This window comes from Heterocephalus glaber, unplaced genomic scaffold (assembly GCF_053883595.1).
Source record: "Heterocephalus glaber isolate CG9 unplaced genomic scaffold, H.glaber_assembly_v1.0 deba00000331, whole genome shotgun sequence".
NCBI classification, from domain to species: Eukaryota; Metazoa; Chordata; class Mammalia; order Rodentia; family Bathyergidae; genus Heterocephalus; species Heterocephalus glaber.
Window position 1 is genome coordinate 13,969,312 of NW_028258142.1, and position 72,089 is coordinate 14,041,400.

Sequence of the window (72,089 nt, forward strand, 5' to 3'; positions counted from 1 at the left end):
TCTTTGGATTTCCTCATTTCTCCTTGGAGCTCCAGGGTCTATCATGAACGTTATCCATTAGGAGTCACAAAGCATTAGCCTGCCTTTTTCCCCCACTCCATATCCATCTTTTCTATACTTATTCTTATTTTTATTAAAGACTGAGTAAGCCACATTAACTTTGGATTTATCCCATCTTGTGGGCCCTGTTGGAGTTTCTGAAGCTTCCTCCTAATATCTGGAACTGACTGGATAATAAAATATTATCCCAGGATAATTTGACATTTACTAAACTCTGGATTTAAACAAATGTATTTATGAACTGTCTCTTCAAGCCTGCATGGGAGAGCAGGGGGATATTCATCAGACCCTCAACTAATAGTTCTGTGAATTTATCATAATTTACACATTGCATATGCCCTGGCACATACCCACTAAGATGGTCCAGAGATATAACTTACATTTGGTTTTTCTACTGCCTGTGTCATAATTCCACTTGTGCCCTTCTTGGGGTCCAAATAATCCACCAGTTGGCTGATTATCAGTGGGAGAAGCTGCAAAGAATGCACTATTATCCTGCCTTACAGTTTTTATAATCCTTTCTCTTTTTACTTCTATGCAGCAGCAATCAGGATGAAGTGGATATCTCACCAGGTTAGATCAGAAGCCATTGTTAGGGTATGGAATTCCATTAGCAAACTTTTCAGAGTCTTCAGAAAATTTACAGTTTTCCTTTGCTTGATTTGAACCTAGATAGTACCCTCTTCATCTGCCACTTGTTCAAGGTTCAATGATGGAAGGCTCAGATATCAAGTTCCCTGAATTTGGGGCCTTATGGTAGGCAGATCTAAACTTGGTATAGTGTGGGCTTAGGAGATGGTCTTTATCTCCTGGAGTAACTGACTATGCAAAATGGTAAGGATGTAGCCTGTGGGGAGGAAGAGCTAACAAGAGGGAGTCATCAGCAGCATCAACTCGTGAGAGGGGATTAGTTCTAGGACAAAGATCAGGCCTTTGATAGAAAGCCATGAGATCTTGAATGTAAGGCATCTGCAAACATTTCTCGTTTCTTTTAAGCAGGGATGGATGATGCCTAACACTAGATGAGTCTGTAGTAGAGTCTGGAGTAAAAATTAGGTTGTGGAAACATTATAAGCCTTTCCTTGATTAAGCACCCAATCTATTTGTGGGAATATCATAGAGCATCTTCTGGTCAGTTTCTGAGCTCTTTGGCAGCCTGGACATTCTGGTAAATGCAAACTCCTTGGGATTAGGTCATAGAAACCCTACCCAGATTTCCCTTTGTCTATTCCCACATGGAAACCATACAGGGCATCCTTTAGATCAATCTATGATCTTTTCACCAGGGCATCCCTTAGTAGAGCTGAATTCCTTAGGTGCAGATATATATGACCTTGTGCGGGCCCTGGCACCACTTCTTTTTGGACCTTTGGATCTCACCCCTTATGGCCACAAGCCATCTTCTGGACACAGGATTGTGTTTTCCTACTAGCTAGATGTCTCTAGCCATTTCTAAAACCACCTAATATCACATCATGCCTAAGGAGGGGTAGTAAGAAATTTCCTTGATAATACCCTGGGAATTTTTTGCACAGGTGCCCCCTTGAGGATGGACCTTGGCTGACAGAGGTGATTTAACCAAGGGTCTTCAGTCATGCCCCACAATCTGCCAGTAGGTGACAGACTAAGAACAGGGGTGGGACAGGTCTCTAGGGAGAAAGACCCAGATTCTTTTGGAGTCCACTCTCACCAGCAGACCAAGCAATAACTTTTAAAACTTGAGCCCTTATATAGTAACCTCATCTCTCCCTAGCCCCTTCCTCTGTCCCCAACTCCCCTGCTTTATCACTAGTTCACATCACAAAAGGATACAAGTTTTTTTTATGAATGGAAGCTCCACAATAAAATGGCAAATAAAAGCTTTACAATGAAAATTTAGTTAACAACCATAGGTTACACACCCTTTTATAATAATAGCAGAACCAAGTAGGATAGAGAAAGTAAGAGCAAATATTAGAGAGATACCCCCAGGAAGAGATATTCATAACTAGCTTGACCACCAACAAGCACTAGAACTCAGGAGTTAGAGTTGAAGGCTGAGAAGGGCTAAAACATCCTTCTCATCATACTCCCACCACTGCCACTGATCTGAACACCTTTAAAATGCAAAAGGTCACAAGTTTCTCCCCTCTCCACCAACATGAATGAAGCTCTAGGCTTGTCCTCTACCCTCCAATTCTCTGCCTCTCCTAGTTGACAAGCACCAGGAAAAAAAGCCAAAGGGTTTGACTTTTTTGACTGATGAAAGGATGAGGGAGAGAGAAGGGATAAGAAGGAGACAGAGACGACCCAAGGGAGAGAGAAAGAAGGAAATTAAACCACAGAGGGATATCTATTTGGTGTCAGCCCATAGATTCCAATGGGTCTCATAAACAACATTAGCCACTACCTAGGTGGCCACCCAAATCCACACAGTCCAGGGCATGGTCCCAGCTGACCCCCTTCCTAAAAAGGAAGTCATGGCATCAGGCAGGAAAGCCCCATGCCTCTTGGTTCCTAGATAAAAATCAAGGAAGTAGCCTGAGGTATCCTCCGCTTGGCTGAAGCATCTTGAACCAAGTGTGGGCACCACATTGGCAGTCAAGACTCTCAGTGCTGGAGGCTCTGGGGTCTGTGGGCTCACATAAGCCATGACACTTGCTGGCTGCCTCACTTTGTCTCATTTCAGATCCGTGTCCCCAATAGCATAAGAAAGCCTATGTGGCAGAGGCCAACAGCAAAGGGGGGCAGGGCTGCTCAAACACAGCTTACTGATTCATGGGAGCCTACTTGCCATGGTGAAGACTGAAGCTCTTCTCTTCAAGTCATCTCCTCTTCCAAGATACTTTTCCACCATGTGGAGTGCCACTAATGGTGATCAGTCATCTGTTCTGTGTCTGCAACAAACATCATCATAGGTCATTTGTAAAAGAGACAGAGAATGAAATCTTCCAAGAAAGGAACTTACCTTTTTTTCCTGGCTGGACTACTGCTTCTGGCTGCTGGTTCCTACCTGTTGGCCCCTAGCTAGGCTACTGGCTGCTGGCTGTTGGCTGGCTCACCAAGATTAACACAGATTGTGGGCCAGGGATTGAGCTCAGTGGTTTTGCTGCCTGCTGTGCAAGCACAAGGACCAGAGTTCGATCCCAGGTACAGAAAAAAAAAAAAAAAAAAAAGAATAACACAGTTTGTGATGGGTCTGGGAGATAGATTCCAGATTCTTGTATATGTCATTCAAAGAAATGTAAGAATACAACTTATGGTAAAAGAAAAATTAGGTACATTTGTTGAGGCTACCAGTGATGGTGTGCTCAGGCTGTGCAGGTTAGTGCCAGTAGAAATACAAGGGTGACATGAATGGCAGAAAAGTGATGCCAGGACTACAGGGGAATAAGAAGAGAAAAGATTTATCAGATTTTTGGATTTGAAGATGTGCATATTACCTAGAGTACCTCTTATTGTATCTCTCTGGATAAGATCAAAAGAAGTGATGCAGAGGGATCTGATAGGCATGACTCTTCCATAATTCACTGTTTTAATTACATGCATGGCGTGTTCTTTATGTATGAATCATTTATGTAGTTTGCAAGGGGAAAATGTTGCTATAGTTTATGCCATGGGATCTAAAACACATCTACTCTCCTGGGCTTTAGAGATTTCTTAGGTCTTTGTTATTCTTGTATCTACGTCTCTCAGGAAAACTGAATCAGGATTGACCCTGGGATGTTGCCCAAATTCAGGAGAAGGAGGGAGAGTGATTCCACAGCACCTGTTGTTCTACCTGTACTAGAGCCACTGGATTGTACCCCCCAAGAAGTGGATGACTAAAAAAAAAAGACTGTGAGATGAAGTTGAATGCAAGCATTTGATTTTAGAAGGTGAAGAGGTTTTTGATAACATCAGTCTTAAATGAGCCATTAAAAGGATTTTAGATGCCAGTGCAATCAAAGATTGTTGGAATGTAGAGACAAGTATATGTGAAGATAAAGTAAATAAGCATTTTAGTGCTCGCAGTTTTCACAATTGCTTCATGAGCCACAAAAGGAAGTAGAGTTCATGTCACCATTAGTGAATCCCAGGAGAGAAAAACAAAATCTCAGTTGATGTCATCATCTTTATAGAGTCTTCTATCTGGCAATTGTTGATAAAAAATGAAATTTATGGCATTACTTGAGATTTTTGAAAACATAGCAAAGCAGAGTCATTAATCCCCATAGATGCATATTAGTTTGCCTGGGGTGTTCCTGGGCATCTGTGTTTTGTAAATGCTCAACCTAAAGGCAATTCCATTGTGCAGCCCAGGTGGACATTTATTGCATTAGGCAGATAATATTCAAAACAATGACAGTTGTTTCTTGTTTTCTATTGTAGTTATGATATACAGTATAAAATTTTTCCAACATTGCTCACTCAATTCTGCGCAGTTCCTCCTAAGAGAAATACAAGTTAAAACTGAGGTTTTGGAAGCATCTGGTCAATATATTTTTTATCACCCAGTGTTGTATGTGTCTCTTTTTAAAGGTATGTAATGCATTTTATTTCATTACCAACACTGAAATCACATCCAATAGCACTGTAACTTATATTGGAACAAAGCTTATCTAACTTGTACTTTTATCAGTTATGTACATCACAGCTTTCTTACACCTAAAAACACTAGTTAACACTTAACTATAATATACTTCAAGGGCATCTCAAATGGCACAATTACTAGAAAAATATTCACAAAACGTTATGTTCATCAATTGACTTTGTATTTTTGCCACTGTGTGCATATACATCCACAAATAACCATTTGGAATTATAAAAGATTTTGAGATTACAAACAAATTGCTGGAAATAGAGAAATTCTCTAATATCAAATCTACAATTTATGAGGATCTATTATATTTGAAGTTCTTGGGCAGGGGATTTAGCTCAGTGGTTTCGCCGCGTGCTGCGCAAGCGCAAGGACCCAAGTTTGATTCCTGGTACCAAAAAAAAGAAGTTCTTTCTGTTAATTTAGTTTTGATTTTTATTAAGGAATTTCTGACTTAAAGTGTACCTCTTATAAATACTCCTCTTCTAGAGAACTTGGAATCTCTCTGCTTCCACTTGTAACAACTAAAATTATTCTGTTGACTACTGTCTTTCAATAATTTAGAAAAAGTTTTGTTCTAATCTTATCCTTTCTTTCATTTGGAGCATTTTAAAGTGTGTTATGCTTTACTCTCATTATTATGGAGTAAAGAAGAATTAGAGAATTGCATATTTTCTGATTAAAAATAATCAAGTTATTTGAAAAAATTTGAAAATGTAGAAACCATGATAGTAATCCAAAAATCTCTCTTAATAATTTAAACTCTGATAAAACTAGTGAGCTAGATACTGGCTTTTAAGGTATATTTCAATTATATTTTTCTAAATAGCTTTCTATTAAAATGATCATTAAATCTCACATAGTTAGAATGAGATATAAAATGCATAATAGAAACTAACACTATTTTTGGTCACATAACCTGAAATATTTTACTGAGATATCAGTGGTGTAAATGTAAGTACAAACATTTCAAATTACTATGACAAAATCACTAGTTTTTTAATTTTGAGGGAAAAATGCAGAACTAACTAAATGTTCTTCCGACAATAGAAACCATGTTACAAGAGATTGAAAGGCGTATTTTTTAATCTTCTCTATGTTCAAAAAACAAAACCAGTAACAATAATGCCATTATAAAACACTAAATTGGAAAATGTTACTTCATTTTAAATAAGTAAAGTCTTAATATATTTTTGAAGAAAAATGTACAAATATGTAAGTAAAAAGTAAAATAACATTAAAACTTTAAAGTAGGGAGAAATCAATAGTGAAAAATGTATAAAATAAATAACCTGTTTTACTAATTGAAGTATAAATGCTGTTATTTTTCTTTGAAAACATACATCTGAAACTCCAAATTATTGTTGCTTAGGGCTTTTTTTTCCACTGCCAAATAAATGGGGAGTAAATCTGAAATATAAATGTTACAGCTTGTTTCTAGATATCCCTCCAAAGCCTCATGAGCTCATAGAAGGGAGTTGGAGATATGGCTGGATCTAGGTTGTGTGATGCTGGGATTAAGTTATGTGATGCTGGGATTAAGTAGGTGATTTCTAAATTAATCTCACTGCTTGATTTAGTACAGTTCTGGGTGTGATTAATGGGAAGGCCCAACTTGTTTGCCAGTGGCACCATCCAAAAGGCAGGTAGCCTGGGTTGATGTGAAGGGACAAAGAAAGAAGGCAGCACTACTGCCACTAGCGCCACCACTACCACTTCGCTGCTTGCTGCTTCACTGCCTTCTGCCTGACCTGCTTTGCCATGGACTGTTTCTCTTCTGTGATGCCACTCTGCCATGCCACCCTCCCTTGGAGCTATCTTACTGTGACTGATACCTCTACCAACTGTAAGTTAAAATAGTCCTTTCCTCCTTTAACTTACTGGTGTCAGTTATTTTGTTCCAGCAATGAGATAAGTAAGACAATGAGAAAAACAAAAAGTCTGAAACTCCTTGGGATGTAATTAAAAGTTTTTCAAGGGTATAACCATCCATAAAATTAGAAGCTATAATCCTATGTGGCTGGAAATTTCACCACTTCTCACTCTTGTAAATAGTCACTATAAGAGACTGAACTTGATCAGTTAAACAAACTGGAGTTCCCTAAGGTGGTCAGAGTCACATTCTTATACTCCTGTGAAGCAGATGTTTGGGACCCAAACATAAAAGACCAGTTCATGTCCACCTTTTTCTTTCTTCACTTTTTTTTTTCAAAAATGAAAAAAATCCCCACAATGCATGAAATTGTTACTAGGTCTACATTAGTTATCTATTATGCAAAAAGCAACTGCTAACCCCACCTCATTATCAAGAAACCATTAGGCACTGTTGTTCAGCCTAGATTGAAAGCCTAAAATCCCATCTTAAGCTAAATTTTATTGTACGCTATTTTTGTTGTCCTTTGCTGGATCATGAATAGCCAACTTCCAAGGCCACTCCTTTTCTAATTTTGAAAATTCAGTTTCAGCTATGTCCAGGGCTTCTCCAGCGAAGAGATCAGAGATGATCACAGTGACCAGCTTGCTATTTATTTCAACCCCTACATGACGGAGTTATTTTTTCAAACTATAAGTTTTCTTCTTTCAAGCCAACAGGCATGAGATTGTGAGCTGATACCCAGGAAAGCTAATGGTGTAGTTCAAAGGCTCAAGAGCCATTCTGACTTAATGTACAGATAAAGAAAGTAACAACATGTAACATGACACAACTATCTTGCATACAACCAAAAATGACCTATTTTCCCAAAAGAGAAGTAGAGGCCATGAATATGTTTACCCTTCTCCCTGATATCTCAACATTAAATACTGTGGTATAAAATAAACAATACTAAACTATTGTGATGTAAAGTCAATATATCTTGAGTAACATGATAAGGGAATAAAAGAGAAAAAACAAAATGAACAAGAAGAAAAAAACCTAAGGTTATGTCACATCTCTATTTCTTTTGTTTGTTTTTTGGAGAAGAGAGGCAGAGAACTGGAAACAGCTTCTGTCTGGATAAAGAGCAATTCTAAAAGTTAAAAAAATGCAACTGACTAGAAATTATAAATACTGTCAATCATATTATTAATTTAAAAATTCAAATTAAGATGAAATGAATATTATATCAGCATACAAACTAAAAAAACGCCTTTCTGTAGATATAGCAAAAAGTAACTTGCTATTATTTGTTTATAAATATATACATTCTTTGTTGAAAGCAAATTGTCTTTGTTAGATATTTAAATTTTGATAACCTCACCAGTGAAGTTTTCCTTTGGTTCAGAATTTCCATTTAAAGCTTTTTATCCTGCAAGAAAAAAAAATATATATGAAAGGGTGTTAATTATAGCATCATTTATACAGTAAAACATGAAAAGTAATTAGAGATTAAAAATATCAGTGAATGAGTATAGTATCTTCTTAGACAAATTCTATGGCAATTTGTTTTGTTTTTGTTAATTTCTTGCAAAAGTATCTTAAAATTGATTTCATTATTATACTGAATAAAATCTGTATTTACATATGTTGAACTATGTCAAATATGTTATTAAATGAGTACTGATCAAATATCAGTAATTTTAAGTGACTCAACCTAATTTTTATATCCGAAAGTGTATGTATGTAATCACTGTGATATATGGCATGGGTTGGCTTCATCTCAAGGCTCCCAGTATTCTACTCCCATAGTGACTGGGTAAGGGATAACAGAGCGCCATGGTCAGGCCAGCAAGAGAACTCAGAATGTTATAGGGTAAAGGATCCAGGTCTCATTTCCACAACCAGAGGCAAGGCTCGGCCTGAATTTCTGTGGACTTGAGAGTCCCAGAACCAACACCCTTTCCTAATTCTACTCTTAGCACATTTTTGATTATTGAGCAGGGATCTGGATTCTGTCTCCTTTTCTGCCACTGAGAGCAAGGACATGTCTTCAAATGGACACTGCCACAAAACTGTAGACCCCAGAATAGAACCACAGGCTTAATATCACAGAGGATTTTTCGTTTGTTTTTGTTCACTTGGTTGTGTTTTTTTTTGGGGGGGGGGAGTTGTTTCTTTTTGTTTATTTTTAGTGTACATGATCCTTTTAGATTTTTTATTTTCCCTTCTTATATATTTCTTTTGCTTCTCCTCCTTCTCCTTCTCCTTCTCCTTTTTCTTCTTCCTCATCTGCAACCTTCCTTCCCTCCTGTCTTATTTCCCAGTTTTCTGGGTAATAGCCCTTTGTCCTATAACATTGCTTGTAATTGCTTTTTCTTCCTTTATTTCCCTATTTTTTCCTCTTCTCCTTTTAATATTATCTCCCCTTAATTACTTCTTTCTTATTTCTGCTCTCTATATATTTTTTCTTTATTCTTACTCCTTTTTCTTTCATCTTCTATTGTCAGGTTTTTGTCCTATCTTTTCTGTATCAGTCAGTGTTTACTAGAGAAACAGAAATATCACAAGAAATTACAAGATTGGCTTACAATGGCTACCCCAAGGGTTGATATGGAATAGTGCAGAGGGTCCATCTTTACATTGGAGACTGAAGGATTCAGTCTAAGATCTGGAGCACACTGCAGTGTCCTGTACAAGTCTGTATCAGCAGGCTGATGGATCTGTGATGGAATGCTCAAGAGTCTACACCAGAAGGTTGAAGGATGTTCACTGGAAACTGAGGAATCCACACTAGAAGGCAGGAGATGATGTCCAAAGTGAAAGGAAATACTGGAGCTCCTCCAAAGAAACAGAAGCATTATGAGCAAGGAAGGCAGATCTGTATCCAGAATATGTGTCTATACAAATAAGGACAAACTGCAGTCCCTTTTATGATAGGAGTGGTTCAATACAATCAACCAGGCACCAGGTTGCAGGTTGTTCATGCCAGGGAATGGTGCCATATTGGGGACTCAGTGTTTCTCTGTGGCTGGCATATTGGGCATTCAGCAGTGGCTGTAGCCAGATCAGCCATGGTGAGTGGGAGTTCGTGTTGCTGAGCACATACATAACCTCCAACTCTGCCACCATGGCCACTCTGGCATGAGCCCATTAGGTAATGACAGTGGTAGCTGAAGACGATTGACCACTATCCAGAGAATGGATCATCTTATCCATTTGATTGTTAAAGTCTTCTTCTGTTGAGATGACCTTTTGGTGAGCATTTACATGGGAAACAAATATTTTTACATCCTTTGCCCATATAGAGTGGTCTATCCACATACCTCTTCCCCAAATATCTTTGTCACCAATTTTCCAGTTATTTTTCTTCTAAGTTCCTGAGCATCCAGCCGGACCATTGGCTACAGCCCATAAATCAGTATACAGTTGTACATCTGGCTATTTCTCGTTCCAGGCAAAATGTACTACCAGGTGCACTGCCCAAAGTTCTGCCCAGTGTGATGATTTCCCTTTGCCACTGTCCTTCAGAGATGTCCTGAAATGGGGCTGTAATGCTGCAGCTGTCCACTTGCAGGTAGTGTCCTCATAATGTGTACAACAATCCAAAAACCAGGCCCTAGCCTTTTTTTCTTCAGACAGCTAATCATATTGTACATTTCACTGTGCCACAGATGTATGCTAGGAAGCAGAAGGCATTTAGTCAATCTTTTAGAGTTGCCAAATTCCTAGACGTTTCAACATTTCTGAAAAGCCCAAATCCAAAGTGTGCTTTGAGATTTAAGGCAAATTCTTAGCTGCAAACCCCTGTACAAGTGAAAAGAAAGTTAAACACTTCCAATGTTCAATGGCATAAGATAGACTTTCCATTCCAAAAGTTACAAACAGGAGGATACAAAGGAATGGGACCAAAGCAAGTCCAAAATCCAGCAGGGCAAACATTAAATCCCACAGCTCCAATTCCAGAATCCCCAGCAATCCATGGCAACTTGTGAACTTCACAGGGCTTGGATGGTTCTGTCACTACAGCACTGTTGGTGGTGAGTGTAGCTCCCATGGCTTCTCTATGGGGCCTGCTCTTCTCCCTCCTTGCAATTTTCCCCAGATGGTTCACATTCCTGGCTTCTCCAACTTCTAGGGTCTCTACTGTACCTTCAGCTTCACACACACAGCTTCACACACTGCCTTCTTGGGGCACACTGCCTGACCTCCCAGACCTTCTTCTGAAATCTGAGTGGAAGCCTCCCTGACCCCATGACTCTTGCATTCTGCATGTGCCTAAAACCACCACAATGTGGATGATGCCAAGGTCCACTGGCAGCTGGAGCAGTAGCCAGGCTTTCTTCTCTCTTCGCTGTAGGGGTCCTGTGCCTATGAATCAAATCCTGAGGAACAGATTTCCTAAGCTGTTTCCATTCTGGAACACGGTGCTCAGGGGCCCTCTTCTCAAAGCAAAGTCTTTCCATTTTGCAATTATGAGGCCACAAAGGCTGCAGTCCTGCTGCTTTCTGTGGTGCTCTCATTTGATCTTTTCATTCTTCTGTTCCTTCTCAGGAGTCAAGATCTCTTCTGCTCTATATTTGCAGTCCACAGCTTTACTGGAGCTTCCTTTTGGCCAAACTCAAAACATTTTAAATCATTCTTCTGGGCTCTTTGCTCTTGACTCTCTACATAGATCTGGCTGAAAGCCCCCAACAGTAGCCATGCCATCACCTCAACATTAGACTCTCTTGAAATTTCTTCTGCAAGATTAATTACCCACCACCCTTAATTTCAGTCTCAGACAAAGTCTCTGAACACAAGCAAAATGCCAACAAACTTTCTGCCAATGCATAACACACCTCTGGAGTCCAACAGCCAATGCAGTTCTTTTTCCCAGGAGAAACCTCCCAAGGCTGGTCTTTACTGGCATCATTTCTATCAGTATTCTTGTCTTCTGAGCTCTGGACAGAATCTCTCATCAAGTACAGCCTAAGGTATTCCAAGGCTGCTTTTTTTCACTTGGAATCTCTAATCCTTTCCAAATTCTTTCCACAAGCCAGTCCCAAAGGCTCTTGAACCACATGGTCAAGTATAGGCAGAGCAAGGAACTCACTTCTCTATTACCAAATTCTGTTTTAGTTACTTTTCTCATTGCTGAGACAAATACCTGACACCCAAAGTTAAAAGAGGAAAGATTTATTTAGCTCACAGTTTGTAGAAGTTTTAGTCTGCAATCAGCTGGCTCCCAGACAGGATCGCATTGCAGAAAAGAGCAGTTCATGATAGGCAAAATGTAGCAAAAAAAAAAAAAAAACAAGTAGGAACCTTAACAGTGTCTTTCTGCCCCTTTTATTTTATACAGACTACTTAGGGCAGGTAGCACTCACACCCTTAATCCTAGTGCCCTTGAACCTATTATTGCATCATGAATCAATTTCAGCATCACACACTCTAGATCCAGCCACATCTGAAAAGACACCACCTATGACCACATGACGCTTTGAAGAGGAAATTTAAATGCAAGCTATAACATTTTCTTAGTTCAATTCATATCCTTTTGCTCTCCAAAAAGACTTTTTGTACCACTTCTCTCTCATATTATAGAGTTTAAGGTTTCAAAGTTTTCCATTTGTATTCTCCTATAACAAACACTAAATCTTTAATAGTATAACCATAAAGTTTTCTTAAAACTTGATAGTTTACTCAGTCAAATTACTGTCGAATTCTTCTCTACCATTAGTAGAGATATATAGCTTTTTCATTTAGTATACATTATCTGTAAGGTGATACCTGGATTCCCTTAGTATTTACCACATAGTAGCCAGTTTCTTCTCTAGAATTGATGGTGATGCATTCCTGGTCCTTATGGTTTGTTCATATTCAATTTGTCTTGGGTTTTACAGCTGTAGTTACTTCACTTGATACTAACAGTATCAAATAACTGTTGCTGTTTCTCTGTATGCCAACATTCAGATTGACTTTGTGACATTTACAATACTGGAGTACATTCCAGGTGAATTTGGTTACTGGACTAACTACACTGTATTATCTTCTCCCAAAATAATCAAGGTGGTTGAATTTTGGGACTGTGACAAAGTATTATAGTTACCCAAGCCCAAAGTACATCACTGAAAAGCATCTAAAGAGATCTCTATACTAACAACAAACTCTTTAAATTGTAACCATCTACAAACCTTGTCACAAGACAAAACAAACAAATACAATAGAAATATGGGGAGAAAAGGCAATGAAATGCCTCCCAAAGTACCAACTCCCCATAGGCCAATCCAGGGAGCACCATGGGAAAGAATAGTATAAGCTACACACCTAAGTTACTCAAAAGCATATCAGAGGAGGTTAGAAAAGAACTCAAAGAGATACTCAGAAGGATTAGAGAAGATATAACTAAACAGATAATGGAAATAATAAATAAAATGATCCAGGAGCTCTTAAAACACACTAATAAAATCTAGATGAGCCAAACAAAATGATACAAAACACTAATGACCAGTTTACCAGGAATTAGAGTCCACAAAAGTTTTAAATCATAAATCCAGGAGATTAAAAACATATTGAATATACAGGCAGTAAGACAATCCAAAGTGAGGACAGAATTTTGAAACTGGATGACAGTGATGCTTTCAAAGATAAATTACTCAAAGACTCCTTAAAAACAGGAGAACATAAATAATAGGCTCAACAACTGCTAGATGATTCAAAGAATACTAATCTAACAATAATTGGAACAAATGAAAAATCAGCAGAAAATACAAATGGCATAAAAAAACCCTATTCACAGAAATAATGACAAAAAATTCCCCAAATATTGAAAAAGAAAAAAACATTCAAGCAAGTGAGGTATATAGACCACCAAATAGCAGTAACCAAAAGAAAATCTTTCCATGTCACATTATATAGATTACTCCTGCAATCCATCAAAGGGACAAAATCTTAAAGTTGTTTTTGAAAGGCAACAAAAGACATACAAAGGTAAACTTACTAGAATCAGAGCATATTTCTCTACATAGATCTTAAAGCCTGAAGGGCTTGGAGTGAATTTTTTCATGACCTAAAAGATAGCAACTTCCCACCCCAAATTATGCATCCTGAAAAATTTTCCTTTAAAATTTGTGGAGAAATAAGATATTTCCATGATTAAGAATACCATGATTAAGAAATTCATGACCACCAAATCTTCATTACAAAGAATTCTCAGTGATATCCTAGAAAGAAACTTTGAAGCCCATAATGTCAATGAGTCAGAAAGAATGAATACACCTGGCAGCATAAGCAGCTAAGCGTAAAGGAAAAAATGAGTAAAACAACAACAGGAAAATAATGCAATAGCAGGATAACTCAATAAATCTCAGTGACAGCTCTCAATGTGAATGGTCTGAATTCCCCAATAAAAAGATGCAGATTGGCAGAATGAATAAAAAAAAACAACAATACCCAGTTTATAAGAAACATATTTAAATAACAAAGATATACATTATAAATCAAAGGATGGAAAACAATATTCCATGGAATGGGAATTTGTTAAAAAGCAGGAGCCTGCTATACTAGTATGAGGAAGGAAATTATAAATATCAGGGAAGAAATTAATGAAATTGAGACTACAAGAAAAACAAAGAATCAATGAATTGAAAAGATGATTCTGTGAAAGATTAAACAAAATAGACAAATCTTTAGCAAACCTTACCAAAATAAGGAATTAAAAGTCCTAAATTCATTCAATTAGAAATGGAAACGATGAAATCACAAGAGATTCTGCCAAAATCTAGAAAATTATCAGTAAGTACTTTGAATAGCTACACTTTAATAAAAAGGAAAATTCAGTGGAAATGAATAACTTCCTAGATATTTATGACCTAACAAAGTTGAAGCAAAGAGGATATAAAAAACCTGAATAAGTCAATATCAGTCAGTGAAATTGAAATTGAAGAAGTAATAAAAAAAACCCTAAGAGCTGGAGATTTAGCTCAGTGGTGCCGCCCCCGCCCCACAACCATGAGGTCCTGAGTTTGATACCTGGTACCCCACCACCAACAACAACAAAAAGCAACTAAGAAAACCCAGGGTCCATATTGATTCACTACCAAATTCTACAAGAACTTAGAGAAGATTTAATGCCAGCAGTCATTAAATTCTTTAATGAAATTAAAAGGGAAATTGTATTCCCAAAGTTATTCCTGGAAGCAACAATTCCCTGATTTCAAAGCCATAAAAAAAAAAAAACAACCTCAATAGAAAACTACAGGGCAATCTTTTTAATGAACATAGATGCAAAAATCTCCAGTAAGATACTAGAAAACAAAGTGCAGTAAATTATCAAAAAAATTATCCATCACAACCAACTAGGATTTGTTGCAAGAATATGGGAATGGTTCAACTTACCCAAATCAATAAATGCAATACAACACATAAGTAGAAGAAAGAACAAACATCACATGGTCATATCAATAGATACAGGAAAGCTATTTAACAAATCCAACATATATTCATGATAAAAATCCTGATGAAAATAGGACTAAAAGGTCTTCATTACAACCTGATAAAACCATCTATGACAAACCAATGGCCCACATCATACTAAAAGGAGAGATGCTGAAAGCTTTTCCTCTGTAGTGAGGAACAAGACAAGGATGTCCACTATAAGCATTTCTGTTCAATATGCAAAACATTAGCTAGGGCAATAAGACAAGAGAAAGAAATAATAGCATTATAGATATGGAAGGAAGACATTAAATTATCATCTGATGATGACATGGTCCTATACATAGAAGACCTCAAAAAACTTCACCAAAAGATTTCTAGAACTAATATTTAAATATGGTAGCATAGCAGGACACAAAGACAACACTAAAAAATCAGTAGTTCTCCTGTACACCATTAACAAATTCACTGAGAGATGGAAATTATGGAAACAATACCCTTCACAATAGCATTAAGAGAAATGAAATATTTAGGAATTAACTTAACAAAGGAAGTAAAAGATACTATAATGAAAACTGTAGTTCTCTGTAAGAGGAGATTGAAGATGATATCAGAAAATGGAAGGAACAGCCAGAACCAATATATTTAAAATTGCCACACTTCCAAAACTATTATATAGATTTAATGCAATCCCAATCAAAACAGCAATAACATTCCATGCAAAACTGGAGAATGCAATCCTAAAATTATATGGAACCAGAAAAAATGTAGAGTAGTAAAAGCAATTCTGGACAGCAAGGGCAAGGCAAGGGCTATCACAATCCAGGACTTCAAAAAAGCTTCAATAAAGCTACAATGATAAAAACATCAAGGTATTGGCAAAAATCAGACTCATGGATCAATGGAAAAATGGAAGCCAGCCACCCTCAGCTATGTTATCTTTGCCAAAAATCTCAAATGTCTTCACCAGAGGAAAGCTAGCCTCTTTAAAAAATAATGCTGGGAAAACTGGCTATCCACATGGCAGAGGTTGAACTTCGACCCATATCTCTCACCATGCATTAAACTAAAATGAAAATGGATCAAATATATAAACATTGGAACAGAAACACTTAATGTGCTGCAAAATAGATAAAACACTTGAAGACCTAGATGCAGGCAAACTTTCTGAACCAAACACATACACAAAAAATATCAAGAATTAACAAATCGGAGCACATCAAATTAAAAAGAAAAACTTTTGCATAGCAAAGGATACCACCAACACAATGAAAAGGCCACCTACAGAATGGAAAAATGTACTCTGCCAGCTACTACTCAGACAAAAGAGTAACATTTAGAATATATAATGAACTCAAAAAATATTTGAACCCCCCCCCATTTAAAGACCCAGTTAAAAAATTGGGCATCTGAAATGAATAGACACTTCTCATATGAAGAAATACAAATGACCAATATATATATGAAAAAATGTTCAACCTCACTGGCCATTCAAGAAATGCAAGTTGAAAGAACACAGATTCATCTAGCTCCAGAAAGAATGACTGCCATCAAGAAATCAACCAATAATAAATGCTAGTGAGATTGTTGGGGAGAAAGGAACTCTTCTCAATTAGTGGGACTATAAATTTATTTAACCACTAGGGAAATAAGTATGGAGATTTCTCAAAAAGCTAAAAATAGATTCTATTTGACCCAGTTATTTCCCTTGTAGTTCTCTTCCCAAAACAGTTAAAGACATCATATTACAGTGATGTTTCTAAAACCACTTTTATAGCATGAAGATTCATAATAACTAAATCTTGGAAACTGCCTATGTGTACATCAACAGATGAATAGATGAAAAAAATGTGCTATCATACACAATTGACTATTACTCTCTCATAAAGAATGATAAGCTTGAGTCATTTATAGAAAAATGGATGCACCTAAGACCATAATATTAAGTGAAGTAAATCAGATATGCAAATATCATACTTTCTTTTGTCTAAAAAAACTCACTATTTATAAAGTATAACATAAAAAAAATAATGGAAAATAAGAGAGAAAAAAGGTATTTAGTTCAATATGGACAATGTATCTAAAACTGTACCTTGACTTAGTACAATTGTCTTCCATGTTTTTTATATTCTTTAGCCTATTAGTCCAGTTTTCAAACTTCATATATGATAAATAATTTTATAAAATCTTCTAAGATGAATGAATTTCATGCTAGAAAAATAAAAGGGGGGTGAATGGGAGAGGGGAAAAAAAGAACTGAAATGTGTTATGTACATACAACAGTTCTCTACAGTGAATATAATCATTATGTATTCAAACATGGACGAATAAAAGTTAAAAAAAATCTATGCTATGCACATGTATCAACTCCACATAATAAATGTAAATATTATTCTCTTCAAAGATGTAGCACTAAATTTTTTTAAAAATTCACTTGTGTGTTTTTCTCTCTTAGGATTATGTGCTCTTTCTATTATTGAAATGATAATGAAATGATATTATTAAATGACAATGAAAGTTGGAGGATGTAGCTCAGTGGTAAATTGCTTGCCTGGCACACATGTGGCCCTGATTTCAATTCACAGTACCAATGAAAAAAACCCAAAAGAATTAAAAAAGTGAAAGCTCAAATTAAAATGTATCAATAGTGTATTCTAAAAAGTTTAACTATAAAGTTTGGAAACCAAATTAAATATTTAGTAAGTTAATAGATGTTCAACACTTAAAACTTAATAAAAACACTAGAAATGAAACATTTTATTAAAATATAGCAACTTCTCTTTTTGACAAATAAGTGCTTTAAGAACTTCCCTTGTTCACAGAACTTTCATAAATAAGTGAATTAATATTAACTGCTTACAAAATTTCAAACAGCTTTTTGTTCAGTATTGTCAACTATACTAAATTCCAAAGAAATCTAATCCCTTTATTTACAAGCATATTTCAGATAAAATGACTTAACAATAAATAGATTTTTTGCAAAATATTACTTTCATAAATTATAATAGTAAAGAATTATAAAAATTTCTGCTTAAATTATGTTATTTTTAAAGAGAATAATAAATTGTAGCATTAAGTTGATTTGGTTTTTCTTTCCTTCTTCCTTTCTTTTTTTCCCTTTCCCTTTTCTTCTCTAATCCTCCAGCCACCATTTATGAAGTCTAAGTTATAGCTAAAGTGAAAGACTCCCCAAAAAACTAACATAACTGCAGAAAACGGCTTCAGAAATAATATGGTCAAAGAACAGCTCCACCCACTCCTTAAACAAAGGTAAAGGCAAAAGTAAGCACTTAAAACCAAAACTAGGAAAGCACTTTTATTTTTCATTCATTAGTTTCTGAATTCTTGTGAATGGAAAAAAGTATATTTTATATAAAGATGTAGTTGTCCCTCTTGACATTGTCCCTTGACTTCCTATTTCATACTCTGTTTTAAAGACAGCATTCTCCCTCCATCCTGGCTTCCAATTCTGGGTAGATAGCAATATCAATGATAGTGAGTTCTCTTCAAGTACATTCTGTTTGTTTCTGAGTGCTCTATGTCAGTGGGTTTTCCAAAAAGCACACTGCAGCTGACCTCCAGAAGGCCAGAAGGCCAGAAGTAAATGCTGCTTGGCTCAAAGATTTTCTCTTCTCTTTAGAAACTAAAACAGATTTATCTGATTGTTTGCTTGTACAAAAAAAGGGGCATTCCTTTCATGTAAAAAATATCCAACTGTAGGTATTTCATAAGGGAGTTTATTGTTCTCCCCATTTTGTACTTCCATCTCACTGGAGAGAAATAAAAGAGAGAAAATAAAATCTGCAAAAGTTTAATCAGCTCCTGACTTTGGAGCATGGTCAGTAGATCATTGCCACCTTATACAGTCATATGTTTGGAAATAAGCAGGAATTCCAGTATATAGCTGATGGAGAAGCCAACACTTGAGTAATATCAGTCAAAAACGAATAGAAAAGGTTATAAACAAGGTATAAATTCTGGGGATACCAATAAAGAGTTAACAAAAGTTGAAAAATGTTACCCATATAACAGGCTTATGGTTCCACAAAAACCAAAGAATGAGGTCACAAACCATAGAAGGAGTTTAGGAAAGTTTTATTGGCAACAAGGAGAACAGCTCTTGGATTTCCAGGAGAGGTCCCAAATGGGTTAATACGTGGCCTCTCAATCTAGAGTCACTTATAGATAAGCAGGACACAATAATTTCTTAATCAATGAACACTTAGCACAGGTGTCTCTGAAGTTAAAGAAAAATCACCAATTGGAATTCTAAACCCAGTTCTTTCACCCAGTGATTACAGTTAACTGAGATTATAGAAAAAAAAATAGGTATTTCACACTATAATTTCCTCAGAACTCAGGAACTTCATAGGAAGTGGCTGGACCTCTCTTTATAAGGAGGTGGGTTGCATTCTATATGACAGAAAAAGTTCATTGCATTTGAATTCTTCAAAACTGAAGAGCTTAGTAGGGAGTGGTTTTAGGTAAATGGTAGAGACCTAGTAAAGAATGTAGCCAGCCTGAATTTGGGGTCATAAGACTTCCCCAAAATATGTGCAGAGGATAGCCTGAGTAAAGTTTATTGAGCTGAGCTTTTTATTGACAGGCAGAGAGCATGAGATCAGTGAAGTGAGACTAGGTGAGTGGCAACAGTTATGTGTCAATTGGCTGTCATAGGAATGGCTAGTATCTTTTGTGTGTCAGGTGTGCCTTTAAAGAGCAGTGAAAGTGAATGGCTACAGAATGTGGGAATGGAGTGTGATTTTTCCCAGAGCTGAAGCATTTTGGAGCAGCCACTCTGGAACTTGAGGAGCATGTACAGGGTGAAACGTATCAGGTGGCACCTCTCATTAGGAGAGGGCTTTCATTTCATGTTGCCTAAGAAATGTTCATTCCTGGTCCAAAGTCCCAATGCACTGACTTCTTTTAATTCCCATTAATATAGCCGATTACCCAACCATCTCAGGCCCCAACTCCAGTTAGCTGCCTCATTCATAGGCTAAATAAATAAGCCATCTTCTATAAAAGGAAATCTAAGGAGAAACAATATTTTAGCCATGTTACCTAAATTTTGATATATATTTAATTATAATTTGTGTGATTATTTTAAAGTTAATTATCAAATATAGAAGGATTAATAGTTATACATTATTATATAGTAGATATTTTACCAACTGGAGGTTTTTTGAAACTCAATCTTACATTCTATGTGTAGACAACAATTGGAAATCATTTACATATCCTAGAGAACAATTCATTATGCAATGATTGGCTGTAGTGTGTTCTATACATTATTAATAAGCCACATTATTTAACTTACATATATCATCAGCAGCCCATACATGTGCACACACACTTTTTTAGAGAGATCTTCTGAAATCTAATAAGATGCCTTTGTCTATGTTTCTTAGTAGTTTTAACTTTTTTGCTTTATATACTTGTGTTTTTGTTATTAAATTTACTTTTACTCTCTTTTCTTTCCTATCAGCTAAATAAATTAAAGTGGAGTAATAGATTTCAGTGATTTATGTGTATTGGGTTTTAAGCATTTTATTTCTATTCATTTTTAATCTGAAAGTGCACATAAGATATTCTTCATCAGAGCCAAAGTTCTTAGTAAAAATGTCACTGTAGATAAGTGAACTTCTCCCCTTGCCTTAATCCTTACCCTATTTATGATGGGAAAAATAACTCCCAACCTGTTAGATGACAGATATGCTGAGTTTATGGTCTCACTATATCAAGAAATAAAGTAGGGAACCAAAAGGATAAGTTAGGAGATTTAATTGGAAATAAAAATAAGCCATTAGATTTCCAAGAGGGGTACCAAGTGGATGGCCACCAAGGCTCCTTGTCAAGGCCATATTATACACTAAAATCACAACTTGGGTGACTATGAGTCAAATTACAATCAATCTATGAGTTTACAAGTACAGTTGCTTAGCTAATATTGGTCCAATAGGGAGCCAAGGCACATAGCAAGGGTATAGCGTAAGCACATTTTGCTTTTGCTTATCTATGCCTTTTAACATAGAAAGGACAAAGACATTCCAGAAATAGATTGGCATATAGGTTAGGGTTAGGGTTTTAATCACCCACCCATGCATCCAGTGCACTACTTGGGCTCACTGGGCCAGGTGGTGCTAAATCCAGTATAATCTCAAACTTCTATTTATCTGTAGGGAGACTCAAATGCCTGGCTCTCTTGAAATTCACCTGCAGCCACAATTTGAATGTTTCTCATCTTTTGCTCTGGCTTACTTGATCCCTCTCTATCTATTAATTTCTTTGTAATTTATCTGTCTATAATATTAGGGCAGTGTTGAGAAAGCCAGGTGAATTTTCCTTTCTCAGTAGCTAACCAGCTCATAGGCTAGGAATAAAGAAGAATATTTCCTCTGTTTGTAGAGGGGCACAAAGCATCTACATATGGCTTCTAAAAGACTGCTTACTCCAATCCTGTGTCATATATATATAAAAAAGAATTGTTTTTATGAAATCCAGCAGACTTTCACTTCATTGTTCCATGTATATAACATGATTTTTTAATCTCTGCTTTGAAGATTGTCTTTTTAGTTTGAATATAAAATTCCTAGACATGGCTTTCTTTGTATTTATTCCACCTGAGATTGATGAAATTTTTAAATCTTTAAATTTATGACTATTATTAAATTGGAGACATTTTTCCAATAATTCTTCAGATATATTTTGTTACATTTCCTCTTAGTTTCCTGGAGTTAAACTTCCATAATGTTTACATTTGTGTTTTAGGTTAACTTGGCTAAACTCATAAAACAAACTACATCCCTTAAAAATATCTTCAGTTTTTTTAGTTTTACTTATAGTATTTGGAAATTATTGCATGCAAGCATACCTGCATTTGACCGCATTGTGGTCAGAGTTTATGTATGCAATTTTCTGATGGCCTCCTTTGCTTTTCTCTTTTTAGTACTCTTCCCTGACTCAAATTTTCTAACTTCAGTATTGGCCCTGAAACGTCTTCTAATTTTTCAAGAGAATAAGAATTCAGGTTTCTGGGTAAGTTTTAGCCTTTATACATACACCCAAATTTACTTACTGAAATTAGGTGATGAGACATGTGTGTTAGCTTTTCCACATTTGAATATTTTAATAATGTTCTATGTGATAAGGAGTTTCCAATTCACTAGACAATAATAAAGAGCAGACAGTCTTCAAAAAGAAAGAACTTCAGAGTTGGAAAGCATTTTTTTGTGATCATCTCGTCCAGCTATTGCACATAGGTAAATTAATTAGACATCTTGTAGGTAGTTAGACAGGGGTGGCCTGAAAAGTTCCAACATGGAGGACAGCTGAGGAGCCAACATGGAGGACAATCAAAACAAATTCAGTGAAGGCCAGCACTGTAAAAGAAGAGAAACTACCACATCCATATAGGATGAATAGAAAGGATTGGTATTCTAAATAGTTATCAATCACATGGGTGGAGGACCAAGATCTTCCAAGAAAAATCCCTGATCCACCTCTTACCAATGAAAATCCTTAGTCATTCCTTGTAGGCTTGCTATGTGATTTGTTTCCCTATTAGGTCCCCATTTAATCAATATTAACTACATGACTATACTTGTCATAATCTAATTGGTTGTTCATAATTTTAACTATCTTGTGATTTCTCATTGTATCAATATTACCTAAGCGACTGTACTTGTAATCTTATTAGTTGACTATAGTTTTGTCCCACCTTGAACCCACCTCCCCTCATGGCTTTGTCCCATAACACACCTTTGAGAAGTTGGGTGATTGGGTGACGGAACCAGCTGTCACTAGTCGAACAGTACCGGAGCAGAGGGGTGAGGATTAAGAAAAAAAAACACTGACTCAAAGGAAAAGAAAAAGGAGAGAGGAGAGACCTCTCTTCCCACTTTATTGACCCTTTTATATCCTTTCCACAGTTCCCCTCCCCTCCTCACCACATGATCAGGTGACTAATGAGTTCACAGAGAAAAGGTCAAGTGTATCTTTACAATTCCGGGGATGTTATTTCTTTGTTTTGCAGACATTCAGATTCTTTCTATTTTTACTACTCTCTTTACAAGTCAACATCCTTGTTTTCCTGCCAGTTTCATATCCAGGGTTCATTATACTCTCAAGAGGCTCAGGGTTGTTTCAACCCTTCACTCTCCACATCTGGGCAACCCATTTTCTGCGCCCCCCCCCTTCTGCCTCTCTTAGACAAAAACTATCTTTCTCTCAAGAAATTTTTCCTACTCTTAGTCTCCCTTGTTCCTAGAATTCATTCTTTGACTTTAGAGAACACAAACTCACACTTTGGAAATCTAGCAGGTTTAGGAGTTGCATCTATTTCCCCTATGTCATGGCTCTGAAGCAAATTATACTTAGATAAGAAGTATTCTTAGTGGCACATTGTAAATGACAAATGTGGTAAATGAAGGCAGTCTGAAACTTATCCCAATATTTACTATTAAACAAAGACACATAAATATTCTAAATTTTCTGGAATGTATTTTATTTAATATTATTTTAGACAACTCATCTGTATTTTCAAATGTTTCCTGAACATAAGAGTTTAGTACTTCAAAATGATATTTATTGTGAATTTTAAGGTTAAAAATCCACAATTTATAGTTGGAAAATTCTTAGGTTTTCTGTCATTTTGTACTCACTAGCAACAAACTAGATGAGAAATATTCCCCATCATTCTCTTTATTATAATTTCTTAAGTTGAAATTACAGGTTTTCTTGCTAGCAGTGCTCTAGATATTATTCATCAGTTTTCCATTTGACTGCACTCTTGTGATACACTTCAATAACCCTGAAGTAAAACTCAGATCCCAGGATGTGATCCTTACAAGTTTTTATCCGAGTAGAGAAATCCTGAAGATAAAAGAAAAATAAAATCTCCCAATGACACTTTAAAAGGTTTTTGATATGCTAAGAATATCCTTTCAGAGTTTTTAGAGTCCATTAGGCAAAGAGAATCATACCCATTCACACTGCAGTTAAACAAGCATACTTGAAGTACTGTACTCTAACATTCAACAAAGAACTAGGACATTTACTAATAATATAAAAATAAAGGATGTATCCCAGGTCTCCTCTTTAATCACTGTAACATTATTTTTATAAGACATTGTTGTTCTGTAATGTATTTCTCAGTGATGTGAGAAGGTCTTACAACCAGCTAGTGTCAAATAGACTGTTTTTCTTAATGAAATAAAATTGGATTTGTACCAAAAATTAATGAGAAATTTGGATAATATGTATATATGAGAAATGTTAAATTAAACATTTTCTGGTTGTTGGACAGCATAGAAAAAATTTAAAAAATAGACAAGGAGAAAAAGAACAGTATGATATTTTTTAAATGTAGCTTTTGGACACAATCTCAGTTTATTTTTTGTATTTTAGCTTTAGTCTCCAAGCCTCAGTTGTTGAATATCCAGGAGAGATCAATTATACTGGTATTATAGTAGGAGCAGGGGGGCTTAATTATCATAATCCTATTTGGATATCAAGCACTTTGAAATATAAAAGTATGGCTAGAGAAGTACCATTTTCTTTTCTTTTTTTTTTTTTTTACCATTCATGGATGTCTTTTAGAAGTCAAATTGTTATAGAATGTTAACAGATAACAGTTATAAAGTTTTACAAGAAAAATTTAAAATTAGAGCAAACAACATTTTACCATAACAATTATGATGACATTATTATATTACAACAATTAGGTTTGTGTTATCTCTGAAATATATTTAAATTTCCCTTTTTGCATCAGTTACATTTATCCAATTATAAAATATTAAATGACATAAATAACCCTTATTAAAATTGGTTATGAATTGTAGTAGAGTGTACTTGTTTTAGGTATATTTTATAGGTGACTAATGTTCAGTCTTTAATCATTACAGTGACATTGTCTGGACTGTTCAGTGTGTAGGTACATCTAACAGCTATAACACAATCACATAAGCATAAACCTGAAAAAGTTTACTATCATTAATAACTTAAATCTGGAGGTCATCAGTATGATAAGGCTATTTTAAGTTTTATATCCTTGAAGACCTGTACACTTGGAAAATGTATATGAATTTAATATATCCTGAGGTTAGCAATAATTCGCATCACAGCTGTAAGGAAATCTTCAGATACATTTATTTAGTTTTTGCCCTTAAGGCATCATTTAAATTCCTTTAACAGGTTGTATAGTGTAAGTAGTGACACGAATTAAAGGATATCTTTAGAGCTCTTGAGAGCTTGTTTGCAGGTTCTAGCAGGGGAGCGCAGCTACTCGTATACCCTTGACCGAGGAAAAGGTCCTCCTCTATCGGGGGTGGTCGTCCTCTTAGACCGACCGAGCGCGCAGCTTGGGGAGGGACGCACATGGAGCAGTGAGGCAGGAAGGGGACCCCTGCCTAGCCAGCCAGATCAGCCGAATCAACCCTGGCGATCAATGGGGTGAAAGGTGTCGCAGCCAGATCGCCCTCACATCCATAGAGCTCTTATAGGTATAGGAAAGACTGTTAATGGGCACAAAGAGACTTATTGCCCAATATGTAAGTGGATCTCGTTTATATAATTGCAAAATTCATCTTTAATCAAAGCTGACTGATATAAAGTGAGATTTAAATGGATGACTGAATTTAAAAAGATCCCAGAAATTGGGTCTAGTTGTACTGTATGTTATATAGAGAGAACGCTTGTTATTTTGCGTGTAAATTTTTAAGTAAATTTAAAGTAAATTTTTAAGCTTAGTTTTATAGCATATTCTGTCTTTAGGTGGATTACATCTCTTGTAGCAGGTATATAAGCCATGCTATAAATTAAGAGAATAGTTATTTATTTAAACAATTATAATCTGATTATTAAAAACATTTTATAAGTCAACATTTAAATAATCTCAAACTCTTAAAAGCCAATTTTCTAACAAAAAGCCTAACAATGGAAAACATCAGAAATTATCTTAGTAAAATACAAATCTTCTGTTTCTAAAATTATTATAAGTTTAATCAGAGCATTTTAATATCTTAAGAAAACATTGGAGTTGTAAACACAGAGAATTTAACCTTTTAATTATAGTTTCTTTAATAACATTTATTAGGCTGAGGTTTTATAAGGCTCTAGGCCGAAACTGGTTAAACTATCCATCAATGGAGAAAACTGAAGCAAATTGGTTTAAGCAGCTGCTTTTCAGCCAGAGTTTGTCTAATGTTTTTTGACCCAAAAGATGCCACTTAGAGAAATTTTTTATTACTAATTATAAAATTATATATTAGAAGTTTAACTCTTAGTCAATTTGAGAAAGAAATTTTAAACCTTCATGAATTCTGTGAAAACACATTTAAGATATGAAACTATATTCTTATTATTAAAGCTCTGAGAAATCAAGGATATTTATTGAATTAAAATCTTAACAATTATTTCAAATGACTTATAAAAACCTAAACATAGCATAGTTAATGTTTTTAAGCTATACAGTTTTAGACTTATAACCAAAAAGGGAAATAGAGAAGAAGTATAAATTGCTAGAAGAAACTTTATTTTTCCTCCTTATTATAAAAAAGATTGAGGCTTTGCGATTTTATTTTTCGTTTGTATTTGGAAAAGTACCAACCTTTGAAAATCATCCATTTTAAATTGGTCCCAAGTTTATAAAATATCACCTAAATGTGATGTTTTGGAGACAGACCTTGAGTTTCCCATAATCATTTAAGGTGCAATGTATGCTTTTAAGATATCCCTGCAATTTTTTGGAAAGAGAAAGGAAAAAACAAAAACAGATAAGATGAGATCTTATTTAGGTCCCTGAGTCAGCTTGCTTAAGCCACCCTACCTATCCCTGTGTCATGCCATGTACATTTGGCTCACTCTAAACCAGGGTCATTCTATGTGGTTGTGGACCACCCAATCTAGTGTTAATTTCATCCTAGACTGCTGCTATCCCAACTTGTTCATGAGATACACTCCAAACCTGGCCAGGCCACATGTGCAGGGTCCACTTTATGCTGGAGTCATGCTATATGTATAGTCAGGTCTGTTGTTTTGGAGCCAGAACTGATCAGGGGGGAAGCTCTGCCCTATTATCTCAGAGTCAGAGGTACCCATAATTGGCAGCTCTGTCTTGTTACAGGAAAAGTAACTTCCAGCCTGTTAAGTAGATGTCAGATGTGCTGAGTTTGTGGTCTCACAACATCAAGGAACGAAGTTGTGAAAAAAAGGAGGAAGTTAGGAGCATTTTATTGGAAATAAAAACAGTAGCTGTTGGATTTCCAAGAGGAGTCCTAAGTCTGTGACCTTATGGCCCCACAATCCACTAATTACAGAAAAGCAGAGCCCAGGAATTGCTCCACCTATCACAGGTGGCTATGGGATTTAAAATGGTCAAATAGAACTCAGGGTCTAACTCAGTTTGTCAATATGTAGGGTTTAAAGGAAATTTGGATTTTAGAGAAAAAAATGGATTATTTTGCATTTTAAATTCCTCAAAACTCAGGATCTTAGTAAGGACTGTCTACAACTAACTTTAGAAGGGAGTGTGCTACATTCGTTTCTTGGTCCAAAGTCCCAATTCATTCTCTACTCTTATTTTAATTCTCAACAATAAGGCTTATTACTCAGCTCTACCTCAGACCCTTCTCATAACTAATTGCCTTACTCATAAACTAACTAAATAAACAACTTTCTACATTGTTACTGAAGAGTTTGAATTGCCCAGGTAATTGCTCTGTTCTTTTTTTTTGCCATTAACTAGTCTGGGCATTGCTATAGGAATGTTGGAATCCATTGTGCATATCCAGCACAAATGTCTTTGCTCTTGGCACATAGGTATTTTAACATTTATCAACAAATTAGGAAAGCAAGCAAAGGTGTGGTACATAATACTTAGGCCTTACTCAAAAATTTTCTCCAAAGGTCTGTATATCTAGGGATGTAGAACACATAAAGAACTCCTAGAGGGTTTGAAATTCCAAAGACGTAAGTTAACAACTATAGATCACATATTATTTTAGATAGGAAGATGAACTTGAGGTCAAAATCATCATAAGATTACCAGAACCAAATAAAATTGAGAGAAAAAACAAGCTAGTATTAGAGAAGCAACACCAAGAGGCTCCCAGATAAACAAAAATACCTGTAGGCAAGGCTCAACACGTGCCTCTAGGGTCCAGGAAGGTCGTGGCAGACAAGTGAGAAGAGCTGAAGTGTCAAGCTTCCCATGAGCCTGTGGGCCTCTCCTACCAGCTGGGGAAATAGTGTGTAGATGCCATCGCCCTCAGGGATGCACTGGGAAATGTCCCCTGAGCCATGAGAAAGTTTTTGAGTTTTCCAGCTCTGATTAATCCCCTTTACCCTCCTTTTCCCTGTCTTTCTCTGATAACAACAGAAGTGGTATATTTACTTTATGATTTTAACCAGTTCTATCCTGAATCTAGCCTTGCACATTGATTGGAATAAAAACTTTGGAAAGTGAAAAAGGAACCAAGGTAATGTTACCAAGTTTTCCGGTATTACAGTCCTTCCTAGAGGTGGTCTCAAAGTTCTTTCTGTCTTACACAAAGAATTCGTCAAGAGAAGCACAAATGGTAAACTGGTTTTACATTTATTGAAGGCATGCAAAGAAACAGGCTCTGATGAGCAAGTTTGGGTCAAATAAAAGTAGGAAAAAATTAGGTGTGAGGGCAGACTACTCCGAAAGAACACAGTAGTAGGGTTCACTGGCAACTGTCCTGTTTGTGTTTCACATGCCTCAGGGCTAGGTCATCCTATCAAAAACCTGCTCAAGTTCTCATGAGAACACTTGGAGGGCTTTGGGAAGTTTTCTGCACACGTGTTCTGGGATTTTGCAATTAACTGGTCACACCTACTTTCCTAGCTAGTCTTAGCCATCCCTATTCTCCAGCCTCAGTAGCAGGAGGGCCAGAGATCAGGAAGAGGCGTTCTTTGCATAGACTCTGTCTGGCTGTCTGACTGATCCCTAAGTCAGAAATACTAAAGACATAGTCTTAGGAGTCCACATAAGAATAAAATGGTAAGGAATTCATAGCAATAGATAAAAATGTGTAGAGAATTTACCAGAAACATATTTAAAACAGATCTGTACATACAGGAAGATATCCAATTTTTCTCCTAATAAATGCATATAAAAACACGCATATTATCAGAATAGCAAAAATTAAGAAGTATAATAATATACATTACCAGCAAATAATGTAGAAATATAAAATTTTATACATATGGTCAAAAAGAAAATTGGTAAAATTCTTGAGTACAATTTAGAAATATCTTTTTAAAAGTAGATGTGTTAACTTTTAGTCCATTATCAAAATTCTAGCCATTTACTCTGAACTTACTTCTTATTCAATACAAAAGTTCATGCTTTTAAAGACCATTTTATATGTACATTTATTCTTTATCAGGTATTTCATAACATCTGATAAACATGTTCTGTGTTTCCTTAAATATAAAGGCAAAGAGTTTTCTTCCCAGGAATTTGAAGATTGACCTATGTGAAAAAAATAATTCTTAAAAATAATCTTTTAGTTATGATTTTTCTTCTTCTTATAAAAAGACTAGAGTTCACATTTTCTGTAGAAAAATCACACAGTAAATTATTTTCAGTTGAGACATTTTTATAGACCATGCCTGCTTTCCATATATTTTTTGCTAAACATTTTTGTTTCTACATATTGCTCCCTGTTTTAACGTAAGGATTCTTTATAAGTGATGTGGACTTTTTTGGTCTCTGGTCAAAAGTATTCATAAAGGCTGTACTGGCTTAAATTACAGAAAAATGTCAGAATATTAGGTGGTTGTTTTTCAAGGCCTTGGATCTCTCTATTACACAAATATCTTCATGAGGCTCTTTGACTGAAGGAACATGTATTTTCATTTTTTATCAAAGTTAATTTTGGGATTTCATTGCTTATTAAAAATTCTTCTAGTTTGTTGGGCCCTAAGATACCTTCAGACATGTTTGAAGATCCCCTAAAGAGAAAACAAGCACAGAAATCACCATGTACAACCTACTGGATATAAGCAAGGCTCAAAATTGAAATAGGCTGCTTTGGTTTTTTTTCTACAAACCTTTAGCAGTCTTCCAGTGTGTTTTGGAGAACTGATGAAAATCCTTGTCTAGATGCAGTGACCCTGCATTCTTCTTCAGGATTAAATAAGGGCACCAGAATGTCAGCATACTACAGACAGTGCTGCACAGCAGTGATGTTTCCAAGGTGGTTCCCAAAGAAGGAGAGGGAGCACTGAGGTCGGGTGTGGATACTCATCTGGCACATAGCCATCAACCCTGCTGTGCTTCTGGAGAGCAGCCAGTACCCCATGTCAGCTTGTGCCCCTCTGAGCTCCACATTTGCAGAGCCTCAGCTATGCCAAAAGCAATCCCCCCAGCTCTGACACTTCTACTTTGAGCCCAGTGTCCCTTCTTGGCCACACCACTGAGGGCCCAGGGCACACTTAAGTCCCTGGGCCATTGGATTTAGGTTTTGATTGACGGAAGGATGAGCATGAGCAGAAGGAAAGTTTTTTCCACTTGACAAAGGCAGAATTAAAAATCCAGTGTGAAATTGTCCTTTGAGCCAGAAGTGCAGTGGGATATAGCACCCAAGTGAACCTTTCATTTTTTATTTTTTGAACCAAGTGTATCTCTGTGTTAGATTTTCTAGGAACCTCATTTGATAAATCTTATCATCTTTCTGCATCCAATTAAAATCTCCAGAATTTTTAAAAGAACTACTCCAAATTTTTCCCTTTCTCTGAAACTATACCACTGAGATTTGAAAAGTGACAGACTTTTGTGCGAGTTGTATAAAATTTTGCCTGGGATTCCACACATGACAGATGGTCAAACCATTTTCTTTCCTCTTGATTTTTGTTTCTGTTGCATTAGTTCTCACACCCAGCATGCTGCCATCTATGAATGTTAAAACCATGTGCATCATCTGTCTTCCTCATAGTTATTAATTAAAATTTTAACAAGACAAGGCTAAGAGCCAAAACAGGATATTACTACTCCATTTTGCAGTTTGATATACATTAACATTCTATGGGAATCCTTTTACCATACAACTTGATTTTTTTCTGTAAAAAATTATTATTTTTCTATGGCTTCTATTCCTGTCTTTAATATGGGTGGATTTATAGCAGTAGTTTTCAGACCATCTACTGTGAATGACAATTTTGTTTGTCAATTTCTAGTTGTCAGATAACTATCCACTTGTAAAACATAATAAATTACAATATGCCAAAATAAAATTATGAGAAAATGAAATATAAATAAAGGAAATGAAGCACAAGCAATGTCATTATTATTTAAAAGATGAAATAATATTCCAGTTTTTCACATCAAATATATAGTAATACTATGTCTCCAAAAAGGTATACATTATTTATTAAAATTGTATACGTGGGTAACTAATATAAGAAACATTATAGTTGTAACATTTTGTTCTACAGCTGTAATCATTCAGAGGTTATGAATGAACAGTTCCTATACTAAACATATTTATGCACATTTCAAATCAGTCTTATATATGCCAGTGAAGTTTTTAATGTGATAAACTTTCATTTTGTTTATTTATATAATCTAAGTTGGATAAATGACAATTCTACTCAGTGAAGAGAATGATTATTTTAACTGTCACTATATTAATTGCATAACACTTATAATGGTGAAGCCAGACTCTGAGAACTATGACAGGAAGTAGAGAATTACTATAAGCTCATTAAATGTATCATATCCAATATACAAGTGGTTTTATTCTTCTAAAATTGGTCTTTCTCCTTTGTCAATTGTCATTATTGTTGGTTAGGCTTCTTTAGAGGAACAAAATCGACTGTATATGTGTGTATGTTTGTGACACATATGCACATATATATGTAAAATGAAAGGGAATTATATATATATACACACACACATATATATGTAAAAGGGAAATATATATATGTATATATATATATATGCCAATCACCTCTAGAAACATCCCCACGACACACACAGTAGTGTGCTTTACCAATCTGCTGAGCATCTCTGAATTCAATCAAGTTGATGATCAAGATTTACAATCACAGCCAACTCCAATCATTAATCTTATAAATTTAATAACATTTAAACTATACTTTGATAAAATAAATGGATTTCATGTTTCTCTGTTTTGGAAGTTTGAATGGAAAATAGAATTCAAATATTGTGTTGAATCTTTAAGTGAATCTTTAATTTTTGAATAGCAAGATCCAATTAAGAGTGCATGTGTGTGCATGTGTGTGTGTGTGTTTTGTTTCCAAGCATGAAAGTATTAAGATGATTTACTAAAGATACTAGGCTGCTCATTCTACCTATTTTAAAACTTAGAGCCACATTACTTTCTCACCTTGAAGAAGGTTCTTACAGAATGGTTAATGATGAATGTATTATATACCTAAAGTGTACCAATAAACTAAATGGAAAAAAAATTCAGTAGTTCTAGTATTACCAATAGAAGATTTTATCAGACTATCTACTGCATTTCAGCAAGCCATAGTTGTTTATAATGAGCTTGCACTTTAAAGTACAAGGAGAATAATCTAGACAGTATAATATAGGCTTTTGAATAATATTAAAATGATAATATCAAATATACAATTTGTTCATTTTTGTAGCAAGACTTTCTGATCATGGAAGTTGTGTCTTGATTTACAATCTGATACAAACTTCTTTATCTGTACACCTATCCCAGAATACTTTCTTGCCATTGAAATTGTGTCACCAGACTACACTTTAAAAAAAATTAAAATTCAAAATACACTTGGAATGTAACATTTTATACTTTATACAGCTTGCTGTGTTTTCGACAGTGACTTTGTGTACAGAAGTCATTTCCTCAGAGTACCATTATTTTCACATAACACTTATAACTAAATATTGATTTTCTTAAAAATAATTGTATTTGTGAATTTCCAAGGGAAAATACTTAGTTGAATTTCTGTGTTTGGTCAGTTGATCTTCCATATCTCTCCATTTCTTGAATCCATTGATATCTGCTATCTTTGACAATTCACATTTAATTTAGGTATTTTGTTTTAGTCACATATAAAATGTCCAAGGAAAATATAATGGTATTAATACATGTGTATATGTGTGTGTGTGTATATAAGAATACGTGTTAGTTTTGGCATACTAATGTGCTAGGTCATAAGAATCAAGCAATCCACTATTTGTCATATGTGAAAATCATCTGTTGTTATTTCTGGTTTTTTAATTTGCTTCACATTCTATCAATTAATTATATACTGTTTTATTTTTATACTACACTATTGAAGTGGAAGTGACATACTGTTCCATTTGCTCTGTGGGATAAAATGCCATGCTCTAGGTGCTGGAGGCTCATGCATTTCTGTGAACAATACTACTATCATGGCATGGGAACAGTTTCACTAACCCTTCAATTTGCTCTTGATCCTTGAGAGTCAAGACCTCCACTCTACTTCTAGGTTTTGGCACATGTTGATGTATTTACTGAGTCAATAATTTTGTCTTTTCAAGAAGGTCATGTAAATTGAATAACACATTAGATAGCTGTCTGAATTTGCTTCTTTCTTGTATCATGGTACTTTTGAAATTCATTTCTTCTGAGGATATTACTATGTTTTCCTTTTTAATGGCTGAGTATTATTCCGCAGACTTTTAAAATATAATTGGTTTATTGTTTTATTGGCTGAATAATGAATGGACTAAAAGTTTGGTGATTATAAATAAAAATGTATAAGATACAGATCATCCAGATAATTATCAAAAATTATCATCCAGATAATTTTTTGTTTTTATTTTTATTAGTACATGTTTGCAGTACACAATGATCACATTCATTAGGAGTTGGTACGTGTATGTAACACAACTGTATTCTTTTCTTTTCATCTCTTTCCCCTCTTCCTACCCCCTCCCTCCACTACTTGTTCCTTTTCATTTTTTATTTTGATCTGTGATTTATTTATATTTTGTTTTTCTCATATAAGAGAAACCACATGATATTTAAGCTATGCATCTGATTAATTTCACTTAACATTATGGTCTTAAGGTGCTTCCATTTTCTTACTAAAAACTCAAGTTTCTCCTTCTTTATGATAGGCTGGTACTCGTTTTGTAAATACCACATGTTTAAAATTCATTTTTCTGTTGATGGACATAGGAGCAGATTTCAAGATTTAGCTATTATGAGTTTTGCTGCTATAAATGTGGGCAAAGCATGTATCACTATGATATGATATCTTTCAAGAAGAAACTTAGTAGTGGAATACCTGGGTCAAATGGAATTTATACTTTTTGTTTTTTGAGGAATCTCAAAATATATGCTAGTTATTAGTTCTCTATTTGCGGTAAAAGTGGCAAATTTTTTTCCATTTTCTGGGTTGTCTCTTCACTCTGTTGGTTATTTCCTTTGCAGTGCAAAAGCTTTTTGTTTGATGTGATCCTATTTGTTGATTCTTGATGTTATTTCTTGTGCAATTAGTGTTCTCTTCAGAAAGTCTTTGCCTATGTCTAGGTCTTCAGGAGTTTTAGCTAAATTCCGCTTTCAGCACAGAGTATTTCTTTTAGCATTTAGATCATAGATCTATTTTGATTTTAGTTTAGTACATAGTAAAATATATGGGTCTACATCCAATCTTCTGTATATAGGTAGCTAATATTTTCCACACCGTTGGGTAAAGAGGCTATCTTTTCTCCAGTGTATATTTTTGGCTCCTTTGTCGGAGATCAGATGGCTAAACGACCTAGGGTTGTTTCTGCATCCTCTTTTCTGTAGGTTGGACCCACTAGTCTGTTTTTTTCTAGCATTATACATTTTTTGACATAATAAACATATATTCTTAATTGAGATGCACAACAAATTAACAACACAATATTTTCCAGAGACTGGCACCCCAGATCTTCATAACTAGTACTGAACACATGGTTGTGGCTCGATCACTACCACACTAATTGTTCTTCTAAATCTTTCCTGGCTTCCATACAAGCAACTTCAAAAGCATCTTAGGGAAACAAATGCAGAGCTAGATTCCCATTTCTCTTGTAGTGCCGCACAGCATAGCAACTACGCAATGGGAAAAGTATATGTATTCCATGATGTATACTTCTCACATGGCCTCATTAAATTTGAAAAATCCCCTGTCCAATCATGTATGCCAAAATACCAGTAACATATGATACTGAATATTTTTCCATCAGTATATTCAAATGCTACAGGTATTCAAATACCAATCAATATTGTGATTGATAGATAAATTTTGAAATGCCTATAGAAATGTGAATAAAAGCAGTCCATATATAAGCCACCTTTTCTGGATAACCTCACTAGGTGTTGATGATACTATCCCACAAAGCTTTTGTATCTTCCAGATGTATTGCATAAGAAATATCCAGACTTAACAGGGCTTCAGGATATAGACCAAAGAACCACAGAAGTAGTCATGTAGTGGTCTATTTTGAATGCAGTTCACATAGCAGCTACTCAAGAAAGATTAAATGTGTTGTCTACTAAAGGACTGAAATAATTGCAAAAGCTTTTCTGAAACCAAGTTCCAGTTATGGCTGTATTAGACTTTGAGCCATTTGCAAGAAATGAGAGTAGACTGGTGAAATCTTCTGAAACAGTCTTCAAAAGACTGTCTGCAAATATATACCAGAAGCATTCAGTCCATTCCATTTTACCTTCTCTGTTCTCAGGTAGAAATTGAGATTTGACAGAATCTGAACAAGAAATGCTTCAGGATCTCTTTATGTTCCATTCATTTGTAGGAAAGCAAAGAAAATCACTTCGATGTTGATATATTCTTCCACTTCTACAACAAGTTCTTTTTGCGTTTCTGTGGCAATAAATGCAGTCAGAAGTCTAGAATGCTCTTTGCGATAGATATAAGAGACATATTCAGGGGAGTTAAGCTATATAAAGTCTATTGTTTATTCAAGAAGAAAGAAATCTTCTGAGAGTCAACATCTCCAATTGTGAACACTGAGGAATTTTTCTTCTGGATGGGGTCAGGACAACTGAAGTCTACTTTTAACTGATTCCAATCATTCTGCAGATGGGTGGCATATATAAAGTAATGTGTGAGACTTGAGGATGCAGTTTACCTAGGAGTTGATTGTGGTGCATCAGAAAGATCCATAGTCAATGAAATGCCATGATGACTCTGTCACTCATTCTGGATTCATGAATAATTGAAGCCCGAATTCAAAACTAGGTCTGGAGTGAAATTCCGGCACCTACCACCCCTCACTTCCATGGATAAGGCTTCTCCCTCCTGAGGGGGAAGGGCAAAAGCCAGTGCATTTCAATTACACCCTCTCCACCAGAGCTTTTCTGCAATAAAGGCCACAACTGAAATCCCACATTTAAGATACGGTGACTTAGTTCTGAGAGCCTTCCATAGTTTAAAACCATTTGGCTCCATGATGGGTGGTTTTTTTTTTTTTTTTTTTCGGTCACTGTAGGTTTGTAATATAATTTGAAGTTTGGAATTGTGATGCTTCCTCCTTTGCTCTTGTTACTCAAGACTGATTTTGCTATTCTGAGTCTCTTCTGGTCCCATATGAATTCTAGGATTTTTTTTTAATCTAGTTCTGTGAAGAATGGTGTTGGTATTTTGATTGGGATTACACTATATTTGCATATCAGTTTTGGAATTAATGACATTTTTGATAATGTTTGTTCTTCCTATCTAGGCACAGGGATCTATTTCCATTCTGTGATGTATTCTCCAATTTCCTTTTTGAAAAACTATAGTTTTCATTGTAGATGTCTTTCACTTCCTTGGTTAGGTTAACTCCTAGGTCCTTAATTTTTCTTAAGGTTATTTTGAGTGGTATGGAATTCTTAATTTTTTCTTGCTAAACTCTTTACTGATGATAATTGCTTTTTGAAGGCTTTTGTGAGATTTTTCCACATTTATTATTATATTAGCTGTTATTGTTAAACTTATTTTTTATTTCATCAAATTATGAATTTTATCTCTTCCTTTTATCATATCCACAATCTACATAGTCTGGAAATAGTTTCTCTCAAATCTTATTTTTCTTATATATCATTTCCCCTTCATTTTCGAAAAATATCCTCGGCATTTTACTTTCAAGAGGAAAGACATAGGAAAAATGTAGCAGCGCAATGTATAAAAACAAGGAGATTTAGGGTGAAAAATTTTATGTGTGGCCATGAATTGCCAAGATATTTAGTAAAACATTATTTTGAGTGTGTCTATGAAGTTGTTTTTAGTTAAAATTAACATTTGAATCAGTAAGAGTAAATGCAATCGCCATCCATATTGTGAGTAACTTTCATCCAATCAACTGAAAGCCTGAAAAAGGTTGAACAAGAAACTCCTGCCACCTGATGCTTTGAAGTGAGATGCCTGATCTTCTCCCACCTTTGAACAAGAAGTAAAATACTGGCTGTTTTTGGATCCTGAGCTTGACTTCTTTCAAATTCATATTGAAACTTTGGCTCACCTGGTTCTCAGGTCTTTGGACTCAGACTGGAACTAAACTATCATCAGCTCTCTTGGACTCTAGCTTGCTAGTGTAGATATTGAGACTTTTCAGCTTGTATAATCATTTGAGCTAATTATTATATATAATATTTGAGTATAGTTATTTTTGTTTTTCTGGAAAATGGTAATAGGGATATTTGGGACTGACAGGCCACATAAATAGTCACTGGAATATTAATGAGAATAAATTATGTAAATTTAAATGCGAGTGATTACATATGCACAGACATTTTCCTGTATTTCCTATTATCAAAGACTATCCAAGAAAGTAGTTTTCAAACAATATTTTAAAATAAAAATAATAAAAAAGATATCTATTCATATCTACAAATAAAACAAATCATCAATAAAATGTAAATAAACACTGGATATTTTGGCATGTGAATTTCCAAGATTTTATCTATGTATAAATACAAATACTTTTCCTCAAGAGACTAATTTTAATATATATTAATTCATATAAAATAATATTTCACTTAGCAGTGTGATGAACATCTGCTCTTGATATTAAAATGTCTGTTTTATAATCAATTCAATTTTTATCAAAATTTAAATATGCAGAAATATATTCTATTCTTTAAGCCCTGGATATTAAATAACTGCTATCGACATGATTTCCTCTTCATAGCTTACCTTGAAAAGCTTTTAAGAAATCATAACATTCAACAATTATGAAAACATAGAAACTTTTTAATATTCTAAAATTATACTGTGATTAAAATTATAAAAGTTGGACATTGTTGGATATCCACTCATATTAATCTGATGTGTGAACCTGAGTGACCAAAATAAGAAGTGTGTACTTATGTCAGGCAAATTTCTACTTTATTTCTGCATCCAAATTGTGATCACTCCTAGCACCACAAACTCAGATTGTACAAAAGAGCAATTGTATAGTATAGTTAACCAAAACTTTAGCCAAAAATATTTTGCAATGCTAAGATTTGAATAATGGTCTCTAATATATAGAGATCTCTCATCAGTCCACACAAAATCTTTCTACAAAACAGGAAAAGATGTCCCCTCTGGATGTCGAGGGCCCCTCAGGTGAAGACTTGTTAACTGTATATATTCTAAGTTCCACTTGAGGAAAGTGTAGGTACAGTCTTCTGCTGACCCACAGTTAAATAAGTGGACCTCATGTTGAATTTATGATCCTGTTGTTTTCTTTATAAAATGTCTGAGAGGGTAAAACTGTAGTTATTGTCCTTATTAGTTGTAATGCTAAATATTCAAAGGGAAAATTAGCATTACTTACTACATTATCTTACTAAATTTGAAAATGTGACTCTGCTAGGAAATATTATTTTGATATTTTATATGCAGACATTTAGGTTAAATCTCATACAAACATATCATTAACTTCCTCATTCTCTCACTTTAACAGATGATCTCTAGGGTGCTAGCAGTCACAGTGCTGAGACACTAATGTGTTTTGACTTTACACTAGGAGAAACTACTTTCCATCTGGTATTAAAAAATGTTCATGTTTCTTGCTTCTTTTGATGGTTCTTGGCAGAGTTTGTTGAATTATAATGTTTGTTTATACATTTTAAAAAGATACCTAAATTGCTTTTTGTGTCTTGGTTTATTCATAAAATCATGTAATGCAGGAGGCCAGATGATACATGAGTTAAACACATCACCCACATTACCCATATGAAAATTGTTGCCCCTTGAATTTAAACCCTTTAGTACATGATGCAAATTGTGGCATATAAACGTGGAAATCTTAAAATCACACATAAAAATGAAAGGGAATTTCTATTCATGAATGACTTTTAATTCTGGCTGATATTCATTCTGCATTAAAGGAGAATGCTTTCTTCTATGCATTAACAGAATTTTCACCACATATGCATGTATAAGGTTAATTTTGCTGGTGTGACAAATTACCACAAATTTAATAGCTCAGAATAATACAAGTTTATTATTTTATGATGAAGGAAATCAGAAGTCTGAAAGGAATATTACTGGGTTAAAATAACAGTTTTCATATGTTTGTGTTCCTTTCTGGAGTCTCTGGAGGACAGTCTGTGACCCTGTCTTTTTCACCTTCTAGCGGCTGCCCACATTCCTTTGGCTCATGTCCCTGTTAATTGCAGTTACCCAGAAAATGCAAAACAATAGGCCATCTCAAGGTCAATGAGTTAGCAACCTTAACTCTATTTGCAACCTTAACTCCTTTCTGTTTTGTAATCTAATATATTCACAGGTTTTCAGGTTAGGACATGGACATTTTAAGGAGACGTTATGTGTGTAATATAATTGTAATTTTTGAAGAATAATTAGATTATTGATGGCAGAGATGCATTCATACCCATCATTTTGTTCTGAACATTTTGTTGACTGTATTGCACAAGAAAACAGAGGAATACAGGTAGAAGCAAGCCCTGTTAGTGAGACAAAGATGAGATTGTAGGAGTATGGGAAAGATGGGCTCCATAAATGCTTCTGATACAATTTAGGTGAATTTTTTCCACCCAATCCCAATTGGTGTTGGAAACCTGTCCTGAGACCTCTGGGAAACTTCCCCTAAAATAGAATTGGCCTGAAAGAGTACAGCATTTGATCCAAGCAGTTGGGGATGATGATTACAAGAGACAACAGGCCAGCAGAATAGACTGTGCAGGTTTGCCCCTCAGATTCATCAGCAGAAAACCTCTCCTGTGGGGAGAAGTTAGAATAGAGGAAATGACCAGAACAAGGTGGAAAACCCTTCTTAAAGAAGTTTCAGTGGTGAGTTGGTACTATGGTTTCAATAAAAAATTTCCACTGAAAGGGTTGTGATTTCACAGGTGGGGCTTTTGGAAGGTGATCGAATCATGAGTGTACTCATTTTATTAAGCATTAATAATCACAATGAGCTTATAGCTGAATGACCTATTTAGAGGTGGGACCTAATTGAATAGAATAGGTAATGGAGGGATGACCTGGAAGGGTATATTTGTCCCAGGTCACTTCTCCTCTCCCTTTGCTTTTTGACTGCAATGAGAACAGCAGCTTTGTCTACCACACCCTCTGCCAGGCTGCTCTCTCTAACCACAGCCAACCATGAACTGAAACTTTCGGGAACCACAAACCCAAAGTAACCTTTTCTCTTTTAAATTTTATTCTCAAGTATTTTGTCCCAAAGACAGAAAGCTAATACTATTAGAATTGTTTCTGTTTCCCAAAGGATTGGTTATTTCAATAAAAACATAAATCAGCTAATTCTCTCAATATATCAAAGTCAACTCTGGATAGACAGACCAATATGAAAATAAATACAAGCTTCTAGAAATGTATTAAAGTCAATTATAAAGCATAGTAACATTATATAGTATTTTAGCTGACTTAAAATGTGTTAGAAAACAGATACAGTATATTTAAGCAAATTGTAAAAAGTAATTTTCTAAACACACTGCTCCCTTACTTTTTCATTTATTAGTTTCAAAACTATTTGTCTTTATATTAACTTTATATTAACTGACTTAGATATTTTCTACAATAAACATTACTTCTATAATACATAAAATCCTGCTTTAAACATTGTGAAATGCTTAGTGAAACAATAAAATAATTATCAATATTTTAAATATGTTTATAATGCTCATTTTTCTTTACAGTAGGATCTGTGAGTTACCGAATATGTTTCCAATAAAACAAGACATCTAGGTATGCATGTGTGTCAACTGAAATGTTTTCTTTAGAATGATGTAGTCTTTTAACTTGGGGTTACAACTGTGCTACCCATTGTAAAATGTATCACTGTGCATGTCTTAGGAGATCAGAAAGTCTTTTAAGGTAAAGAATAAAAGACTCCTCAACAAATATATATTATATATAATTTCCAGTTGGCTGGAGACAAACTTCCCAAGTTCAAATCCTGCCTTTAGAATGCACTAGCACCGCACAACTTCAGGGCAGTTATAGAATATTTCTGTTTCTCAGTCTCATCAAGATGTAAAAGAATTATAACACTACTTGCCAAGGAGCTGTTAGAAAGTTCAGTTGAGCTGAACACATAGAGCTTTCAGAATGATACCTTGTAAGCTACTAACTTTGAATTATTGTTATTATTATTTGTGGTGCCAGGGATGGCACTCGGCCTCCTGTATGCTAAGGAAGCACTATACCACTGAGCTACACATCTAGCTCTGTAAGCTAATATGACCGTCCATTATAAAAGAAATGAAAAGCTAGAGACTTGTTCCATGTCAAAGATTTAGAAAAATCCAGAACTTGAGTGCAATATTGCGATTCTTAATTATGGCTTTGGGCTAATATGCCAAACTGTGTCCTCTATGTATATTCAGTGAATTTTAATAGTCTCGTTTAGGGTTAGATGTTTGAGCTTACAGGATGATGTTCCTCTAGTGAAATGTTATGATATGCAGCTTGCTGTGGTTATTCATTTTTAAAGCAAAAATCCGTAATTTGTTTTCTGATTCCATATAGCATCTGTCATTTCAGGTTTTCTGATGATTTTTCTCAGGATTTTTACAGGTTCTATTGGGAATTTTACCTGTTGTGATTTGGCTTTTTCTCTGCCTCTTCTTTACTGCCATTGCTAATCTTAATTGTTTACCCACAGTTCTATATCAGTTTATGATTTGGCCCAAGCTTTTTCCTTAGTCTCTGAAAAAGCATTAATAAAAGATGATGATGTGATGCAGTATTTTTCTAAGCTTTTGAGTGTATGTCAGGGAAATTTTAGCATGGTGCAGTTAATAATTTGAAATTGAGTATGGGATTTTATTGACTCCAGGCTGCTGTCTAAATTACAAAAATTTTTCTTCCCATCACACTTCTCCCAAATGCTTCCAAAAGCTACAAATTCAAGTATTCTTTGACCAAATGGAAGGCAAATCAGCTAACTTCAGAACTGCTACTTTATATTATGTATCCCGATAAGAAATATTTTTATTATCATGATGCACTAACTAATTCAATTGTATACTGGAGTCATAAGCATAATTGTAATAAAAATGGTCCTTAGAAATTTATTTTGAAATTTATAGTTCTACTAATCATAGATTTTGAATTATTGAATATCCATATAGTTATAGAATAATATGAAACAATTTTACTATGACAGTGAAACCTTGAGAGTACACTATGGCACGGAGATGGAAGAAAAGTTATATTTACTGTATGAATTTTATGATTGATGTAATTTTTTCTATGTGAGATAAACTTGTAGTAGATGAAAAACTATCGGGAGCTGAAAGTTGTTACCTTTGTTTTGTCAGTGTGAAAGTGATGCGTCATAAAAATTGTTTCAGCTTAGCTTTAAAATCAACTCAGAAATCTCATTAATCTATTGTTTTGTAATTTAGCAATTACATTTCTTCAGACACTGTAAAGTGTATTCTCAAATATAACATATTCAATTTTATTTTGGAATATTTCAAATAGTAAAACAAAAAGCATGCATTTTCAAAATGTAAATTAATATTGGAAATTTAAAAATACAAAACTGTAGCATGGCTGAAATTCACTTCATCCTTTCAATATTTTTAATCCATCATTAAGTTTCTGTGCTGCTATTCAATTGGCTCTCACAACCCTGGAAATGTTTATTAATTATATATTTTAAAATTAACACTTCCAAGGGAAACTTTTCAGAGTATTTAGAATGATAATTTTATTAAACATAAACTTTTCAAGGCCAAATATATGTGGGTTGTTGCAATGACTAAAACTGTATCCCTAAACACCATTAAAGAAGTAAATACATGCATTCATTTGCTTTCATTATCTTTACATTTAATCGTAAATCTTTTCAGGGTTAAAAAACATGACCAAGAAATAGCTTTATCATTACTAGCATATTGAAAAGAGCTATGTGTCAGAAATTTGAGGTCAGAATGTGGAACCTTCAAGTACTTTATATACAAAGTTTGTGTTGCATCAACAATGGACAAATTGCTCTATGGTGCAAATAGAAGACTAAGTTATAGCTGTATATGGATGAAAAATATGAAATACACTGTAATATCTGTAAATATTTCTACCACAAATGATCATTTAGATTAAAGATATACCTTTATTCAATTCTTTTCTCTTTGTGGTTGTTTCCTAAATTGTTCTACTCCCAATACATACTCACACAAGATGCTGCTAACTTGCTTCCCTAATCTTATTATAATTGAATTATGCATTGTATAACATTTTGAATCTCGCTACACAAAAGTCTACACAAAAGGGGGGAGAGAGAGAGAGAGAGAGAGAGAGAGAGAGAGAGAGAGAGAAACAGGGAGAGATTGAATTTAGATTGTAGCGTGCTTTAAAAAAATCTAATCACATTCTTAATTTTCTAATTTACTTTAATCATTCAATATTGCCTTAAAGGTTTACTTGGGATTTATAGGTTGCTTGGTTATTCCTCTTTGTGTGTGTGTGAATATCCTATTAAAAGGATGAGATTTCTTTGCTCTCTTTACCACCTGGAGATTTGCTAATTATCCTCTAAGTCCCAGAGTCCCTGCAATCTTCTGGATGAACCATCTCTGATTCTTGATTTTCTTTCAGCAGTGTTGTCTTTTCTCCCCATTGTGCTGTTAAAGCAAATTTTACAACCCTTCTCAGTACTCAACAATCATTTATGTGATTTATGCTTGCCTTATAGCCAGACAACTGTGTTTCCATGTGTCTCTAAAAGCTAGAACATAGAAACTTACAAATATATTTATTCAACTTATTTATGAGCCAAATGAGTTTGGTCCATGAACACATACGATTACATTTGAAAAAACAAAGTACTGAGCAAAAATGATTTATTTTTTATTTTAGTTTATTAGGATATGTGTTCAATACATAGTGCTTACACTCCTTGTGTGGAGTTGGTTCATGTACATAATACATCTTAATTCCTTTTTAAAATATCCTTTCCTTCCCTCCACCCTACCCACTCATCCTTTGATCCACTTCCCCTTTGAGGACAATTCCCGGAATTCAGACACACATATCGCATTGTTTCTCTTATGTAAACACCCAGAATAAGAATATAGAGCAGAATAAAACACAGACAATAGGAAATAGGGAGATAGATCATTCTCAAAGGGGAAGGGCGTGTACATGAAAAAGAGAGAGGCAAGACATAGATCTCTACTGAGATTTCACAGAAAGTGGCAAGTACTGCATATATTTTTTAAAGGAATGCACTTTCTCAAGAAAGTCAAATATAGAAAATTAGAAAGTGATAAACAATCATACTCTCTTCATCTAACTTTGATTACACTTTTGGTTATAACCTTTTCTGATTATGTTAAAATACAAAATTTTACAAACTAATGTCTTAAACATAATAGCAATTTAATTTCTGTCCCTTCTCTAAGTCAGTTAATTTATAAGTAGACATAATATAGAAATATTTATTAATCTTCCTTTTTTAATCAATATTTTTCATATATTAGATACGTTCATCCATTACATATGCAATATTTGGATTGTAGGGTACACAATCATATTTTATTCTACCAACTAGTGCCAAGCAGTTTACACAAAGCGCATGGTACTTTTCTTCACAATGCTTAATATTGCCAGACATTTTTCAAATTCGTTAAAATGAAGCAAATGTTCACTGGAGGGTTGGGAGGTAGATCCGGGATCATTACAGCAATAAATATTCTCATCTGTCTACTGGTTGTTTGGGTATACTACTTTGTCACAAACCTTTTATAATTTGAAGCATATTTTCAATTTTATTGTCTTAGTACTTGAATCATGAATGTTCTTATATATTTTGTATCTAAATCTGTGTCAGTTTAAGGATTTCAAATAAGTTATCTGAGTTTTTGACCAGTCTTTTCATACTCTTTATGTGACATTTAATGACCATTAAATTCTGAATTTCAGTGCTACTGAATTTTTCATTCTTCAGTGTACTTTTTGAGTTTTCTCTAAGAAGTACTTTTGTCATATAGCTTTGAAAGTTTTATAGTTTTCCTTCATATTTAGACCTTCACCACTGAATAGCTTTTGTGTTTGATATAGGTGAGCACATATAAATTTCATAGTCCTTACTTTATAGAATTGTACAGAGGATTTAATGAGTTAATATGTCAGTCTTTAGAAGGATGCCTGGTTCCATGGTAGTACTCAGTATTTGTTAACTGTTATTGCTGTTATTTATTTCTATCTTGCTGTTCTGAGCCTTTTGTCTTCCAAATTGGTAGAAGAGTGGATTATTACCTTCTTTCTCTTTTAATCTTGTTTTGTGTCAGGTGTTAATGGCTGTCTGTCATTCCTGTGTTCCCACCCTAGCAGCTAAAATGTGCTCTGGGCCTGAAGCCAGAAAACACAACACGAAAATTTAAGTAGAGGCCCCTCTAGGGAATGTAAGAGTAAAATGACTTGAAGACATGTTGTCATCAAAAGAGACAGTGAGTCCTTAATGGATTTTAACAACATTTTCTTTCCTATTTTTTGCACTTATGTATTTCTGTCTAGGACAGTAAAAAAATCAACTTTTTAAAGTATATTAGATGTTCTCTTATTTATATTCTTAATTATGCATATCCTTTTGTGCCTACTAAAAACACTCTATATAAATGTTAGCAATATAGATGATGAACTTTGAAGATATAACCCATTTTACTCAATAGTTACACTGCAATTTGGGAAAAGCATATTAAGATATATTTTGTATTATATTAAAATTACATGCAAATAGAGGGAGAGATCAGATGATAAAAGTAATTGTATAGTGTAATGTAATTTGAATTGTCATAATTAAACAATTTAACTGCTTAAACATTTGATTAGTTTTTCTTATTGGAGAGTATGCTATTCCAGTGGATCACAGTAATTGCCTTACTAACATATATTACTTTACGATATTTCCATCTTAATGTTTCAAATCCTGCCTAGGAATTAGTGTTCAGGGAAATATCAGGATAATAAAAATGTATGTTCTTAAAAGCATTTTATCCTTTTTTTTAAAAAGGATTTTCAATAATTTCTCATTTAATAGAAAATTTAGGTTTACAAGACCTGGTTGGCTAATTAAAAATTACACTTCAATCAAAATAGACACTTTATTTAGTTAACAACCTGTATATTCAGACACAATTGTTATGCTTACTATTATATAAGAGCTTTAGAAATTAACTTTTACTTACTTGATGTTCAGAGTTTTGACCATTTTTTCATCTTATCTTTGAATTTTGAGCCAACAGTGGATGCCTAAGATGACAAAATGCTACAAAGAAAATGTCTTGTAATGTTCTGGCTGTTCCCCAGAATATAACATAGGAAAGAAGTCTGAAAAGTGCATTCTATAAAGAGCCACTGAAGTGATAATTTTTAGATGTTACCCTAGTGGTCTGAAAGATACGATGCAGGGTTGAGAAACGGAAAAAATAAATAGTCCACATGCATTCAGGGAGTAACTCACCAACTGATGCAGCAATTGTGAAATTCAGCAGAAATTTGAGGGAAGTAGAGGTCACTTAGAGCAATTATTTTCTTATAGTCTTATGTTACAAACATTGAAAAATAGATTTATTAACATACAAAAAACACATACAGGTGTTTTTATGTATTTCAGGCATATTCCATGTTACATAAAATTGATATTCAGACATCTGTACTGTGACATATTATATTAGTACACATGTCAAAAGTTAATTTAGTTTCTACAAATTTTAAATTCATGTCAATGTCTTTATTTTTAACTATTTGTTATATTTGTTACTGAGTTTTTAGTAAATTTTAGTAAAATTTCTTTTAATTTATGTAAAATGACTGTGTACCTCTTAATTATTTTTGTCTTGAATGCAACTTACAGTACTCTGACATAATTTACCTATAATGTTACTTCCATTTTGTAGTATCACTTTGTTTAAGGATTGTATCTTGGAGTTTGAATGATCTATGATTTTCTGTTTGACTTCATCAATTAGAGTTTATACCGTTTGTTGTCTAATTAGGAGGTCTCATTTTATTTATAACTTAAATATCTGGTCATTTCTGTCATCTATGATTTCTTTATATTTCTTTACTTTTGTCCTTTGGTGTATATTATTTCCTATAACAATTCTGCATCTCATTATTTTAAAAGGTGTAGTTTTTATTTTAATTTTTACTTGAGATTTTCTCTTCTGTTAAAAAGTTATTGTTTTATATTTATGAGCAATCAGATTCCAGAGTGTGATTTTTAACTATCAAATTTCTGTAATTTGGAATTAGCCCTGTAGCAAATATTTACCTTCTCAAACATTGTTAAAAAATAATCTTCCTAGGGCTGGGGATTTAGCTCAGTGGTTCTGCCGCCTGCCTTGCTAGCGCAAGGTCCCAAGTTCGATCTCTGGTACCAAAAAAAAATCTTCCTTTCATTTCTCCCTTAATATAATTTTAATTTTGAAACTCTGATAATTTTTAAAATATTACGGTTTCCATCAATAAAAAGTAGCACACACAAAAGCAGTAACTGAACAAATGGAGTATCTCAAAGGTGTGGGCTGGGTTAAGAGGAGCCAAAAGGAGTAAGAGGGGAAAGTGATTACCATGCATCCCCAAGAGAGCAGGAACTGTGTGTGTTGGAGGCCCTGCATTTGACCTGAGTCTATTTACCTTATCAGGCAGAGCATTCTATTTTTCAAGACAAATTTTTCACTGCCAGATTGTGGTCCACCTGGGAAGCTCAGTGTAGTAAATATCCAATGTCTGTCTCCTGGCAGTTGTCATTGGTCCCACACCCACAGATCCCAGGATATAAGAGCTTAATTATTGTTGTGTCCCTTTCTGATCAGTGATCAGTTTTCATGTGATGTAGATCTAATGATGAGACCCAGGGGGTGCCTGGGAATATTTTCCTCTCCTGATAAGTGGGGTCAGTCTCCTTTCTCCAGTGAGTTCCCTTTTCCACTCTTCCTGCCTAGAAAGCAGGTCAGATCAAGGTCTTTGGCAGTAATATTCAATAACTTTCCTACCTCTGGCTTGTTTACATTTGAATTTATTTTTTATGTGATAAAGTGAACCTGAGTTTTAGATTTAATATTTTGTGTTATTCTTCATGTCCATTGTATAATAAATCTTTTACTCCTGTATTTTCACTCTTTTAAAAATCTCTTGTCATTTCCACTGTCTTCATTGAATATGACTTTTTACTTTAATTCTAAATAACAATAGTAGTTTATTGACTACCTTTTTCTTTATTTTTGTCAATTTATATCTTACCATAGTATGGATTAAATTAATCTTCCCAAAAATAATTTTCACCATGGTATTTACCTAACAAAATTTCGGTGAATACCTTTATCTTATAGAAATAATTACAATATATTCCAAGGACATATACTGTCTGATTTAACCTACTGTTAGATCTTCTCTCATAATACTTATTTTGGATATATGATATTTTCACAAAATCATTTTAAGATCAGGCATATTTTGCCATGCTCATTATGAGGTTACTTTTATAATTTCAAAGAGATACTTGGTTTTGCAAGAAATGAAACTGCTATATTTACATACCTTTCTTTTCTTTTACATTATCAGGTAATAAGTAAAAGAGAATTGGAATCCTGTTTTCATACCATTCCCCAGCTTTATATATTCTTGTATGGAATTAATAGATGAAGATAGTTGGTATGCACTGACAAGGATTTTCAAATTTTTAAAATTCCACAATAAATCCTGGTCTATGCTTAAATACAATAGAATTAGCCTAGTGTTATGGCTTTTTTCTAGATGTTCCCCTCCAGCCTCATGTGCTCATTAGGTAAGGGTTTTCAGAGGTGGCTGGACCTAGGGTGTCTGAATATGGACTAACAGTGTGTGAAACTGGGCTAAGCGTATGATACCTAAACTGACTCACTGATCAGCTTAGCATAGCTCTGGGTGAGGAAAATGAGAAGGCTCACCTTGGGTGTGGGTGGCACCAACAAACAGGCTATTAGCTTGGGTGGGATAAAGAGGGAAAGACAGGCTATTGCTGCTTGTTCCTTTTTGCCTGCCCTGTGGAGAAATGTTTCTCCTTTGTGATGCCCCTCAGTCATTCTGCCCTCCCTTGGAGCCAGTCAACTATAGACTGGAACCTGGACAAATTGTAACCCAAAATAAGCCTTTCCTTCTTCGACTCCTAAGGGTATTGTGTCCCAACAAGGAGAAAGTAACTAAGACACCTAGTAAACAGAAAAACTAACAATAAAATGTTTACTTAAAAGAAAGAAAACTTTAACATAAGGTAATAGATGGAGAATGTGACAGTGAACCTGATAGATACTTTTATCATACCTATATCAAAAAATGTGGTCTGTGTCACATTACAGAAGTACCCGTGGTTCACTGTGGACAGTATTATTTTGATGCTCATTCTATAGAAACACTGGGCCCAAGGAGAGTGATCAGTTTGCAATAGACCCATGAGTTATGACCAGCCTGACAAACGAACAACTTGTTTTTTGACCAGAATTTTAGTTTAAACTTATGACCAAAGTCTTAAATCATGACCTGAATGCTGGCCACTTGTGATTTCAGATGATCTCAGATACAGATTTTAACCCATAAAGGAACATCACAACATTATTTCCTGTGTGGAGTTGAGAAATCCTGGGCCAGTCTCTCTAAGGACACTGAGATCTGCCTGTATACAGGAGAGAGACTGAAATATGTGTAGAGGTGTCTGAGCCTTCAATTGATGAACATGAGTTACAACCAGCTCTGGAGAATGAACTGAGTTCATAAATCAAAGGTTTACTATATTACTGTTCATAAAACAGATACTCACTACTACTTCCAAATTGCTGGAATTTATCTTTTATTGACAGAATTGTGAGTTTTGTATAAATAGCAAACAGTTGCATGATTGCTATTTATATAAAATCATGTAACTTTGATATTTATAAAATCAAGAATTCTATGAGCATATTAAATATTAAAAATTTAGAATAAAAATGACAAGTTTGGATAAGACATTTAGCATTTCTTTAAATTATTATTAAAATAAACCTTCTGAATCCATGAAAAGACAGAAACTTCACATATTTTTATTTAAATTTCTGTGGCTAAAAGAGATAACCAAATTAATATGAAACTATATGAATAATGTTTAAAGGCAAGGTTTTAATGAGAAATATCCATATAAAAACTTTTTTGTATAGTAGGTTCTGATGCATTAATAGAAGAATTGATAGCAGTTCTTAGTTTTAGCCAACATTTTTAACAAAAAAAGAATCTTTTAATTGGACTTTACTTCTCATACCATGCTCATTTAACTAAAGACGACTCAACAAAAGATGTGAATCATGCAGACTATATAACAACCTGTCTTGATAAATTATATACTTGGTAGAGCACATCAAGTAAACACAACAGAAAATCAAATAATAAATCTAAAGAGCTGAAAATTGTAACAAGAAAAGTTGGAAATATTTTAAACCTCAAAGGATATTGTAGTGAAAACATTAAAAAGCAGCTTGAAATTTGACTTTGCATTTTAAGAAAATGTGAAATCAGAGTGACAAATTTTAGTGGAAAGTTAATTTCACTATATATGAAATTAAGTTTTTTCAACTATCAATGATCCATTTTGAATTATAGGAAAATAGTGATTCAAGTACCCAAAATCAATTTAAACTAATAAATACTTGACATACATACAACTAATTATAGAAACCCATAAAGAAAAATGGAACCCATGAAAATAGGGAAATATACTTGAAAAATAACAAAAAGTTTCTGAAGAAAAAGATCCTATTAGATTGTTGAATGTTATTTAAATGTGCATTCATTGCATGATGACAAATGCATAAATTATAATACAAGCTTAGACAAATATTTCATTATATTTATAGCTTACGTATTTCATTTTTATAGCTCTAAAATTAACAAGCGATATCTGTAAACTTTTATAGATAAATATGCATAACCATTTTAAAATTAAAGTAGCTCATTAAAAATGATGTTCCCAAATGTAATTTTTTTTGTTGTTGGTACTGGGGATTGAACTTGGGTCCTTGCACCTGTGCTGCAGGCGGCGAAACCACTGAGCTAAATCCCCAGCCCTCCAAATGTAATTTTTGTGAATTGGTTAGTTCTCTAGTTTGGATATTGAATATCCTTCAAAGTCCATGAGTGACAGATTTGATCCCCAGGGTGACATTGGGAGATGCTGTGGATTTTTAAGAGGAGGAGCCTTGTGGATGGTCATTAGTTCATTGCCCCTAAAGAGGGTGGAATCCTGGCCCTTCCCCTTTTGCTTTTGCTCCTTGGCCTTGAGGTGAGCAGTCTGCATGATGACACACTGATTGCAGTCACTGTCACCACCCTAACAGAGGTTCTGAGCCATGGGCCAGGCTTATAGTGGAACCTCCAACGTCACGATCCGGAATAAACCTTTTCTCTTTCTAAATGTATTACTTCAGGTATTTTACTAATAATGGCTGAAAGCTAGAGCAGTAAATACTGTAATAGATAATAAAATATTTTAAGTTACATTTATACTTGCTATGTACAATGTTTTGTATGTTATTGCTACTATTTCACCAGAATCTAAAAGAGGATTCAGCCTAAAAAATATATATTATATTATAGATGATAAAAAATAATACTATGAATTGATAATCTGATTTCCAATTACTACTTCTGTAATGGATAAGCCTGGAAAAATATACAGGGTTTATTTATAACAGCTCATTTTTTGAGGTAGGGTCATCTTTTATTAGTGATAAGCATGTCTTATAAAATTACATCAATAATTTTTTAAAATCAATAAATGATTTAGAAGTTATTGATAGACAGTCTGTGACATAACTTACTTTTTGGTAAGAAATTTTAAAAACGTACATATCTTTATTTTTTAATATGCATACATCAATCCACCAAAATATACCAATTGTACATTGAATATCAGCTGAGTATGAGCTTGTCAATGATCAGGCATGTGAAGCAGGGTGGGATGACAAGTGTTATGAACTTGGCAGTGTCTGTCAGGTAAATCATATGTAATCATAATTTATCTACTTACTAAAACTCATCACTCTGCTCACTGAGAATAAGACCATTTTCAATAAACCATATTTTCTGATTTTTAAGGTTAATTTTGTTATGTAAATAGTTCATTAACCAATATCACTTTTGTTTGAAGAGCAATGGAATTTAAGAGGAAGAGGCACAATAAACTTAGTAGCAGGGTCTTATGTAGTTATAAGAGTAAAACATTTTTCATAAAAGGAAAAAAAAATTTGACCTAGCTTTGTCCAAACAGTCTCATAAAAAAGCCTGGGATAAAATGTCCTCATTCTCCCTCCACATAGCTAATGACCCAAACTTACAAGAAATGATCTAGGTATTAACACATCTTCATTTATTCCCAAATATGTCCAGTTTAATTTTTAAATTTTCCTTGTAATCTACTATAACTATAAGATACACCTCTTTGAAAATGATACTACCAATAAATCAATTTTTAATCTATTAGCATAACATTTAAAAAATGTAAATTGTGTCTTTCCAAATACATTGTAAGGTCCTTAAGCCATTAACTTTTTCATAGCTCTTCATAGTTCAAGCCATTCCAAATTTTACTATTTTTACCTTCAGCTGAATAAATTTTTTTCTATCCACACAGAGCCCATAGTTTTATAAAACAGTATAGATAACAATAAAAATAACAAGTAACAGCAATCCTCAGTATATAACAGAAGTGCAATGGATTCTATACTTGTAATTAACATATGTACGATACACTTACTTGTACTTACTGCATACTGTAGAGCTTTGGTGGCAAACCTTTCAGAGCTTTCAATGATACGAACAGCCTGCTGCAGCATGGGTATCATAGGTTTGCTACCACTGCTATAGAGTATTGACTGACTTCAAAGAGTAGTCACACATATCTCTGCAGATATATTAATGTGCTGGATAATAGGGGACTACTTTAGACTTTCTTGGGTTTGTTACAAAAGTACAATATACATACTAAAGGGTTAAAATATTTCCCTTTTGAAATAAATCTGGTTTCAGAATTTTTGGACAAGGGTTGTAAGCAAACTTACTTATAAATTTTACATCCATGCATAGTTTATAAGACCAGAGAACTAGCTTAAGGAATGTAAAGGACAAAAGACACTTGAATTTATACATAATTAAATAAAATATGTATTCACATATTTAATTATATAAATTGCCATTTAATACTCAAATAATTATTAAAATTTCTTAATTGCTGATTTTAATAGGAGGATTTTTTGTTAGAGTATACATATATATATTCATTTTCTGTTTATTGTGTAAGATTTTCTATATACAGTTTTAATCACTATATTCTTCATCTTTTATTCATCTTCTTGATTAACGTAACAGGACCACTGGAATAAATTTGTCTAAGTAAGACTTTCAGTGTTAAGACAATATATGCAATGGCTTTAAAATTGTTTATTATTTTACAAAAAAAAATAGTTTTAAGCATGGTATGGTGATGTATACCTATAATCTTTGAACTCTGGGAGGTTAAGGCAGATAGATTGCATGTTTAAACCCAACCTGGGTAACTTAGTGAGGGTGCTGGGGATATAGCTCAGTGAGGTGGCCCTGAATTCAATTCCCAGCACCACCCCCTTCAAAAAAGTTGATTTTATTTCAAAGTGATTAATGAGTGATAGGTTGTAGGAATATACCCTATAAAACAAAACAGAGAAGAGTAATTTTTTGAATAAAGAAGTTTAGAGAAATTACTTTATTACAATACATTTGTTAAATTGCAACATAATTTCTAAATACATTCACTCATCTTACAAATAGATAGGGAATTGCTAATATGAGTAAAACAATTTAAAAATGTTTGCTATATATTACTAATTGGGAAAGGATTTCTGCCTTTATTCTAAAAAGATGGAAAATGAACAAGAGAGCAAATAAGTAAATGATGTTGTATGTTAGAAGGCAAGAGTATTTGAATTTGCCTGAAGCTTACATAAAGAATGTTAATGCTAATTAGTACCAATGTCATTCAATGACAGCACCAATTCATGTTTCACACATATATTAATTGCTAGAGCATGTGCATGGCCCTGGGTTTTCAAGACTTACATATATACATATGTGTGTATGCTGGCACATATTCATATATATATATATATATATATATATATATATATATATATATATATACACAACATAGTACATATATATATTTAATAAGGAAAAATTAAGAAAAGGGAAATATATACTTTTATCTATATCATTCATACTTCTATCCATGTCATTCAATATACTTGAATACTAAAAAGACATTTAATTTTGAGTTATCCTTAAGCTTAGCTGAACACTACAAGGTATTACTTTATGAATGATTTTTGTTCCTACAAAGTTTCAAGTCAGGAATACCTTTAAAAGATATCATTTCTAGGTGAACCTACTAAATATAAAACTGACATTCAGGGAAGATTTGCTTTAAACTCTTCTCTTTTATTAACATTTTTGTATAAGCTAGTCATAAAAAGCAAGATAATCCCTCTCACAAGGTGTGGAAATTTAGAAGAAATAATAAAAGTGATATTATCTCAGCTAGAAGAAATTTAAAAAATAACCACTCTCCAGGCCTTGAGGTCAGTCAGACACTCTTGCTTTTCAAACTCATACTCTTAAACACTTTCTTGCAGAGAGAGAAATATGAGTTCAAGAAATGAGACACTCCTTTTTCTGCCTTCTTGTATTTCCTGTGCTCATCCTGTTCTTGGCTTGATTCTATCCCATTTCTTCCTCTTCTACCTCATTTCACCTTTATTCTTTGCCTCCTAAATGTTCTTTTTTTCTTTTTTTTCAATTTAGTCTTTTATATTTCTTCCCTCTAAGCTATGCCTTAAAAATTGAAGAAAAGAATGAAAATTGGAGAGGGGAAATAAAGTAGAGATGATGCTAATAAACTAGTGCTGGCTAAGTTGGTGATGATGTATTGAAAGAAAGAAGAGAGAGAGAGAGAAAGAGAGAGAGAGGGAGAGAGGGAGAGAGGAGGAAGACAGGGAAAAGAGGGCAGTAGACTGGAAGGACAGAAAGGAAGTCATGCATGGATTTTTAATCATAGCTTGCCTGAACCCAGGATTATAATCAATCTTATTATGTGAATCCAGATATATTTTAAAAAGAGGAGAAAGGGAGAAAAGACAGATGAGGAGGAGGCAGTAACAACATTGCTACTGACATTATATAATCAACAAAGATTTTGAAGTTAAATGAAACATTCATCAGGGTTAAAACTAAGGAAATTTGGAGGATTTAACTTGAGAAAGTTACTACTGTTTTCTCATGTTAGTGTAAAAATCTAGTGGACAATTATAAAGTAGTTACGGGGCATCAGAAAGCCTTGAATAAATTTGAAAGCTTTCAAACTCACTTCATCACCTGAATAAAGCACATTAATTATTTTTCTTAACTATACTCCAGAATTAGTCATTCTGTCAAATTAAATGACTCATTTTGCCCAATGTCAGAAAACAACTGTGATTTCATGAGACCATCTTGGTTGAATTGAGACAAAAGCCTAGTGCAGTGGATTTAGTGAACTCTTGATCGTTTTTATTTTGCATTTATTATATTGAAAATTTTAGTATTTATATAACCACCAGTGAATTTCACTTATGAATGAATTTTTTTCCCAATTATCCAAATACTTTAGGCTTTTACAATTATTTTCAGAACCTACATCAAACAATGAAGTTTATGCTAATCCACACAAGTTACAATTATCTTTTACTTTATTAGGCACCACTTATCTTCAAAATCTTAATGTAAGATGTTTGTAATTGCAGAGTATATTTTTCATTTTTTAATTTCACAATGAAAATATTTTATATTTCTCAAAGCTTTAGATTTTTAGTTTTTTATTTTTTATAAATTTCACAATCATCTTTGCTTTTTCATATCATATCAGTGAGAACCACCTGTAAACATTATCATTTACATACCGACTTTAACAAATTGAAAGTGTTTACTTTTAAGAATGCAAGTAAAGGCAGAAACCTGTACTGACAATTTTATGAAGAAACTATTATTTATAATTTTATATAATTTTACCTAAATACATATGTATTATTTTACCTTTTTAATTTCAGAAAGCAACAAAGTCAAAAGGTCTGTAAAAACATTATGAAACTAAAATTTCTGTTAAGAAAAACAAAAAGATGTTGATACTTATAGATCACCTATTTGACCAGGGGATATAAAGTTAACTTTGAACCTTCCATAATGAAAGAGGAAAGTATGTTCTAGATATACTTGTCTGATCTCTAAAATTAGCGCATTTCAATTTAGGAATGTGCCCCCAACTATATACTGGGTAACATGAATGACTTTCAACTATAAGTGAAGCCCAGACCCAAATGTCATCTGTAGCGGAGCTGGAGAGCTGCTTGCGCCATGTGACTTACTCTTATTTACTGATCATAGAAAGTGATATCACATGCAGTTTATCGCAAGACCTGATATAATAATCACAACATTAACCATGAGAGTTTTTTTACCTAAAGTATGCCTTCTCTCATAGAGCATTGTATAACTTGAAAAAATAAGCATGTAGTGTGGTGCTGGATCCTGTAAGACACAGATTTTTGATCATGGCACATCAAAAGACCATGTACTCAGAACTTCCCATTATACAATGAATTTTCTCAGATCTACTGAGTCATAGGTTGTATGGGCCTGGAAAAATTTTTTCTATGATGGAATTACTTTGATCATAAATCAATTTCTCATCTTGGTAGTGCAGACCATATGTCAACTACCTATGAGATACTAGCACCCTACCTTGAAAGAAACCTATGGCTTTGTAAGAGTTTCTTATTGGAGGCTGATCAATCCTCTGGTCTGCCTAGAGAGGGGTGCAGCCATGCTTTATAATACAGGAGAAACTTCATACATATAAATTTTAAATCAATACATTTAGTATGATGTTACTTTACTAATAACTGGAATACATGGGGATATTATATCCTTGCTAGTCTGTGCCTGTATTGAAGTACTTATTCCCATTGAGAAAATATTTCACATAGAGCATTTGACTTCTTTTCATCATCCACAGATAATCTGAAAAGTTTTTTCTTACAGGATTATCTCCTCTTTTTAATTATAGGATTAATAAAAGTAAAATCATTCATATGTTTATCATTGAGTGCACATATGAATAAAATATGATGAATAGTGTCTTAGTTACTTTTTCATTTCTGGGAGAAAATATCCAACACATACAAGTTAAACCAGAAAAGGTTTATTTTGGCTTACAATTTGTAGAAATTTAAGACCATAGTTGGCATGGCATAGGAGTATGGCAGAGGAGACACAGTCCATGGTAGAGCAGGCAAAAGGTAACAAAGCAGCAAGCAGCGGCAGCAGCAGCAAGCCTCCATTTTCCTTTCATCCCTTTCAAACTACAAGCCTTTTGCATGGTACCACCCACACCTAGTGGGAGGTTTCCCATTATCACACCCAGAACTATGATAAACAAATTAGTGAACTAATCCAGTACCACATACCCTTAATCCCAGTATCACACTCTTAATCCACATGCACAACCTAGATCCAGCCACCTCCAAGAATCCCACCTATAACTGCATGAGGCTTTGGAGGAACATCTAGATACAAGCCATAACAAATAGTTACATTAATTGGGTGTCTACTATGTAAGCATTTCCTATATAACAATTGATTTAATATTCAGAGATCTTATATAAGTAACTATTTTTTAGGTATCTAAGTAAACTAAATTGCTTATCAAAAACACATTGTTAATAAATTGCAGATTCAAAGAAAAAAGGCCTGTTTCAAAAGATTATGAGTATTCCTCCTTATGATATTTAAAGGAAAGTATGTGAAAATGAAATACAGTAAATAACCTAAAACATATAGCTGTAGAAAGAGACATGATCACTGGAACACAAAGGGGAGGAAGAGGCTTTGAGTATGTATATATGTTAGAAAAAATTAATATTTGTGAAGTATTGTTGTGTTAGTGATTGCCCATTACATCTTTTCTTTTAAATGTCAACAATACATATACAACTTTGTTTCTATGAATAGATAATAGCTAAAGTTAAAAATATATATACATATCTGTATAACAAAGATGAAAGTGATGGCACAAGTAAAAGAGAAGAGCAAAAGAGGAGAAAGAAATGCTCAAGACTTGGGTCAGATTGTATTTTTCACATATGGTGCTGCCATATGAGCATGTCGTGTGCTCTTCATTTATTGTGAACTTGACACTCCTTACATTAAGTCTTGATGTCCCAAACCTGGCTGTCCTGTGATTTTCTCAAAAGTAGACTATGCCAGAATTGCCATTTATTTCTTTTTTGTTCTTTTGTGAGGTTTGCTTTTGGGGCCCCATACTCTGTTCTGAGGACACCCAATCAGATCAGGGCTCTTTGCCTTCTGCTCCAGCTCTTGTCTCATCACATTTGTGAGTTATCTTGAAAGTGAACATTCCACTCCCCACCTGAGCTGCTGATTCTAATGTTATGTGGAGTAAAAATAAAGCATTTCAACTATGACCTTGCCACATTGCAGGTTTATGAGCAAAATGAATGACTTGTTCTAAACCATTATTGATTGAAATGACTTGTTAGGACACAAGAGTTAAATGAAACAATAGTCTTCAAAAAAGTCATTGAATTAATTTAATTTGATCCAAAACAACTTTAAATGCATCTAATTTTCAAAAGTTCTAATAGAAAAATTTATCATACAAAATTTGAAAACAGTTTAAAATTAATAATAACTTATTCAATGTAGAAAATAACACTAGTATTGCCGTGCTTAAGCAAGAAGCGATTATGGATGAATTTGTAATAAGATATTGCAAAGGAATTCCTTTTTGCAAAGACTAAAACAAATGGCATAAGTATATTAAACAAATTGTTTCATGTTTTGTCAACTTGATTGTTGCTTGAATAACTTTCTTGATGAACTATTCTTATGTTGTATAATCCCAGAATACCTGGTTTGGAGAATATCCCAGTTAATATTTTGGTTTTGTTGTTGTTGTTATTTCTTAGTTCTGTGATAGAATGATTTTTGTCTCAGTTTTTCCTGTTTGATGATAATCTGTCTCAAAAATACAAATGCTTGCCTTGGAGAAGTAACAGACATAAGAAATTTTCTCACTATCCTAATATTATTATAATTATTTAAAAATCCTAGCTACTTTCATAAATATTATTAACATTTTAATAGATAACTTGTACTCTGCTGATGTTCTAAAACTGTACATTTCTTATGGCTGGAGATATAGTGCATTGATAGAGCACTCACCTGGGATGTATGAGGCCCTGGGTTCAATTCCTTGCAAAACAAATAATCAATCAAACCCCTTCGTGTGGCTTAAATTTGTTTTTGACAATCTTTTTCAAGAGAAAATCTAGGAGAAAATTAGCTTTTCCTTCAATTCCTGAGATATATATATTTTTTCCTTATGTGACTAGGCTTTTGTTTGACTTTTGCTCAGGAATCCGGTCAAGAAATCTGAATTCCTTACCAGCTCCAAGGGTGATGCCTCAGTGATCCAGGGTAATCCCATCACTTTCATACAGAGCTTGGTTCAGAAATTGGCTTGTGACCCCATTCATACACATGTTTTTGTAGGAGCATTTCTGGAATTTTCTAGGAAGAAATATGCTATGTTTAAAATATGAGCCACAGGAGAAAGGAACTCTTCTTACCTAAGGACAAATACTGAACACAGGAAGCTTAGAATTTCTATATCTATTTTACCATTATGAAAGAGACCCACTGGAGTATGACATATACACACAGGGCAGGGTTCAGATGTGGAAATCAGAGAAAAATAAAAAAGGATTAGCCCAGAATCGAAGTCTTCCCTGTTTGAAATGAACTCCAGCTATGTGAGCCAATCCCTTTCCTATGGCCTACTTATGTACTATGGTGTCCTATTGAGTCATATTTCTTAACATTTTCCTCAAAGACAGGATAGCAATCATAATAAATGTCCATTTTGCAATGAAATCACCTGAAATAAGAAGGGGAAAGAGGGGACCTGACTAAGGTACAGTATCATGAAAGACATGTCTTGTGAAAAATAGATATTTAAAAATCATAGTAGCTCTTAAAATAAATGGCTGATTACTCTATGTTGATAGCCTACCCAGACCTCTATCTCCTCTTTCTCATCTATTTTCTGAAACATTTAAAACAAAGAACATATTAATGATTAGAAAAATAAAATTTCCTTTGATTGCTTAAAACCATCTTAGTGGATGAGAGAGAGAAACTTGGATCTCTAAAAATTAGCAGTGTGGTGGGTCTCTAATGGAGTCCTCCACAGATCTGATCTGGGGGGAGTGTTGTATGTTATAGAAATTGTATTAATCAGATATTGTGTCTGTGTTAAATGTGGGATCACTTGACTTCTAGTGATCTTTTATTCTTTCTACCTACCAAGGCAAATGATATGTGTCCTCTAACCTGTTTGATTAACACAGTCTTCAATGGAGTCATTATATGCCCAAAATAGATTTCTTGCTGAGTGTGTTGGTATATGTCTGTAATCTCAGCACTGGGAAGGGTGAGAAAGGAAAATTGTGGTGAGTTTGAGGCCAGCCTGGGCTACATAGTGAGTTCAAGGCCAGTCTGAACTACATAGTCAGAACCTGTCTCAAAAAAACTAAAAAAAAAAAAATTACTTATTCTTTCTGGTAACAATTATCCATGTAGTTATCTATGTAGATTTATTACTTGCCAAATAAAATCTTGTCCTCAGTCTTGCACTAGACTTTTAAAATTCGTTTAAAAAATGAAATTTTACTATTATATTTTCTTCTGAGGAAAGAAAATAGTTTAATAATTTCTTATAAAATTTAGTAGTTTAAATATAAAATTACAAATGCTGTTTCAAAGCACGTTAAAATTTTCTCCTGGCAGATGTTGCTAATCATTATTTTCACATGTGGGAAAAGGGAATTATAATGGAAGGAAATGTTTTTCTGTAAGGATTCCATTGCTACTAATTTCATGAGAATTTCCTTTTGACAAATTTTAAATATTTAAAGTGGAAAATCTTTGCTAATAAACTATAATAATATCCTTCTATATGTTTTATAACAGGAAAGGGCTTTAGAGGAACCCAAAATAAAATGATTACATTTCATCAACATCAATTACGCATTTATGGCCATCAGTGAATGTAAAATGTCAAATTGTGACATTGACTATGTGGATTCATGGACAAATTAGACTTTTACATAGAGGCTTAGAAACCATTTACCATATTATATTATAATTATATAAGGCATTAAAGGTTAAAGATGTGTTACAGATATTGTGTCTATTTTTCTTCTATGGAAAATGCCTATAAATATTTTGATTGGGTTTGTAATTTGTTTTATCCTTTAAGGAAACTCAGCAATATATTTGAAAACCTAGAGGATGCGCTGTCTATCAAAATTGTCATGTATCTTTCATACTGATACTTAATTGTGATCATCAGTCTTATTTTGATCAGTATCTTGGCCCTATAGTTTGACTTTTGTGTGTCATTCAAACACACATGTGCTAAGGGCTTGTTCCTCAGTTTAAAGTTATTGGAAAGTGATGGAAAACTTAGGAGGTCAGATGAAGCCCGTTGTTAAGGCTCAGTGTAATCCCAACATTCTGAGATGCTGAGCAAGACTTAGATTGCAAATTCAAGGCTGGCCAAGGCAATTTAGCAAGATCTTGCCCCAAAATATATACATACATATTATATGGAAAATATTATATGTATTTTATGAAAACTATTATATATATGGAGAGAGAGAGAGAGAGAGAGAGAGAGAGAGAGAGAGAGAGAGAGAGAGAGAGAGAAAAGGGCTGGAAATGTGCCTCCGTGTGGAGGCCCTGAGTTTAATCCCCAGTATTGGAACAAAAGAAAAAAGAGGTGGAATGGTAGGATGGCTTTAGGGCATTGAGCATGTGTCCCTGAGACAGAAATTGCCACTCTAGCTTGTTCTTTTATCTCTGTTTCTTGGCCATGAGAAGGTTAGATGTTGTCTGAGACATGTCCCTCATCACAGACCCAAAGCAATGGGCCAATGGACTTGGACTGGAATTTCCCAAACTCTGACTCAAAATAAAACTTTTCTCAACATGTTTCCTCAGACATTTCTTATAGTGACAGAAAGATGATGAACATACCTCAGAAGGGTGCATTTCATTAAACAATACCAGAATATCTACCTGAAATAGTTAAATACATTCAGTCAAGTATAGGATAATACATTGGTGTTGCAAATTATTTCCTTTTCAATTATGTTTTAGTTTAATTGCAATTTCAAGGGGTTTAAAAAGGAAGAGAAACATGCTACTACCTTTCAACATTTCAGTTGGATACAGAGTACATAGACAAGCCTCATGTGAATGTGTCAATGTCATGGCCAGTCTTCCCAGGAGTGTGGCTGTTCTGTTAGAGGGAAAGACCTCTTGGGATTGTCATTTCGGTTTTGGAGAACTGGATAGGACAGATGAGTATCTTAATCAGAGACAAAATTTTTCTCAAAATATGCATGTTACCCTGGATTCCGATTCCTTCTATATGAGATGAAGATTAATGGAAAATATAATGAGAATATAAGAGGGAAAATTCAAAGGAATTTCTCAGATACATACAAAATTCTGATGCCCACTTTATCTCCTAGAATGCTTAGTGACTATGGCATAGCTTGAAAAGCAAATGTGAAAATTTTAGTTCAATATGGAATGCATATGAAATAAGGTGGGAGTTCTTTGCCTATCTTTACTATAATGTACAATCTAAATATGAAAGAATTTGATTTATTCAATGTGAAATTACTTAACTATTATGCTTGAACTAGTTGAAAAGGTGATTTATTGCTAGTTGTAAATGCTTTTGTATTTTTGTATTTTATAGCATTTTAATTTTAAAAAATGAGCTACAATTTTTAATAACAAAATGCTGCTTTTGATTTCCTAAATTTGAATTTTTCTGAAAGCCAGACATAAAATTAGATATTACTGTTTTTTTATATTGAGAGAAGCTATAGTAGATAAACAAAAGCAAAATAAATAGGAATGTATTAATTCCTTTAAAAAAACATTTTCAAAGGCAAAACTTAAAACCCTTAGAATATATGTGAGATATTAGAAAGCATCTACACTTTAAACATCACCATCTATTAAATATAATCATAATCTCTGAAGACAATGCCTTACCCTCTCAAACTTTTAAATTAGTATTGAAATGCCTTATGTTATTAAACATACAACAAATTCAAATCACTTGATATCTCTCATTCCTCCTATTTAGCATTCTGTTCTTTATCCCTTCTTTCTTTTTTTTATCCCTTCTTTCTCATGGACCATTCTTTTCTCTTTGGGTCATTTTCTTGTGGTCCAAAACCTTGATTGATTGATTAATTAATTTGCAGTTTTGGGGATTGAACCAAGTGCTAGGTAAGGGCATGAACACATGCTAGGTAAGGGCTGTACTATTGAGCTCAATTGCTGTCTTGACAGAACTTTCATATTCTTTTATTTTTCTTCTACACACTCCTAATAAAATTTTATCCATGGTTGAATATGGTTTCTCTTTCTTTGTCTTGATGTAAAGATAATTGTGTGACCAGATAATATTGTGACATTATAAATTTAAGTGTTATAATATAACTGGGTGCTCAAACACCATTTTTATTTTGAGACAGGGTCTTGCTAGGTAATCTAAGCTGACCTAGAATCGTTGAGATCCTTGTGCCTCCTGAATGCTGAGATTGCAGAATGAGACTTTTAATGTTTCATAAGGTCAAGTAGGTACTGTATGTAATTTTGTGCCACCTTTACAAAATAAAGGCTTTTTAAATTTTTTGAATTGACAAATAAAAATTATATATAGTTATTGTGTGCAATATGATGTTTTGAAATATGTATCCTTAGAGAATAGCTAAATTGAACTAATGAAATATTCATTAACTACCTCATATAACTTTTTGTTGTGAGAAAATTAAAACTCTACTCAGCAATTTTCAGTGTTTATCAATCTGTATTTGAATGTGTAGGTTTTCTAGTCAGTCAGCCCCTCAGCCCCTCTGTTACTCCTCCTCCACCCCTTGGAACTGAATCCTAATCCATATCTGACTTTGTTACCTCTCTGGTCTGCATTTCCATTAAGTAAATGACCACCTTGGTGACGTTCCCTTCTTATCATTAAGCAATTTATAAGCCTGAGCATTTTCAGCTGCATTCCTTTTCCTTTTCATAGAAAGGCAATTTTCTCAGAAGAAGCATACATTTATATTGCTCTTTGCTCTAAATCTGGTAAGAGTAGAGTTATCCTTGGGAGCTCAATTTGAGGTGCAGTTTAAGCACTTCTTGTAAGTAATCCCATTTGTCTATACCTGAATTGTCTACTCCAATATAGCTTCTGTGGTCCATTTTAGGACTACTGATTAATTCTGTATAAAGGAAAACTTTATTCAATCCACTCTTCAGTGGGAGAGATATTGAGGGCATCCTTCTCTGAATATTCTCACTTCTTTCCCACTTCTGGACAAATTACTACATTTCTATTTGCCAAGACACATCTATGTTAGCCATTATCCACTTTCTGAAATATTTCCTGTCTTTCTATTCATGTAATGAATTCCTATCATTCTCTTTTCTGTAAAGGAAGAACTTTGGTTTTTAAAGGACTCCCCAAAGTGGTCCTACCCACATCTTTTGATTAGTTTAGGTGGGAGAGAGCAGATTTTCTGTTCATTTTTTTAAAAATCACTAATGAAACATCATGATTGTATAGTGCTTCTTAAAGTCAATTTTATAACTACAAAATAAACACAAGTGGAACTATCGTATCAACAATGCCAATAAAAGAAAGTGTTGACACATCCCTAAGTAACATATTTACTTTTTTTTCCCTTCGTTTCCGGGGATCAAACTCGGGACCTTGTGCTTGCCAGGCAGGCTCACCACCCTTGAGCTATATCTTGGCCATATTTACTTTTTTTAAGGTAGTGTATTTTATCCAAAAATTGAAATATATCCTTTTCTTCTTTAAATGTGTTCTTTGAAGTTCTCTTATTGGTTGTCTTTCATTACCAAAAATGGAGAGGAAATTACAAATAGAAAAAACAAAATATGATATTCACATGTAATAGACTATTATGCATATTTAAAAGGAAAGAAATGCTGACACACATCAGGATGTAAAAACATGAAGGACATTAGGCTAAGTGAAATAAGCCAGGCACAAAACATTAAATACTGTATGACTCCACTTATGTGAGGTACTCAAAGTAATCAAAATCCTAGAGATGAAAACTAAGATGGTGGCCTAAGAGAGATGGGAGGAGGGAGGAATGAGTGGTACTCAGGACCTTGCACTTGCCAGTCAGGTTCAGCACCACTGCACTACATCCTCAGCAAGAGGTCATTTTTTAATGAATATAGAATTTCAGTTTTACAAAATGAAAGAGCTAAGGTGCTGGATGGTGGTGATCTTTGCTCAATGCTGTGACTGTATTTATTACTTTTTTTTTTTTTGCTTAAATTCTTTTATTGGTACATTTTAGGTATACAATAGGTTTATATTTATCATTGGGTGCTTGTACCTGTACATGGTGTATCTTGGTTCTTATTTTTTCCCCATTACCTGTGCTCCCTTCCCTATTTACATAGACTTTGCTTCCATTTTTTCCTTTTCTCATAAGTTTTCCTTTCTCTTCTGACATGTACCCTTAAAGATTGTTCTAATAGTAAAATTTTTGTTATGTGTATTTCAAACACATGAAAATTGCAAGAATCATGAATGTCTACATTGTTGTCATTTGCATCATGTGTGTTTGGACTTACTTTGGAAAACTGCTATGCTTTTTTATTGTTTATATTTTCACACACCATTATTTCAATGTCCTTAAATACAACACTTTTAGAGAGTTTCTAGGATTTCTGACTTGGGGAATCTTAGAAAAAAGAAAGCAAAACATTCTTTGCAAATGACAGATTTTTCAGAGAACTTTTAGAGTCTCTTTAAATTATGTAATCATATTAATGTTATTGTTATAATAATAGCTTCCTAATTCATTTATTTACATGAGATCTGCTCTAAGAATTATTTTACCTAAATATATGAACAATTAGTATATCACAAAACCATTAAGGGAATGCCATTACTAATAGAAGTCCTCATGGAAGATCTTTTTACTTACATGGGTTTCCACATGATTTCCTAATATTTCTTCATTTCTTCTCTTTTAAATAATTGGCTACCATTCTCAAACACACTAAAGTGAAATAGACAAAACTTTGAAGATATCTACATTTATGCTGCAACAATGCATTTAAAAATTTACACACTCATTACTTAAAAAGATATTAATTTCTAAGGAGAAATCACTAAGTTTTGAACTTGGGATTTTTGCACTATTATAAATATATCCTTATAAATACTCATTTTATTCATGTCCAGGAAGTGATAAATCCAATTAAAGTTAATAAACAGATTGTGTTTAATGACTGTAGTTTCGCTGTTCTCCGTAATAGTACTTCTGGGAATACAGTGTCAACTTTAGAATAGGAGTAGGTGATTGCCTGCTGCTACTTGGCTGCTATTTAGTTCCCTATACCACTCATTGCCTGATTCCACAGTTTTGAGCAAAGATATAAAATAAAATAGAGCTTTAGGTTCTCGCTGATCATTATATCTACCAAGACTTTCCATTCCCCCAGAACGTTATGCTGGCCAGAGCTACAATAAATTGAAGAGAAGAATCTTTTTCTTTTGTGTCTTCCAATTCAAAGAGTTTCCCCATACATAATGTCACACAATTTAGTGATGCAGGTATTTTACATTCGCCTTCATCTATCCTTCTGAAGTTATAGAAACACTTTTGAGATGACAATGTTGAAGAGAGTTCAAATCATACAATCCAGGTTGATAAACTATCAGACCTCCTTTGTTCACAAGTTTTATTAAGTCTTACTCCTTGTCATCGATTGTTTACTTTTTAATAAAATCTCCCGTGAAATCAGTAGTCTCACTCTGCTCCTTCATTTGCGCAAGTGTGTTCTCATTAGCCTTTTTGCCCTATATTACTATTTACTTAATAAATCTGTTCCTCCATCTGTGTGTGTATGTGTGAGAGAGAGAGAGGGAGAGAGAGAGAGAAACAAAAAGGAAAATGAGAGAGAAAAGGGAGAAAGATGATAATTTTTATAGAACCATAAAAATTAAATTTATTTATAAACACAATTATATATATTTGAGTACATTTACTTGTATGCTATGTTACAAACATTGGGAGGTGGGAGGAGAGATAAGAAAATGAGTTTAAGTGTTGGTTTAAGCATTTGTGTATGTATTTATGATTACATATGTATATTCTGCTATTTTTTTCTGGAAAAATTTTCTTTACAGAAAAAAATAATGATAATTAAATAAAAGGTTCACAAATTATCTAGCTGCAGTGTTTTTCACTATAAATATCTGTTATACATGTATCCAAATAAATTTGCAAGAGAAGTGTGAGCTTCTACATAACAGTGTTGGTAGTTTTCTAGATGCTAGTTCCTAATTGTTGACACTCCAAAGCATAACTGTAAACTTCAGATTAGAAAAATATCTTTAATCTTTCTGTAAAAATTAGGCACAAACTATTTTTACTGAAGCTAATTTCCAAGAATAAGTTGTGAAAAAATGTTAGGCATATTGTATATGTATTAGTGTAGATCCACAGAAGCTGGTACAAAAAACTGAAATAAATCATTATTTTTATCATTACACAGAAATGATATTGTACTGAAAGCATTTATTTTCACCACTAGATTCTTCTACTGAGTCCCTGTGTAAGATCAATCACTTAGCACGTTCAGTGCCAAAAATACTGAAAATTATCCAGCTTGATTCTTCATAGTGAATAATATGGGTAGTTTCTCTGTATACATTGTGTCCTAAAAGTTTCACTCTGTAGCACCCCAAAGTCCTCAGACCAAGAAAATGTACTCTCCAAATCAACTTGGAAGCTATATGATCTGATAATTACAGGTTACTCCCAGCTCTGCGTGTCAGACTCATTCCTGACACCAATTCTAAAACACTGCAGCTGATGAAGTGCATGCGAATGCAATCCTTCAGTACACAGACTGGTGCAGGGTCATTAATAAGATGAAAGAAAACTTTCCCCATAGATCTCTATCTCAATCCTCTTTCAGGATCCCCCAGAGGACAAAAAAACCCGCCAAAATTTCTCTTTATCACTGGAAAACACACACATAGTACTGAGATAATAAAAGAATATCATATTATCTGAAAGGTTATTTTTAAAAAAGGAAACCGCCCAAGTGCCCATCAACTGGAAACTGGATAAAGAAGATGTGTTTTTTTCAAAAATAAAATGGAGTACTACTCAGCCATAAAGTACAAGAAACTAGAAACATTTATAGCGAAATGGATGCATATTGAGGTGATACTCTTAAGTGAAATAAATAGGACACACATGTGTAAATAACGAATAGTTTCTCTAGTGTGAGAAACTGAAAGTGTAAAGATTAAAATGATTAAAACGAATAATTGATAATTTGAAACAGGAACAAAAGGTCCAAAGTGGTAGGCGTGGTGGGAGGGGAAGGGGAAAGGAAAGAAGGGAAAGGAAAAATTATGAGAAAAGAAAAAAAATGGAAATGAAGTCTATGTAAGTAGGGAAGGGTGGAGGGGGTGAAGGGTGCAAAGGTAATGGGGAAAAAATAAGAACCAAGATACATTATGTACAGGTACAAGCACCCAATGATAAATGCAAAGGTATTGTATACCTAAAATGTGCTAATAAAAGAATTTAAGGAAAAAAAACAATAAAGGGTGGGAAAATGTAAATATAAATATGAAACTTATTTGCTATCATGCTTTTATTTGAAATTGTATAATTTTTTTGGATAAATGTTGGAAATTACACAGAATCTCTAAACTTATACATGAATGCAAACCATATTTTTAAATGTTATATTGGTTTCTGGATAAATGTTGGAAATTACATAGAATCTCTAAATTTAGGCCTGAATGCAAACCATATATTTAAATGTTATATTGCTTTCTGGATAAATGGTGGAAATTATACAGAATCTCTAAACTTAGGCATGAATGCAAACCATATTTTTAAATGTTATATTGCTTTGACTAATAGCTACCAATACTTAATAAGAATTTACTACTCTGAATGAAGAGAGATTATATATAAATTTCTTTTTAATCTGTGGTATTCTATGTATTTATGAGAAAGGTATTGTTTTCTGCAGCTTACATAGAAAGTGGTTTAGTTTGATCTTAAACCATTTAATTGTCCTCTTTACTATATGTACATTAAAATAGATACAAGTATATGCTCATTGAAGTGTTTAAGGAATATAATTGGTGCAAACTTCTTAGCTTACTTTGGACATATTATAGACACCGAAGAAATGCCTATGTTTTTCTTGGGTTTTTTTGAATATTTGCTAAGTGGCCCCCAGCAGATCTTCTCTATGTGGACTTGTGTACATCTCCGTATAAACATTATATGTACCTCTTCTAGTATATATATCCGAGAATAATAAATCAGGAGAATTTTGGTAATATTGAGTCAATATGTTAACACTGTGAATTCCTAAACATTTCAGAATAATTTTTATTAATAACATATACGATATAATTAGTTTTTAAATATCATTGGTTTTATAAATTGACTTTATAAAAACTTTCATCTGAGCCAGGGATTTAGCTCAGTGGCACAGAGTCTGCCTTACAGATGCAAGGTCCTAAGTTTGATATCTGAAACAAACAAACAAACAAAAACCCTTTTCTCTGTGTATCTATCATCTATCTGCCTATCTATCATCTATCTATCTATCATCTCTCTGTCTACCATCTATCTGCCTATCTATCATCTATCTGCCTATCTACCATCTATCTGCCTATCTATCATCTATCTGTCATCTATCTGCCTATCATCTATCTGCCTATCTATCATCTATCTGCCTATCTATCATCTATCTATCTTTCATTTCTGAGGAGCTGAAGGTTCAACCTTGTCCCTCATGTAACATACCTGGTCTTGTAGATTATTTATTTCTCCACTGCTTGCTATTCTCCTGCATGATTCTTCTCACAGCTTTCCCTCCCAACTTCCCTCCTGAGAGCGCCAGTTAATGACAGTAGCATATAGTTCCAATTTCTAGGTTTTTTTCGGTAATTTCAGAACTGTGCTTTTATTTCTCTCTCAAAAATACTTGTGCCAGATGAGTAAGATCTGTTTCTGTGGTGGTCCGGGTTGTGACTCCACTTAATAGCTCCTCTGAACTTTGGATACGTCAGAAGTGTTTGGGTGGCTTCTCCTCTTTAGAGGCCTGAGTCCTAACACCCTGGGTTCCTCAACCTCAGAACTTCCACACGGCAATAATTACACACTTTCTCTGCCCCCTGCAGTTTCAATCAATTGCTACCTGCTGTTTCACGCTATACTTTTTATTTTCACTATTTGCCATTTATATATTTCAATTTTCCAATACTTATTTTAAAATTCCATATATTATCTCTGATTAAATCAATGATATAAATAATGTTTTTAGGAGATGACCACCACTGATTCATTACTGAATACCAGAAATTGTCCAAAAAACTCAATTCTAAAATAGGAGATTCTGGGATTAATTTGGCTAAGACTGCATGTGAACACAGTGCTCCTTGCTAATTAGAAATGATATCCTAGTAATTTATGAAATGCAGCAGCATCATGATGAGCAATTATGAGCCAGATTTTGACATAGTACCTACTGAATCAAATTCCTTGAGGAAACAAGTGGCTGTTGGACTTGATCGTATGACAGTAAAGACCAGTATAATGACTCCTGGTGGGACAAAATCTTCCAATTCTATTGGAGACTTTACAGGAAGAAAATGAAGATTCAATCACTCAACTGAACTGATGGGAATAATATTCTAACAAGCCTTTTCACATCTTTATATTTTAACCCTTATCCTTAAGCTCCTGGTAACCTCAATAGACAGGTGAACTGTGAAAACATGAAACATTGACAATTTAACAAATAAGTGAGCCTGTATGTACCTACTGACGACACTCAGGATTGACTTTTCTGAAGCTGAAAACTCAGGAGAATGAAATTGGCAGGCAATTGAAAACCTTTCCATTCTTGTGCACAGACAAAGGGACAGTGAGTTCTCTCATGTCTGGCTGTAAAGCTTGGAACAGAATTGTAATACTTGAGTATCAGTTCCTTCTGAAAACCAGGACAGAAGAGCCTAAGGCAATAGTGAGGATATTTGACTGAATTTGCTTTGGGGGATAGTCAGTGGGAAGTGGAAAGGGGACAATGATTGGAGTTATTAAATCTGAAGATGCTAGGTCCAGGGCATGAGGCCATGTGACAGCCTTCGGAAGAGAGATTAGATAAGAGCAGAGACCAAGAGTTATTAGGTAAGTCAGTTGTTGGATATTAGTATGAGGCACAGGACATTCAAACTGATATAAGGTCAACCATGTCTTTCTGTGGGGCAGAGGTTTCTCCTGAAGTTATATCGTGTTGGCTTTCAGATCCTTAATCTTTTTGAAATTTTAATATAAATTAAGACATAAGCCTGGTTGAATCCTTTGGACAATACAACTATTCCCCCCAAAAGACTTAAATTTTACTCTTCTTAGACTTTTCTATAAAGTGACCAGAAACAGACTCCAGAATACGTACAGTATAGAACATATCAATTTT

At 34.0% G+C, this 72,089-nt stretch overlaps 1 pseudogene; it reads right to left on the bottom strand.

The window, feature by feature from the left end:
- Positions 1-35,019: 35,019 nt before the first annotated feature.
- LOC101721181 (centromere protein L pseudogene) lies at positions 35,020-49,402 on the bottom strand (annotated as a pseudogene).
- Between the last annotated feature and the right edge of the window lie 22,687 nt (positions 49,403-72,089).